The sequence below is a fragment of the Lepeophtheirus salmonis genome, chromosome 4 (genome assembly GCF_016086655.4).
Source record: "Lepeophtheirus salmonis chromosome 4, UVic_Lsal_1.4, whole genome shotgun sequence".
NCBI lineage: Eukaryota > Metazoa > Arthropoda > Copepoda > Siphonostomatoida > Caligidae > Lepeophtheirus > Lepeophtheirus salmonis.
The window spans coordinates 33,312,195-33,384,283 of NC_052134.2; the positions used below are offsets into that span (position 1 = coordinate 33,312,195).

Genomic DNA, 72,089 nt, shown 5'->3' on the forward strand with positions numbered 1-72,089 from the left:
GGGGACGTCTCCCATTTTGTTGAATTAACAGAACTATATACCCTGTGATTTTTTAATTTTTGTGTTTGTCTTAAATATAACTTTTTATTGAGAGGTTTTAAAGGGATGGTCTTTTTTAATATAAAGAGATGCAATATTCAATTAATAACAAAGCTGTGGATGATTAATTGATTACATAATTAATAATTGGTATTAGTGTAAGGGTTTTAAATATGTTGGGGTTTCCACAAAAAAAATCATTTTAAATTCTTCGATTTGGACAAATGGCACTATTTTAAAATTATTACATAACATTAAAGCTGATTGTATCAGTTTTAGCTTTGTTAGTTACCTTCCAAGAATGGAAAATTTAAAATTAGGAAAACAAATTGAAGAAATCATTTTTTGTATACTTATTAGAAATTGAAGCAATTAACTAATAAAAATAAAATTCACCCATAAAAACTCTGCAGCTAAATTGCAATGAGTACTTTATACAATCTTCTCTAATATCTATTTTTGGTAATATTTACTTGCAACGGTTGTCACTATTACAACGTATCAAAGTAACTGACTGCATTAAAAAAAAACAAAAAAAAACTTTTGCCGTAATAATGGAACCACCCCAACTATGCTGTTTCTTCTACAGGACGATTGGCATGCATTCTCGAAAATAATCTTTATTGCGACAACCTGTATTTAGAGGGCCGAATTAGTTCAGTCAAGCTACAATCATAAAGGTTTCAAAGCAGTCTAGGACTTTCAGAGCGAAACCCAACACTATCAGATAGAATTAAGGTATCTACATGCATATGGTGTATGTATCTCCAAAGCACGGAAAGGAATTCTAATTTCCTTCCTGTGAATTCACCTACAGCTACGGAGACAACAGACATTCATACTAGGTACAATACATTCATACTCTAGAAAAGACCTCACAATTGGAGGAGGAAAAACAATAACAAATAGGAATAAGAACGATGGATACATAATAATAATATTGAAGTAGAACACATCACAACAACAAGACACGAATGATTTACTTTTCAAACCCATGGATAGAGGGCTTTTTTTCATTTTAAATAAGTGGTTATTATTATCAATATAATGATTAGGCTGTATTGATATGAATGGTAGAGAGAGTGAGAGAGAGAGAAGCCATCTTGGGTCTCATTCTTTCTTCCTTTAGTACTATTTGAGAACAAATAAATAAAGAGATAAATATATTATATAGGACTACATTGCGTTGGTGTGGAATCCATTACTGAGTAAGTGTGTATCATTGTGCCAACTGCATGGATAGTTATCTAAACAAACAAAATAACAACATCTTCAGGTTGCACTCCTCGTTATGCGAATGTTCCAAAGGTGAACTTATAATCAAATATTTCTTTCTCGTTACCATTAATCAAAGGTGGGGAAAAGTCCATAAGCTAACAGTCCAAGTCGAGTCTCGAGTAGTAATGGAACGATTAATTGGAATGGGGAATCGAAGAATCGGGCGTTTTTTCTGGAATCGGCATCGGGAAAATAATGTATAATTTTTCCGTACCGATTCTTATTTATTACTGATAATTATTATTTTTTTCTAAGTTATGAAAAAAATAGACTCCCCCCAAAAAAAAAAAAAAAAAGAAATTTTTGCTTATTACTATAAAATTTAATTAAATTTTTCAAATGAATTTTTATGAATGTATTTTTGAAATTTTTCTCCAAAAACTTTAATTTTTGAAATAAAAAAAAATGAATATATTTTTGTAAATAGATGTGGATTTTTGAAATTTTTCCAAAAAATTTAATTTTTGTGAATTGTTGTGAATTTTTGAAAAAATTTAAATTGCAAATTTTAAGTTAAAATTTTTTTTTCCAAAAATTTAATTTTTTAAATTTGTTTTTAAAAAAAATCCTAAAACCCAAGCCCCTCTCAGAATTTATTTCTGCAGACGCCCCAATATCAAAATGGTATTTTTTAACTATTATTTAAAATTTAAAAAGATCCGAATCGGGATCGGGAATTTTTACTACGAATCACATTGGAATCACTATTTTTTTCTTCCAATCATCCCATCAATGAAATGTAATCTGCTGGTTAAATAAAAAATAGAAACCAAAAATTAACGTGGAACAAAAAAAACCTACTCTGTATCCAGCATAAAGATAGACAGGAATCTCTATTTTGTCGAGCCTCAATTCTAACTAAACTTATAAATATAACTTCCCAAACAATGTTACTCTTCATTGTCGTCCATGAACTCACACGTTTTATACATTGATGTTTCCTCCTCAAGACTTTAAGAGTAATTATAACAGATTTGGAAAATAAAAATAAAAACATTCTTTATGTTGCAAATAAAAAAAGTTTTGTGCTCGTATAAAGTCAAATTTTTTAGAATAATTCTTATAAAGTAAAATCATACTGTTTAAAACTCTCGTAAGACTTGTTGTGTCAGGTTTTTTAAATACCCTGGGAGAGTGTTCACGTTTCTTTCCTTTTTAAAGACATGAGGCATATTTTTTTGCTAATTTGTATATTCTGGTTAATCAACAACTGTGCCTCAAATATGAATTGGCTCTTCGTTTACTTTGCAATTTGTAATATCAGTAAAAAGGGTCTATATCCGTCTTATTATATTACTGAATAAATTTAGCTGACATTAAAGGTGTTTGAATTTCATCCAAGAAAGTGGAGAATACTACAAATTTTTTGATGATTCATATGTAAAAGACAAAGTTGTTCTGATATTGCAGCAAGGATTTATATTCTTTCAAAATTTAGTTGATGGGTATTCTTCCTTTCAAGATGACCAACTTTCAATGTAATGACGTCATGTGATAAATCTCTATCCTTCCCTCATTAACAAACTTAACCAAAGTTTCACTACTATAAATAGACTCTAAATCTACCAGAAAGTATATTTACTTCTGTCATTATTCTATCTTTTAAAAATCTCCACAAATTTATCACCAAATATGTAAATTGTATGTATAACTTACTATTCGAACCCTTGGCACAATGAAGTGTGTGTGTGTTTTTTGTTGTTGTTTTTTTTTTTTGGGGGATAAATATTATAAGTACATATGTAATTGAAGGCTGTTGCCTACAAGAGGAGTACAATAGGGAGATAATTACTCTCTCAAATTTGTACCTCTATTCAATATTTATATAGGTATATATACCTAAGTACCGATGTTTGTGTTATAACAACTCGAGATCCTCATCGTACTTCGTTCTTTGTGTTCTTCTGGGTGTCCGGAAACTCCACGAACAAAAAGTAATGCTGATATATGGGCGTCAATTATATAGAATTATATATTTTTTTTTAGGGGGGTGGAGAGCTTGGTTTTTGAAATTTTTTGGAAATTGGACAAAAGAATAAAAAAAATTCATAGCTATTCACAAAATATTTCAAAAATTGAATTTTGGGAAAAAAACTTCAAAATATAGTATTTATTTCAAAATATTTAATTTAAAAAAAAAAAATTCAAAAATCTACAGTTCTTCAAAAACAATGAAATTTATAAACTGAAATTTCAAATTAAAAGCTTTTTGGAAAAAAACTAAATTTAAAATATTAATTTTTTTGGGAAAAAATTTCAAATATTCACAGCTGTTAAAAAAAAAATTGGGAAAATATTAAAAAAAAAAAATTTTACCCCTAGATTTGCTTAAACTTTTTTTTATCATATGCCTAAAAAATTAAAGTAAAAAGCAAAAAATCCTTAATTAGGGGGGTGGGGTGATAAATCCCCTCCGGTTCACCCCTTGTTGACGCCTCTGGCATTTAAAATTTTTTGATTTAAAAATAATGTTGGTTGATTAGTAATATTCATTATTTATATTCAATATATTTTCGTAAAGCTTGTTTTTTTTATCATTAAAAGGAGTGGAGTTCCATGTTTTTGCCTCGATACAGTTCTGCAGGCATAATTTTATCCAAAAAGTGGCATTTAAAGTGCCAGGGATGGGGGAGGTCCGTAATTAAGTTTTTCTTTTGGGTTGACGAGCTTGAAATTATATTTTTAAAGTACAAAATTTAGAAAAAATTATTTGATGATCTTTTTTCATAAAAGACAGTTTAAATAACAATTTCATTTTCACTATACCCTTTTGTAGTCACAAGTCTAATATAGCCTACTAAAAATCAAACATTTGTTAGGCAAAATAATCCATAATTGTGATCACAATTATGGATTTACGTAGTTTTAGAGGAATAAAATTTCAATAATATTTATATTTCAGCAATCTAAAGTATGAGTAGTTGCGTGTTTAATCAAAATATGTTCATAATGCCCATGCAGTCGGTACAATACATCAAATTGAAAATTTTAGCAAGCCCGATTGCATGATGCCCTAGATTTGTAACCTTCTATCTACGTAGTTATAGCAATTGCTAAATATGATGCAAAACACATTGATGTGGCTTTGAACAATGTCAAACAGGTCTTCAGTCTAGGGACCCAAAAACTTGTAGTAGAGTGATATAATTACGAAAAAAATGATTTTTATGTAGTCAAGAAAAGACCACTCAAAATAAATTTGTGATAATTTTATTTTGACTCTTTTTAACAGATTTTTTATTTAATATGTTCACAACCAATAACAGCCTCCCCACGCCAAAGAACAGATTGGCAGCCCTTGATGATGAAGGCTGTGTACAATGCGTACCACGCCTTCATGATTGCAGATTGGATGAGCCGTAAAGCAAACATGTTTCTTAAACGACAAACTCCAGGTATTGAGGTCAAGACTGGAGGAGGGCCATATGGAGGCAGGTCAGAAGTCAGACATATTGTTACTCTAGAAGTTTTGGTTCTTTTTAGCTGTTTGAAAGAAGCACTTCTTAATGTTGTAGGCAGCCGGGATGTCGACGGTCGCTGCAGCCTTTTCGGCATTGACACCGGCGTAGAGAAAGTCGCACAGTCGTTGCCTTTTTTGTTGATGCTTCATCATTTTTACACTAAGAGACACGGAATATAAATAAAACGTGCTTATTTTTGTTTGAACTGTTGTAATTCAAAATAACAACAATAAAATTGTCATTCAAAGTTTTGCGTCCCCTTTTAGTATAATCCAACTGAAGCCCTTAAATAATGTTGTAGGCAAGTGTCCGACCAAAAAAGTGATGCTTAGCTTTTTATTCTCTGATGACTAAGTTATTGACCCAATTCTAATCATAGAGAACCTTGACAGTCGCCAGAGAATAAAGCGAAGTTAGTATATGGCTTATTTAGTACTGCTCATTTAAAAAGCTTACCATAGCACTACTTATAAACAGAAGAGGTCTTATTTAAGTTCAGTATACAAAATTTCCAAGTTGTTTCCCAACAGGTGGTATACAAATGGTATATATTTTATGTAAAAGTTGTAACTTGTACAAGGAGATTGTACAAGTTGCAATTTATTTTCACATAACGTCTTATTTAATTAAATGTAATTCGATAAACCATATAAATTACTAACTATATTTATTGGCACCATGATTTCATTTTAATTTATTTGTCAGTATGGGAATTAAAATCATACCTGTCCCACGTTTTGTCCCTGTTATCGCTCAGAGAAGTATGATCCAAATTTTAGACCACTATCTGCAAAACATCACTTTTACAGTTAATATGGAAGAGTACCTACATTTTTTTTTAAATGTATATTACTCACCCAAATAAAATTTACAGAAAATTTGATATTAATTGAACTGAAATAATAATCAAAGTTAAAAACATTAGTCATATTGAAAAGGAAATCAAAATCTACAAATGCTCCTTGTTTATTAAAAGAAAAGTTGATAGTCGTAATGTATCAAAGATAATATAAACTTCACAGCATATTATCTGGTAATTCTCAAAAAACCGGGCTCGAACAATCACAAAAATTGGTTTATCGTACTGTAACAATACTTCAGTTGAATGCAAAAATGAAAAATTCGAACACGGCCCAATTGGAAAATTTTAATTCGAATTTAACGGAATTTTGTATGAAAATAAGTATTAAAAATGAAATATTTTGTGGAAATTCTTAAAGAATCGAGCAAACTCCAAAATTGCCAAATTCTTCAATCAAAAACTTAAATTCGAACCCCAAATGAGTAATTATTATATTGAATATGATCCAACTTGCACAAAAACTCCGAACATAAACACAACATACTCGTATATTAAATATAATGAGGAAATCAATACCTTTAATAATATAAGACTGTAGAATGTCACTTATATTTGTCTCTGACCTTAATTTGTATCAAATGCATTATTAGTATACCTATGAGAAAAATGGATTCAACTTTCATGACCCTAATAAATCTTGAGGTGAACTTTTTTTTTTTTTACTGATTGAAAGATATTGATTTTTATCTATCTATAAAAATTATCTATCACTCACTCACTGTCATAATGGATAGGGTTACTGAGGTAATTAATTTATTTTATTTATACTTAAATTATGATAGTGAATTAAAAGAGAGACTTCATTTAATAAGGAAGTGGACGATGTGATAAAAAAGGACATTTAAAACAAAGTTCTCAATGAGGGAAGAGAAGAAAAAAAACCCTACTTATTTCTCTGATATTATTGACTGCTCAAAATATAATGATGATAGTTTTTAGAGGTTATGAGCAGGTAAGAAATGAGAAGAAGAAGAAGACGAAGGTAAAAGTGTGTGTGCCCGTACACACCACAGACATGGTGGGTGCTCCTGGTACTTCATCTGATGATGAAGACTCGCAGGCCCGAAAGCGTCAAAGTTTTCATACTTCTTTTTTTTTCTTCTTTTTCTTGTGCCTTGATGTTGAAAGTAAAGTAAGGGAACTCGTTCTCCAACATTTAGTTTTCAGTTACCTTTATTTTGAACGAGATGAGTTTGTGCTGTTATTATAATAGAATGTGTGATGATCCTTGAGAACGTCTGACAAAAATCATCTCTAACTACCATTTGTTCCCTCTTCTCCAACAAAGCAAACAAACAGTGGCCCCTTAATCCATATTATTTTTGTTAAATTAGATACTCATCATACACCCCCTGAACCCTCAATTAGTGATGCTCCCATAAGCTAGCAAATATTAGTGCGTGCCAACAATGACGACAAAGACCCTATTTTTCAGCTCTTCCGCATTCTTCTCCTGGTTCCTCCTACTCACATTCTTCCTTCAACCAACCCTCCACTTCAACCTCGAACCCCGTATTGGAATTATCAAAAAAGGGAATCCGGGTTCTTATTTCGGCTTTTCCGTTGCAAGCCATGTTATACTCTCGCCATCCCGTAGTCCAGAGTCTGTCATCCTCGTAGGTGCGCCACTAGACCGCCGGCGCCCTGACTCAGATGAAGAAGGCTCCCTTTGGAAATGTTCTTTTACTTCTTCTCCGAATGACTGTGATCAAATTAATAACTATGGCGGTATCTATGGAGATCAGGGAGAGAGTAGTGGGCAATGGTTAGGGGTTGCTGTTCATTCACAAGGCCCTGGTGAGTTAGGATGAATCCTAGTGACTTAAGCGAAGTTCTAATTTGTATGACTTTACATGATTTTAGGTAAACAAGTCATTGTCTGTGCTCACCGCTATGTTAAAAAAGAATTTCAGCATCGATGGGGCAATGGACGCTGCTTTACACTTTCACAGAATCTGGAGCATCTTGCGACATGGGATCCATGCGAGGGTCGGGATAAAAAAAAGTAAGTTCTGTGGTTTTTATCAATTAATTTTTTATTTAAGTATGTATGTAAGAACGATTTTGGAAGGAATTTGGCGGGGATGAAATGTCTTCTTCTTCTTCCCACCTTCCATTATTTAAAGCCTTTTTTTAATTCAATTTTTCTTCTCATTTAATTCCCCTTTTAAAAATATATATGTTGAATAAATATATAATAATAAAATCTTCTTGGCATCAGTTAAATTTATAAATTATGCAATTACTTAACAGTACCTACTACATACATCTGTATGAACAGTAAAAAAGAAAAGTGAACAGTAATAATTATCAATGACATGCATGATCATTTGCAATCATGGTCCAATAGATTTTTCTGAACCAAATACCCCTATATTATAATAGTAAAAAGTGAAAACGAAACGGAAAAAAATCATCATCATTCCTGGTGCTAAGAAAGAAACGAAAAACCACAACCCCTCTAGACGCAAAGTGAAAAAAAACACACACACACACAACAAAACCTATGCCCCAATTAACCCCCACAAAAAGTACATTTGGGTGCATTGAACCCCCTCTGCTCCAAATACAAATAATAATATTGACTTCTACACCTGAATATCATCTACATATTCCATATTTGATGGATGCAATAATTATTAAAAATGTTGAGGGAAAATGTTCTATTCCTATTTTCCCCGATTTTGTGCCTTACTTCATTCATGGTGTAGTAAATGCATGAATTTTACCTTTTTTTATACTTATGTGGTGAGTTAAAAACATCCTGAATGTTTTATGTGATTTTCAACATAGTCTCCTTGTAACACTTTGCCCAGCTATGATCCCTTCTCTGTACCCCGTCCAGTCTCTATCTTCGCTGGGAGAGTTACAAGGAGCCTATGTTGAAAAATGAAATGAAAATTCAGAATTATTTCCCCAAAACTCAAACAGATGTGATTAGCTTTTATGAACGATTGCTGTCATCTTTATGTTGAGGTCGGAAACTTTTCAGACAAACCTCGTATATTAACATACAGCCCAATATTTCATAGACATATTATTCTGGTCAATTATATGCCTTATATTCAATTTTCTTGGATGATACGGCTCAATGATAGTGTTAGCTATAGTTTTAAACCTTCATTTGACTTTTATGATTTTAATTTTGGTCAGATCTCACCCCTTTCTAAAAGAATTGACAAACATCTAATGATTTCATGCTGACAATGAACTTTTACGATTTTTAAGTGTAATTTGTGGCGACTCCAAATGATTAATTTCAATAATCTGTTGATAAAAAATCGAATTCTACAGAGTACATTATACAGACTTCATTTTAAGAAAAATCCTTTTTAGTTCGCTTTAATGTTGAAGAGTCATATATATATATATATATACTTCGCTTTCTTTGACCCTCTAGCATCAAAAATGTACATACTGCAGTACCCTGAATAGTCCGCATAATTGATTAGGTATGCGGATATATTGGACTGCATGAAACTCCCTCTGTTACAAAAGAACGTTATATAAATTTTCATATATATAATTAAAAGGGTACTGCTTATATGAAAAATCATACTTTAACGAAATTTGGACATTTAATAAAGAGTTGAAATAAATAATTCAATTCCACTATAATTAAATAAGTGTAAATGCAAAGATGTCAAAAACTTCAATGTTTAAATTTAACTTGTGTTGATGCAATCGGATCTGAATGTTTTTCTTTTTGAAAAATGGACCTTTAATTATAAAGAAACTTTTCTGATCTTCTTATGTTTCATAGTTTTTTTTTCTTTTACTCCAGAATAACCCGGATATACATGTACAATATTGACTTATGCACAAAGTCCATAAATTGATTGATGAAATAATAGTTATTACATTCAGAAAAGAAGTTTTCCGATTTTCTCTTCAGTTTTTCATATTTATTTTATTTTTCTAAGCCAATAGCGCCCACTTAGTTAATTGGTGTTCATAATTTTCTGATTTTTTTATTTTATATCGAGATTTTAGAATTTATCGTTCGAAATTGGGAATTTTTTAAACTCACATAATTAATTCATTGACTGTTCACACTTATATTTATAAAAAATGAAATATTTCCTCTATATAGTTTTAAAAAAATCGATTTATAATTTTTCAATAAACAGTATTTATACTTTTAGTAAATAAGTATTTAGCCCTTTTTTCGATGAAAAAATACATTTGTATCCCTGCAAGTCCATAAGTACAACATTCGCAATTCCCCCTCGTTAATGATCCATGGATTATATTTTTGCTATCACATCCATAATTTTTGTGATAAAAAAAAAATGTCTAAGTGTCTAGAATTCCAAAACTCTTTTGTCAAATATGATAAATGGAGGTTTATTGAATTAAGGAAAAATAAACTGCCTTATTTCCTTTATAAATGTTTTTAAATTTTTTAATTATTTTTTGTGATGATGGAGTTTTCGATATCTCTTTCGTCTCGAAACCGATTTTATGATCCATTTTTGAATATCTTAGTCTTGCCTCGATCTTAATCATTCTAATTTTCTAATCTAAAAAGCTAAAACTTGATCATTTTTTTCTCTCTTGGGCTTGATATTTCAAAGTCATATCGTTATTTGGGCGTATGGTGGTTTTGAATACAACCCAAATTTGTGCACAAGCAGGCTGTATAAAATCATAATCCTTTCCATTTTCTAATTTAAGAAGCAAAAACATGATCATTTTGTTTTTTGGGCTCGAACTCTCAATGTCATGTCTTTATCTAGAGTAGGATGGGTTTAAAACACAACATGAATTTCTGCATTAATTGACAAACAGCCTGTATGAAATCAAAACCCATTCAAAGTTCTCACATAAGAAGCCAAAACTTGATCATCTTTTTATTCCGCGCTCGATCTCTCAAAGAAATGTCTTTATTTTGAGTAAGATGTTATTAAACACAACACTAATTTGTGGACCGATTGACGTAACAGACTGTATAAATCCTAATCCTTCTAATTCTCTCCCTGAAAAAGATTAAACTTGATCTTTTTTGTATTTTCGGGCTCGATCTCCCAAAGGTATGTCTGTATTTGGAGTAAAATGGTATTAAACAATGCACTAATTTGTGGATATATTGAAGAACAGGCTGTATAAAATCCTGATCTTTCCAATTTTCTTAATTAAGAAACTTCTTAGTTTTTTAGGGCTTGATCTCTCAATGTCTTGTCTATATTTGGATTAAGATTGTTTTGAACCCGACGCTCATTTGTGCATATATTGGCAAACAGTCTGTGTGCAATACAATTTCTCATTTATTAGTCAAACAAAAAAAAAACAATTTTTTTTTTTTTTTTTTGTGATCTGAATTATGAAAAAACTTAATACTGTATACTCAAAATGGTCTTAAACACAACACTAATTTTTGAGATTGACAAATAAGTTGTGTAATATTCTTTAATTAAAGGAGTGGGGAAAAATGAAATTTCCCGAGATTTCTTTGATATTATTTCGAGAAAATTTTTACATACTTATTTGCATTAAATAAAAAGGCCTGAGAGAATTATACATTTATTTGTATTAGTGTTGGATTCGAACATCACTTGAACTAAAAAAAAAAGCAAAAAAACACTCGACTAGTCTACCAGTTTGAGCAAAATTGCTCCAAAATGGACGTGGGATGTTTTTTTTTTTTGGCGGCATTTCAATTTTACTTGAACTCAAATTATATTCACAACTCGAATCATTGGAATAACAATAAATTAAAGGACAAAAAAAAAATAATAATAATAATTTTCTATTTAAAAGAAGGATTGATCATCTACTACAAAGGAGAAAACCACTATATATGTTTAACATGTGAAAACTCTCAAAAACTGTAACTCCAACTGTGAACACACATATGTGTATACTGCTTTAACACAAACTCAACTCGAAATCTTTGATTCGAATCCAACACCAATTTGTATATAGACACATATTATGAACCTATAGAGTTACATTCTTACAGATTAAAATCAAGACTTAAATATGTATAAAAAAGAAGCAGAAGAAAAAATGTGCTGGAAACAAAAAATAAATAAAATAAAAGCTCAAAAAATTTCTCTTTATAATAATAACAATAAAAAAACTTTTGTTATTATTATTTTCTTTAAGAAAATAAAAAGTTGCAAATTAAATAATAATATTACTGGATCAATTTGGTTTAATTTAAGAATGATACAAATAATGAAAACCAGTTTGTTTTTGGTCTGTACATGAGATGTTGGTATTCTCATTGTTCAATTACTATTTGTTCAGTTTTCTGTCGTATGAATCGCTCAATGAAGCATTAATTAATATGTATATATTTTGTCCGGAACAATCATTAACGGGATTATGAACGAAAATGAGGAAAAGGAGAAAAAAATATTTTTTTTTGTTTGTCTTTTCTGAAGCTTAATAAGAAAGGAGATATATTGAAATACAAAATCCTGCTCTATTAATTTAAAATTCAAGCAAAAAGGACACATTTATATAATGAATATGATACTATATTTTATTTTATTTCCTTGATTATTAGTTAGATGCACTTGCTTTTGTGGAATTAGGCATCAAATGGGATCATAAATCATAAACCTTTTCTTAATTTCTATTAATTATTGGGATAGAGACATTCTATTTATAAAGCGTCTGAATATTGCTTTCGTGTTGACGCACTACATACTCATGTCAGGATTGAACTTAGACAAAAACGAAAAAAAAAAAAGATTTTGTTACCTATTTCTTGCCTTTTTTGCTTAATAAAAATAGCAAAAGTAATATGTACTGAATACAATATGTATTTTGGGAAATAATTTCATGATTAATTATAATCATCCTCCAATCATTGGAAACTAGGTTGCTAATCAAAAAATGTTATTCAAAATTAAAGTGTATTAGGTGAAGAACTAAAAGAAAAAAATGTTACTTGTTGAAAAGGAAAATAAACTTCTGCTCGTTTAAATCTCAAAAATAACATATTTATCAACAAAAATTTATAAATATAATGCATTTAAGAAACCTGCGGAAAATTAAGAATTCCTAGATAATCTTATAATTTACAAGACCAATTCATACTTCATTTAAAAGAGCTCAAACATATGCAACATTAATTGGGATTAGACTTATGGTTGACCCTTGAGGTGAAGATGACGTTGATTTTGTATTAGTAAATGATTCAAAATTCAATTGAATGCTGTTACTATATACTAGGATCTATCCGACTGAAACTTTAGTCGAGATAATATTTCTTTTTTGTTAACTCGATACTTTTTCGACTTTCAATGCCAACAGTTTAGCATTCCAAACTAAAAAAAAAAAAAGAATTCAAATTGTCTCTAAAGTCGATTGAAGTTTAAAAACCACCTTGATAAAACAATTTTCAATATGCATTGTCTCTTTGTATACGTCAGTAGCTATATAATAAGTGGAGTAATAAGTTATGATCGTTTTTTCGCTTTATATTTTACAATAAAATTAACATAGTTAGGATTATCTGATAAAGATGGTTCTCAACGGTTTTTTTTGCTAATCTTCAGTTCCTGGACAATGAAATAAGTGTTCACTGTATATCAAATTTTTTAAAGTGTATGCATAACCTATAAATATACTGTAACCTTTTTTTGATACAATTTATGAATTGTGAGATATAGCTCACTAAATAAATCTAGCAAAAAACGATCAGAATATTTTACAAAAGTGAATATAAGAGATGTGAAAGAAAGGGATTTGTAGCCTGTGATATTCATTTTATAACAGTTAAGTTTTGACTTAGTTTCAAATTTGATAGTTATCACTCATTAGGGTTGTCTGCACTAAGCATTTTTTAGAATGAGAGTTTTGATGTAGTTGGTAACCTGAGTAGGTTTTTTTTGTTTCTAAAGCTGTTATGATTAATAATTATTATTTAATTTTTGAGGAGAGGATATCTAAGTATAAAGTAATTTGCTAGTGTGTGCGTGAGTGAAAGACGAAGAGTAAGGCTGAGGATTTGTGGAATTGAGACTTATAATCGGAGTAATTGCTTGATACTGAGTGGTACTAATCTCTTCATTTTATAGTTGCTTGTATTTCAGCTAATGAAACGCCATGACAACGAAGTCCTCTCAAAAATGATTCAAATTGTCAGGATTACCATGTTAACTTTCTTCTTCTTTTTTTTAAATACTAATGGTTGCTTAAGATGAACGATCCTAGTTATTAAATAATTACATAAAGATTTTGATATCATGTAATGACAATTAAGAGTTACTTCCATTGAAAGACTAATTTTGACGTCATTATATAGATACTTATTCATTTTAAAGAACACTTGACTTTTGTTTGACGTCATCCTAGAGATGCTTGCTTATTTCACGTGATCCAGAGTCTTTTTAAAAAATCGATCCAGCTGGATATAAGTTTTATATAGGAAAGCTGTAAATCATTACGATCAATCTACTTCTTCGAAAGATCTGTCCAAATACTCAAGTTTGGGCTATACAAGGAAAACATAATTGGCCGTGGATTGGTCCATAATTTACATAGCGAATTGCAGCATTATTATTGATATTTTCCCATTAGAATAAAATAGCCCTTCATAATAAAATCATAGTAAATGAATAAATATTTTGTGGAAAAAGAAATTTTATTTTTTGGAAAATTAAATAATAAGAATAAGAATAATAAAAAATCGTCAAGTCATTTTGTTATTTCAGCTCTTCAAAAAAAAAAAAAAGAAAAAGAGGGAAAAAAGAAAATGGCGTTGTTGTCTTTTTAAGAGGAGGAGGGGAGAGAGGAGTTGTTAATATGTAATAATACATATATATAAAATAAAATATTGTCAAAATGTTTCGAGAATTTTATTTACTTTTTCATTCAGAGAGCTTGTAAGACAGTGTATGTACGTACATATCTTTAAAAATAGAATATATTATTATGTCAACCTTACAACTTAAGTAGTGGGACGAAGGAGGGAGTGACGTTAGAGATAATGAGAAAATCACCTCATCACATAGATACAATTTTAGGACAGTATTTTGAAGGAACATAGTCCCCCTTCCCCCTTGTAGTAGTGTTGTGTCGGTCCAGTCAAGTCAAAGACCGTTCCTTTTATACAGCATAATAATATTTATTCGTTACACGTCGTTACTTTTATAATATCACGTAACCTTGCATACAAAATAAACAGAAAAAGGCCCAAAATCTTTGCCCTTTTTCCCCCCATATCGAATTATTATTCAATAATATGGTTCACAGCGCCTAAGCAATAGTTAATTCTAATCAACGAATCCAAGTTCAGAACATTGGCAGCTGACAACAAAATACGGTATATATTTTTGTGTTAGTACTGTAACGACGTAATAAGGACGTCATATATCAAATTACGTCATCAAGGAATCGAGTATTTCATTTAAGGACTACAAAGTGGGATTGAACTGGGCCGGACCTATAGAGAATATTTAGAGCAACGAAGTTTTTATTGGGGAGATTGTTATTTACTTAAGTTGACATCAGCTGTTGTTGGGGTATATTTGCTTTAATATTTTACAAATTGTATATCATATGGCAGGTGCACACACCCGTTGACTTGACTTATACACGACACCAGCGCCATCAAGCAATCTTTACTATGACTGTTACGGATCGAACTGAACTGGACCGTAGCCCTTGGTCCTAAATAAGGAATGACACAGCACTATCCCCGATACAAGTAAACCTATAATGTATTTGTAACAAATGGGTTATTAAACTGGGTGGAGATCGAGTTTTTTCTTTCTTATATTCTTAAAATCTTAGCATGAATGAAAATAGTCGAATGCTTTACTTCCTTTCGGAATCCCACGCATTTTACATACCTAGTAGTAAGAGGGTGACGGGGGGGAGAGGAAGGTAGAAAACTTACATTCATATATAAATTATAACAGTAATAGAACGATGATGAATGGAGTAAGAAATTTCTAAAAACAATAGTAGACTTATTTTTTTGCAAAAAAATTATTCTTTTTTGTAATTTATATATAAGTATTGGATTTGGGTCCTAGACTGTTATAAGTTTAGTAAAACGTAGCTCATTTGGTCCAAATTAGATATATACGGATTTCATATTGACATACGATCTATAAAAAATCGGTCTTGATCGGTTCCACAAACAAAAATGACGTTTAATTTTTTTTTTGGGTATTTTAGAAAATAAAATTTCGTTCGACAGTTTCACAACGTAGTCTCCATCGAAATATCAGTCCAGTTTAATAAATAATTTGTCAAGACTGAAGTGAGGAAACAATTGGTCTTATTTACTAATGTAGAGTAAGCTTAAGACCTAAGGTTTTTGATATTTGGGGAGGCTAAAACGGATATCTAATCAAATTTATTCTTAATTTTACCCTCAAAAATCAATTAGAAATAATAATACAAAAATCTTACCATGACCATTCCAGCCAATGTATGTATTATTTCTTCATCGCCGGCAATGCAGCTGTTAAGGTTTTTATTATGGTATTGATAAGTATAAAAATGGATTTGGGTAAAAAGCAGTGTTTCAGATGAATAATTAAAATTTAAAATAACTTTTTATTATATGTATAAATACATTTCAACTAAATGTTGTTAAGAGTAGCTCACATGTATTTATTTGGGTACCCGCGGCCTTTTTTCTTTAGAAGACAGTTTTTTTTTTTTTTGGTAAGTCATTTGTAGGTCAATATTTTAATGACTTAAACACCAGTTCCGTTACAAATTTAGTATAGAACCGTTTTAAATGTGTCAGTACTTGCTGTCACAAACGTATCAGTAAACAACACTATTATACAGTACCCTTCCCCACCATTATTTGAGTAAATTTTGACGTTTTTCACAGTATGAGATAATAAATACCATATTTTAAGAATAAAACATAAATAGTAAAATAGTCGTGAAAGATCCAAATCTTTAATTTATGTTTCCTAAATTAAAAAGTGAATTTATAATTAAATATTCATTTGTGGGTTCGTTACTTATAAAAAAAAGCTTAGTTAGGCATCATTTTAACGGATGCAGAATATTTGCACTGGAGTATAAGTCCCGTAGAAACTCTGTTGAAAATGACTGCGACTTTACAATTAATGATACACATAAAAAAACTTATATTTTGAAGTAATTAGCTCTTTGTTACTTTTTTGAATATTCATGTATTGTGTGTACTAGTGTTGTTCGGAATACCGGTTGAATTATTCAACTGGACTATACTTGATTGATATTGGAACCCATACTTGGAACTCCACAACATGATAAAAAAATATTCAGTCCTCAATGACATAATCTCCCAAACCCCTGATCCCTCACCATTCCAAACGAAATTGCCAATATTAAATATAATATTGTTTTATAAAAAAGTAATTTAATTTCTAAGCTAGCCCCTACTCCCATTAAAAATTATGGGGACACTTTTATAAGTGGATATCAATTGCTAGGTAGGGACATTCTTGTGGGATATTTGTATTAATAAAGGTATAGAAGATTACCAAAATACTGATACCTATATTGGTACTGTAACCGTTCAAAAAATGTTGGAATTGTGACACAATAGTGTGTACCACATATTTGGTCCAAATTATGTATAAATTCTTAATTTATGATGTCCTTTCTTTTTCCAAATTATTTTTAAGATGATACTCCATTAGTTTCTGAGTTATTAACAAGTTCTGGAATCAATTACCGTGGTATCAAAGAATGTTTATAACTGTTTCCTAACTACTTATCTACCCCAACGATAAACTTAGGAAATAGACGGTGACTAGGAGATGTCTTATTCCGTATAGAATCAATCTTCGTTGATAATAATGTATTAATGATTGAATAATATATTCTCTATAAAATACAATTTAGTTTTCTTCAGTTATTATTTTAGCCTAGCAATCTGTTTCGGACTTAAAACCATTTATTGAAGCTACAACAATTTAAACTCTTTTAATTAAAACTTTTCTTATCCATTTTGGGAACATAAAATTTAATTCTTCAAATCAATTATTGCAGAACCAAAAGTTCCTGGAAATTATCCAAGCTTTTATTTTCATAACAAAAAAACAAAAAACAAAAAAGAAACATTTTTTTTTGTAATAAAATATATTTTAGCCACTAACGGCCTTCTTGAGAACATTTGTATCTATAAGAGGGGTTTCTACTCACTCTTACATTCTTAATTATATACAAAGGTTGATTCATTAGTATTAAAAAAGGTGAAAAAACAAATCGTTGTTTCTATTTTAAGAGTTTGTTACAAAATAAAAAAAATTACATCTTTTTTAATCAGGTGATTAAAGACACGGGGAAGTATTCTTTTGCAATATCGTAGCCTAAATAATTCGCCAGTTTGTAAGTTTACCCCGATCAACAAACTATGATAAATATATACTCTGGTTTTATTAATATACTCGTAGATATATTAAAAATTCACTAGTATCAAATATAATTGCAAAAAGTATTCAATTAGTTCACTGATACTTTTAATAGGTATCATGTTTAACAACTATTAGGAACTAACATAGTTCTATAGCTTATGATAAAATATCCATTTTAATGTTGTGTTGCTTACATACCCGAGAAAAGTATTTTTGTTAGGATCTGAAGATTAAAAGTGTGATTTCTTGATAAATATAATTTTTGTATTGCGAATTTCTCTGAGGTATAAAATCCCAGGGAAAGTGGAGCATGTTAGATAAACCCTAAGTTGAAGTTTGGTCTGAAAGTCATAAGCCGGTCTGAGAACGTTACGATTTATAGTAGATCGAACTAATTCGGTCATTTAAAGAAGTTCGCCTTGGAAGGGTATAAAAAAAATCGATGTGGATCACTCTTGGATATAAATCGGTCTCTTTTAAAATTCAGTCTAGACTGATGTTATAGATGAATTGTTGATGACGTCATGTGGGTTTTTAAATTGTAAAATTCGCTATGTTATTATAACAAGGTTAGTCACCAACGATATTCAGTTCTCACTGAAAATTTACAAGCATAACGGAGGGCATCATGGAGACCCCAAATGGAGGAATAAAACCATAGAGAACAATTGAAAATAAAATAGGAATCAATGTCAAAAAAAAAAAAAAATTACATTTTTTACTCTTTATATAGCACATTTATTCAAACAAATGCTCCCAATGACGTTACTATAAAGAAATAAACTATTTATTTAATCTGCTGTGTTTGACTTACAATTTTTTACATACACTTTGCGCTAATAACATTGGAAATTTGTTAAAATGACGTCATTAGAGGTGCTGCATAAATCATATTTATAAAACTTATAAATCAGGATAGATAAAAAAAAATCAGTCCTTAAATTTCGATATACATTCGGAAATCGCGTTCCAGACACAAAAGTCCACCCAAATCCGTTAAAAAAATATAATTTAAGACTGATCCGGTTCCAAATTCGATCTTGGACCGAGTATCAACACTAATAAAAACATTTATTCTGACTTCATAAATAAAAGGAGAATCTGCACAGGTTTTTGACAGTTTTTATAGTTAAATTTGTGTTTTTCTCTCTATGTACAACTCATTGAACAGAGAGAAGGAGATGAGCCTCATTTCCAAAGAAGAATCAAACCGTTTATGTTGATTTTGAGAATAAACCTTTAGTCATATGTGAACATATGATGTGTCTATATAATATGAAGGTACGTTCGTCCCACGTTCTTTCTCTATATTTTTTTATTATTTTTTCTTGAAAAAGGGACGTGAAGATGTTAATTAAGAAAAGGGGAAAAAATATGTACGTAAAAGTCTAGAAGGTAGATATTTATTTGTGTTCGTCTTTCTACCTAATAAATCCATAAAAAGAACTTGCAAAATAATAATAAAAGATGACTTTTTATACTCAGAGTCAGTGATTGATAGACGACCATTAGCATTTATATTTATATGATTGTGATCCGTCAACATAAAATCAAGTTAGAATGATTTTTTGTTGACAGATCCCAATTTTGTGTTCTTTGGACAATTATCTGCAAATTCTATTGACAGATTCTTCGGATTTACCCGTTGTAGTCGCCGAAAAAGGTAAATTAATCTAGCAAAAATTCATGTGACAATGAAACTATTAGAAATATATATATGTTATATGTTTGAAAGCTGTCATAGCGTGGCCAAATGCTGTCCCATAAATCCGATGAAGACGTTAAACTATAGTAAACCCTTTTGAGTATCTTACCTTCTTATATCAGAAATTTGAATACAATTCCTATAATTAACGAAATGTGTATGGATATATTTATGATGTATTTTTTTTTTCTTATTTTCTTTATTTTTTTGTTTAAGATTATTTTTGTGTTGACGGACCAAATATTTTATATCCAAAGGTGCTATAAACACTTGTTGAAGTGCTAAACTTTAATTCAATACCAGCAAAATAATCGCTAAAAACTCTCTAATATAGATCTATGTTTGTGGATAGATTGAGTATTTATATGAATTTTTTTCTATCCACTTAACTCATAAACTTGTAAAAAACTAATTTGACGTCATAAATGGTTTATTATGACCTGGTTTTTATATTGATGTTTATATTTTGAATTTTTTTAACAAGAAAACTTAACCCCAAAATTGAATCTAACGTCCAGTTTCTAAAGAAGCTCTATTTTTTTTTCCACACACCTAATTATTTTATGAGTAGCCAAACGATATTATTTTATTAGGTTTTTAACAAATTATGTAAGTAGAATGTACATAAAATAAATTTGGCCTCAGAGAAGATCCTTTGGTCATAAAATCCCCATTATATTAAAAATAAGATATAATGTTGTGTACAAATTGGAATTAGTATCTCTCATTTGACTATCTTAACACCAGTCTTGTTAATAACCAACTAACAGTTGATATAATCATTCGATTAAAATCTCTTTTTTATTATTTATTTATAAGTGACACAACAATGGCCACATGGACTTCAATATATGTCACACAATAAATTCATTAAAAAAATACAGAATTACGTCATTTAATGTTAAAAATCATTGTAAAAAACTGTAAAATTGTTCATTTAGAGTGTTTCATCTCATTTCTTCACTGTAACTTGAACAATTTGCTTGTAGTATGTACAAGTTACAACTTATACCCTTAATTTTATACCATTTAAACAGTTCAGAAAACAGAATTTTGTGGAACTCAAAGTAAGATCCACGGGACTAGTTTGAAAGAAATTTTTTCATCAAATGTCATTATAGAAACCCACACACATACAGCCCAGCTATTTGTTCGTAGATAAATTGTTATATATTAAGACGACTATAAGATATTTATAACTTTTTTTCATAAATTAAATTTGTCTAGACTTACTTCTAATCGTTCAAGCGTATTTATAGTGTTGATATATTTTCCTGGGTCATGAAATAGGTGGTCTAGTTGTAAACTGGAGTCCACTTATTGGAAAGCCCTTGCCCTTTGGTGTGCATAACAACATACTCATTCGTAGAAGTGGGATTGAAATTTGGCCAAATTTTCTGTTTTGTTATTTTATGTTAAGGGCGCAAATCAAAAAGCTTCCTTCTCTTATTGGTTTAAGATTACAAAACCATACCAATTTGATTAAATGATAAAAGTGAGAATACAGTTGACAATATCAATTATAACGTCATTTGAAGTAATATATGCTTATAACGCTTCCTCTGAACCTTGAATTTTTGAAGTCGAGGTGCATTTTTTTTGTAGGTAAATACCCATAACACTATAAAATGACTATATTTTGTTTAAATTTAAAAAAATGAAAAGGAACAAGACATCAGAGTGTACATTTTCCGATTTTTATAGAAAAAGCTAAAATTGGCATGACAGATCTGATATTTTGCAAATAGCTTTTGTATTCCTTTTAGTAGAAAATACCATAGTATTTCGGGGCATTCTAACAAAAAAAAATCTTATTTAAAAAAAAAAAAAAACCTTTTAAAACACACTACGGAATGAGTACAATATTTTCCTTGTAACAAATGTGTTGCTAGGTGTTAAATACGATCTTTCTACGCAAGACTATTTTAAAGGTCGACTCACTTAAACCTCTCTTTCCTTTGAATAATTATTTATTTAACTATGTATTTTCTACCTTTTTATTACTGTTAGTTGTAGTTGTAAAAAATAAAAAATCACAAAGATCATGGTGTGTTAATATGTAATTATGATTCTCTTTGCAAAGAAAACTAACCTCATGTGTGTGTGCATATGCTCATATTGTGACCCATGATGGATTATGGTACCCATAATGTGAGATTTTATGTACATATATTTAACTATTAAGCACGTTTGCAAAGTTTTATACATTGGTTTTATAATAATTAGGGTTCCATTCAAGTAATAAGTATTGAGTTTGAATAATTGAACAATGGGTAGGATCGAGTTTGAGTTATGCACATCAATATCTTATAGATGGGACAGATGAACAGAGTTGTCTTAATAAAAAAATTAATATAACGTACTAACAACATAAGATAGCGCCACTATCCGCGGGTTGGTAAACACAATACTATTCAAGAATTCTAAGAGTGGACTGAACCGAATAATTAAGGACTGATGCAAACCTAAATACATTTATAAGGAGTTATTCAATCAAATTTCAAAAACAACTGGTCATAAGATTAATTTATATTTCGAATTTTGAACATTCGAATTTAGTCGAGTTTTTCAAATAGTATTTGAGCAAGTTTGAGTATTAATTTTGCGAAAATGATCGACTTTTTTGTAAATTAAAGTTTTTTTCGAGTTCGAGTATTACTTCAATCCAACACTAAAATTAATGGATATTATAAACATATGTAAATTCAATCACTATTATTTGACTTCTGAAATTCATCATTTTATCTTCTTTTTAAAAAAAAGAAAGAAAAAAAAGGTGATCATTAATATATCAGAGCCCAAGGATTATTTTTTTTATTTTCAAATTCTCATCATGTGAGGTCCAGTTTTTGCACAAAAACAAAAAAAAAGATTATATATCATTTATAAAACCCCAAAAGTCTGCATTTCATTTTTTTTCTTCATTTCATTTCTTTTACATTTTGAGGATTTGAATTAATTATAAGTCCACTTTTCTTTTCCTTCATAAGCCTCCCCCCTTTAAACCAATACATAATCTAAGAGTAAAAGAAATATCCCAAACCCACTTTAATCTATGTACAAAATTACAATATTTTAATCAATTTAGCGCGGTCAGAACGTTTTCTAGTTGAAATGATAAATAAAAAGGTTTTTATGACCTACTTACCTGTAAAAAACTCGTTATAACACTTTGCCATTTCGTCTGTCTTATTTTTTTTCTCTCTTCTTTTTTCAATTAATTCTCGAATACTTAAACAAAAAAAAAAAAAAAAGTAGAAGAAAAATGGAATTTAGAATTAAAAGGGGTTTGTGGAGCAAGAATTCTTAATAAGGTTGAAGACACAGGTGGTTACAAAAGTGGGGTTTTTTATGTAAAAAGAATTTTTACATAAAAAAAGAAATGGCGATTTAATCAATTTTTTAATGTGATATTTCCTTTTAAATAAAGATTGCACCTCAAATATATATTTATAGATACCTTAAACGGTTTCACAAAATAAATCATTGAGTTTAAATCATGAGGAAATGACACCATTTTCTTGTTCATTACTAGGGACATTGGAAAAAAGCTTTAGTTTTGGAGTTTTTACGACAATACAGCTAGTTTTTTGGGTTTTTAGGCGGATAAAGCTATTCCTCTATAAATATATTTTCCACATAAATTAGATTTAAGGGAATGATGGTAGTGTTTAAAACAACAAGTTAGAGGAAAGGTAATTGGGGACCAAAAGGAACTCAGAGAATAGAATTCCCCGCCAACCTTTTCTTCCTCATATTGCCTATTGAATGATTCATTTTGAGTCCAGCAAAATAAGTATAAATCATCCAAACTATTCTTGTATTCATTCAGTCTGCAACTAACATTATAATGTTGAACATAAAAAAAGGCACTTTCAAATGGATCAAAACGCCAAAAGTCAATCTTTTTAGACATCTGAATCGTCAATTTGGTAACTCCTTAAGCCTCCAACAATTCTGACGATCATGTAAATGACATTATGATTTAATTTGATATTAATCTTGTTTTTATATTCTATTATCTATAACACAGTGCAAAAGTTTTCATAATTTATTAATTTAAAATTTTGAAGCTAATTTTATGGTTTTAAGGCTATTGTCCAACTAATTTTTTTATTTGTCTATATTTCTACAGAACCCTTCACACAAACATTTTATATAGTTAAAGTACAGTATTATCCTATTATACTAGTTTTGTTTGGATAGAGCTCGTAAATCAAAGCAATTTATCCTGTAAGTAATAACTTTAAAAAGAAAAAGCCTGAAGCGGCTATCCCAAATCAGTCTAATTCTCGTAAACCACTTATCTGTAAAGAAAAACTTGTTTGTTCATAAATGTTTTTGCTCAAAATCCAGCTCGTATCCAAAAAAACCTCATATCTTGAGGTACTCGTATCTCAAGGCATTACTGTATTGGGGTTGTCTGGAGCGAAATATAAACATATTCACATTTTATTTATTTGTTGATCGATTATATCAAAGTTCAAAATCGATTAAAACTTATATATACTCAAACTGAATAATAAATATTTCATATAAAAACTTAATTAGATCTGTATTTCTACTCAATAAAATAACTTACTGAAGCGGACCTTCATGGGCTTTTTGGTTATGATAATACTTTATGTGTTTTCTCATGATTTTATTGCAATAATATAGTTTTGCAAACAGGTCTTTTATCAATATGAGTGCATGTATACATGTATCCCGATAACATAAAATCAAGCAAAGAAGATTTTTCTCAAAAATCAGCCTACATAAATTACATTTTTAATTTTTCATCTAGTAATTATTTTCAATTTATGTTACTAATAAATGATTCCGATTAGTCCCTTAGAAGTGCCGCAAATGATATTTTGTTGGACGAAAATTAAAATAAAATAATACGGTAGATTTTATTGTTAAAATGGCTTATTGGAGCCCAAAAAAGCTTCAATCCTGCGGATGCGTAACAGATTACACTTAAAGGTCGCCTTGTCATAATTAGAGATATCTTAGGTTTTTGAAAGGTTAAATCGGATCAAAATACAGTCTCATAAATCATATGAGGGTGCAATACATCAGTTGCAATTGATGTCTATCATATTTTTACACGGAAATTTGAATATGATGGCCAAAATATGTCAATAAAATATAAAGTATTTTATATTTATAGTGGAAAATACTAATTTATTATTTCACATTTTCTTGATTTGGTAGAGATTGTATTTTGTTGATGTATGTAAAAAGTTTGAAGTTGCAAAAATTAAAATTATAGAAAAAGTTAGTTATCTGGATGAAATGCCTCATCGGCTCAAATTAATATCTTATAACTCATATGAAGCCAACAAACCAATTGTGGTAAGCGATCTCCCCATTTCGTGATACGCAGAGGCCTTGGCAGAAAAGGTAGTTTCATGAAATAGTAAAAACTTTTAAATATTCCCCCTCATTTTTTATTTTTTTTTGCAGAATATTGTATCAAAAATGGTAAATTTTTCAAAGAATGGGGGATACTTGATGTTTTCTAAGGTTTTATGCAATGTAAAAATTTAAGAACCACTGCAGTAAACAATAGCTGACTTTCCGAAAATGCAGTTATGTGTTACTCATATTTTTACTTACTGGAGCTTCCGCTGAATTTGAGTGTAGAGTGGTAGGAGAGGATTAGCTCATACATTTGTTGACGCCTCAGAACCCCGATTCCAAATACAAAATTCCTAAGACTTTTCATAGATGTCGCCGATATACGATAAACATCATTTATACCAATCCTTAGTGTTGTGTCAGTTCTTATTTTGGACTGAAGACAATATCCCCATCCAGTTCAGCCCTGTATATCAATCCTAAAACAAATAAAGTTTGGTCATTGATTCCGTCATTCAACCTTTATTTCCTTCTTTTTTTAAAATCAGTTTTAGTACTGAAAGTCGAATGACCGGTCCGTAGGACTGATAGAATACTACCGATCCCTGGTAATCAATAATAGTAAATGTTTAATATGATAAGTTAAGAAAACACAATTGTACAATAGAACTAAAAACTCAATAATTATTGTTAAATTGGTCTAAAAAAGCTTAATAGATTACAGCCCTATCAGCTCGGTTCTATTACAATTTTTCAGTCTTAGAACCGGTCCTTATCGGTTCTTTATTGTAACAATAATAGCTTAAATTACTTAGTTACTAACTACGTCATTTGTGGAATTTTTGTCATAACCTCGTTCAAAGATACGAAATACCTTAAGTTTAAAGTAGGAGGTGTGTGGCTTTAACGAATGATACTCAACTATCATCAGTTTGAGTAGATGCTTTGATTATGCCACTGTTTATTTAATAGTTATCAGAATTACGCTAAAAGTTACTGATCGATTTTGATCGAATTTAATAAAAAGATTATACTTATATGGCCATAGTAAGAAGCCATTATATTTTGAGAGGTCAAGGTAACAAAAAACGTAAAAATGGCATAATCTACCATAACTTTATCACAAATTAAAATAAATAGCCCAATCTGATTTTAGGTGGCAGTTTTGCAATCTACCAAGGGCCCATGTTAGTTGATTTTGTTCTTCGTTTTATATATTTTTCAATCCTAGCAATCTTTAAACAATGTAAAAAGATTGCAAAAAGGACTGAAGAACTGATTAATTGGTCCATAGAACAGTTGTATGGTTAAAAATATCGGACCGATAATAAATATAAAAACTGACAAGGAGGAAATTAATTAGAAAATAAGTCCTATAACCAATCCAATTCTACCAATGGGTGAATTTGGAAACTTTTGATTTTCTAAACTTTTTTTTCAATAGTGTTCCTGTGTTAACATATCACATGTTATTTATGTAATAATAAAAAGTACCTCTTAAATTTCCCAATGGCTATACAGACACACGTGCGTAATGAAGCCCTCCTTACTCGTGTCTTCAAGTTTCGATTCTGTAGAAGGCACAAAGTATTGAATTTACGAGAGTCTAATGAATTCTTTCCCTACTCCGTATCTAATTAGTATTTTAAGTACTATATATAATATGTAGGTATTGTAAATCATATACTCTGGACCACAATTTATGGGGGATCATTTCATGTTGATTCAATTCAATCAGTAACCTCAAATGAGTAATGACTTTCTTTACCCTATGCTTTTAATAATAGTACACAATATACCAAGTATTATGCATCATTAACTTAATTACAGTTGATTATCAATTTTGCCATGGATTTTACTCCAACTTTTGACAGTTTTTTTTTTTATTTCCCTATATTTTTTTACTACATACCTTTTTGTATAGGTCATATTTTATTTTTTAGTTCTAATTATAGAGTGTTCTAATTTTTTTTTCTTTTTTTTTTGCAATTTTGTATTGTTTTTTTTTTTTTTGCTTAATTTGTTCAAAAGATCCGCTTCAAAGTGGAGGGTTCATGCTTCTCTAAGAGTGTAGCGAATGGTTGACATAGAAAAGTTATGTTTTTTACGTCAAATATATATCTACGTCACATAAGAATGATCTTGATTACATTTCTCAACTTTTCCTTCTGAAATAAATACATAAATACGTAACAAAAATCGTTGATATTTGGCAAATTATTTTATTCTTTCTAATGTTTAGATATTTACCAAGTCGTTACCTTTATTGTATCGTGCAATTTTTCATATTAAAAGAAAACAGAAATAAGACCCGAAATCAGTTGGTTGTTACCCAAATAAGGCAATCATACCATATGCCCCATGGCCTCTTACATTGAACAGATATAATCTTTGTACTAAGTTTGATCAAAATCGACTATATCTCTTGTATACTCACAGACTGTCATTGTCATAGTTTAAATATACAAGGTTGGTCTGAAAAATTTCTGATGGCAGTTCTCTTAATTAAAAGCAAGTCACGTATATCTAACATTTGTTGAAAGTTACTTACTAAAGTTTCAGCCATTTTGGACGCGGAGTAGTTATGAAACAGTCTTCTGAGTAAGTTGATGATATTGTCTATGTCAAAATATACCACGTTAAACCCTTTTTTTCGGTTGGGAAAGTGACGGCGATTGTTCTTTGGGATAGTAATGTAATTATTTTAATCGATTATCTTCAAACAGTATCATTTCATTAATGTAGAGGCAATCACATTTGTGAACAATTCTTTTGCAGTAAAAAATACCGAGTACCATTGAAACGGGTTATAGATATGGGAGTATCGCTGGAAGAAGTGTGTAGAGTTACTAAGAGGCAATGTTGAAAAATAAATTGAGAAAAAATGTCTTTTATTTTTGTAAGGTTAAAAACTTTTCAGACCAACCTCGTATATATTTCATAATATTCAATCATACGACATTTTCGATTCCATATGTGGTAACACCAAAAACAAGGCTATAAATGGACAAGGTTAAATACATCAATTAAATTTTTTAGGAAAAAATTACAAAAATCCATAGCGTTTTACAAATAATCAATCTTTTTTGTAAAAAATTTCAAAAATCTATAGTTATTCACAGAAAATGAAACTTTTTATATACAAATTTCAAATATTAAACTTTTCGGGAAAAAATATCAAAGATCCAAAGCTATATACAATTTTTTTATTATTATTATTGGAAAAAAATATTTCTATAATTTGAAGAGGGATACAGCCCCTCCAGCCATGCCCCTGTGGATACCTCTTCCAAGGTGCTAGCAACGCCACTGCAATTAGATCATATGTTATACAACTCTACATATGTAACGTAATAAAAAATTAAAATTTTATTTCGTTAATTGAATTATTTTTTTCATACACAATATATTACATCTAGATTTATTTACGGGAATGACGTATGTATGTATGTACAATGTAACCTAAGTATATTATTGCATGTACCTAATTAGGGGTTTCTGATCCAGGGTACATTTATGGAAATAGCTCCATATATTTAAATATATATATACTATGTACTCCTATAAAAAACGTTAGTTTGTAGACTTCATCCTCAAAAATAATCTTTAAGCCCCCACATACGTATATATTCTTCAAATCCGGATGTTTTTAAAAAGAAAGAACAGGGGTGATAGATACACTTGATCTTCTTCTAGGCAAATAAACTTGAGTTTAAGGTTACTACTTTACTACTACTCTCTACTCAGGTTATCTGTTCCCCCTCTGCCTAACACAAAAAACAAAGAACTTTTAATGATAATGTGAGTGTCTCAAGTCTTACTCATTTGACATAATTTAATTATCGTAAAAAAGAATAGATAATTTTACAGATTTACAACCCCCCTCCCTCTTCATTAGGTGATTTTAAAATACTTTTTAGTACAATATTATACAGGGCATTGCAGATAAATTGGGAATTTATCTGTATCTTGGCTTCCACTTTTAATTTTGGGCTAAAAATGGCTTTGCTGTGACTGACTCAATTGTCTCTTACATATGAGATTTTGTTTGTGGAGAAAGCCTAGCCCATAAGGTGTGATTGCTGTTCAAAGCTGTTGATCTACTTGGTGTACAAGGGGACTTCAAAAGTTATTTTGTACGTCAATGCTTATAGTGGGCGCAGAAATATGTTGGCAAAATACAAGAGTAATTGCCTGTGATCCGACTGAAGTCCCGCATGTTTTGAAGTCCAAGAATCCGGCTGGATGTTCAGCGATGATTACAACATATCACCACATATCATCGAGAAGGGACTTTAAATCAACACAACTGAGTACCTGTAGATCCAAAAAGACGTTTTACTATCCTCAATGGATATAACTTTGGCTGAACAATCTTGTACTTATGGAACATTCTGCCCCATGCTATGCTTTTAAGGCAATTCAGTCATTTCTTTCTGAGATGATCCCGTTTTTCGTGAAGTCTGAAATCTGGCCTATCAATAATCCAAATTTGAACTTTCTTGATTAATCTTGATCTATGGGGCATCCTACAAGAGCAGACCTATAAACACTTCTATAGTAGTGTTAGCTCCCGAAAGTCTAGCATCACCAAGAACTGAATGATTATCCGAGCTGATAATGTAATCAAGATTTGAGAAAAATTCAGGGCAAGGATAACAAAGGTTATTATAGCTAGAGGAGAGGAGATAATATCGAATGAATCAAAACACAAGATTACGGGCAAAACTTTTCATAAGATTTGATAAATAAATGACAATTCTCTGAATATTATAATTTGCTGTAAATACATTGCCAATTTTTATGCAATATTGAAATGAATACAATTATTCAATTTGTGCTTCAATATACATACATTATAGCTTAAACAACTATCTAAAATATACTTTATATATATATATAAATTTACTTTGTAATCCCTATCCCTAAGAAACTATTTTGTTAATTACCTGAAGTAAAGTAGATGTTAGAATTTTCCATTTTTGGGGTTAATTTATTTTGTGGATTAAAAACAAGGAAACATTGGGCCATTAAGCATAGACTTCTTAAATGATTAAAAACATGCATAAGATATTTAATACTGATAAACCAAATACTAAGAAATATAGAAAAAACACTTTTTTACTCATAACAGAATCAAATATGACACAGTGCACGACGGCTAAAAATGGCCCATTATGACACAAATATCCTATATTTTTTAGAAATTAAAATGGGCAATACTACGTCAAAAATAACTTGAGAGGTTTATAGAATGCCAAAGTCAATGAGCACTTACTTAATATTGATATAGAATGTGTTAAACAAAATAATACTTTCGTGACATTAATAATAATTTTTATCCGAATAAAGCTAAAAATTATAGATATATTCCCCATTCAAAGAAAAAATTCCACAGCTATGCACAAAAAATAATTTTTTTGGAAAAAAAATACAAACATCTCATATTTTGGAAAAAAAAACTTCAAATATTAATTTGTTTAGAAAAATAATTCAAAACCCCATAACTATTTTTTTGAAAAAACTTTAAATATTACATTTTAAGGAAAAAATTCAAAAACCCATAAAAAAATTTTTTAGAAAAAAAAAATTCAAATATTAAATTTTTTGTCCAAAAAAAAAAAATTCAAAAAACACATATGGCTATTTACACAAAATAAAATTTAGCCCCTCCAGCCTACCCCCGCGGACACCCCTGATCTTACTTATTATATAGACATTGGCGTAAAATTTTGTAACTTTTATCACAAACATTTATCAAAAACTTCTCCATCAGCTAATTCTAAACTTTACTAGAGTGATAAACGTTGATTGATTAGAACTCGAATTAGCAGTTATCAAGCTGTGAAGAATTTTCTAGTATTACACAGATGAAGACTATTTCAATATTTTGATAATTGAGTCCACAGAAAAAATCATTGACCTAAATAATTATCACAGCAAGTACATTGTAAATATTTGACATTCTAGACTGTTTATTTGATTTTTCAAGAAACCTGATATATGTCCATCAACGCAAACACAAGTTAGAATTATTTTTGTCAAAATTGAGCCGGCATTATATTTATATTTTTTGGGAAATTATCGTCAATATCTTTGAGGAAATTATTTAAATTAATCCTTTGAAGGTGAAATTTCATTGTCACAATTATGTATAGGGTAAGAAATTTTTATAAATTTAAATATAATCAAGTCTCATAAAAGAAATGAAGGTGATAAACTATAGTGAACAATCATGAACGTGTTAACTTATCCCAGAAATTGAAATTCAGAGGCTATAATTGATCGGAATATCACTCAGTGAAATATTTGGCTGTTCGTATGTATGTATTTATGATGTCCCATAATCATAATGGATATTTGTTCAAAATCACTCAATCTCTTCCCACTCTGACACATATACGCTAACATTGTTGACCAGCCCTTTGATAAATAATACTTGCCAGAATTGCATTGCATTCTGACCACTAGTTTAAAGGTTACAGTGGTCTCGTTACTCCAGTTTTGTAAACGACTTTCAGTGACATCTCTCCAGTCAGCTGATGATCTTTTTGACTGAGAATTATAGTGGTGAATCCATGTTTCATCCATTGTCACATAACAATGCAAAAAATCTTTTTTATTTCTCTTGTAAAAGCGCTCAGAATTGTTAATAGATTATTGTTTCTGGTTTGGTGTGAGCAAAAATGGCATCAACTTCCGAATCAACTTGCCCAAATTTTGATGCAAAACTGCAAAGGTACTACCTTTATGATATATTGAAAGTGTCAGCTTTCACATGCAAATTCATTTTACGGTTTTTTAAAAATACTTTTTGTCGTTTTGTATATTTTATGAAACAACTGCCGATTTTGGGCGATCAAAGCGTTCAACATCATTGGTCCTTGTACGACCGCGTGAATAATTGTTGATATCCTTGGAGTAGAGTCCTCATAATACTAACCAAGTCACTGTTGGGCTTAAACAGTTACTTATATGCAAATTGTGAGTTTAATTATTTCTCAATAGCACTTTGAATGTAGAGTTGATAGAGCGGTGCAGTAATAGTTTTGCATTAGGGAACCTTATTATTTCATGTTGTTGTCAAAGTCACGCAACCTTACATTTTTTATTATATAAATATTACACTGAGTAAAAGTAAGAGCCAAATGCCACTAGGTCCCTATGGCTCCGGGCCCACTGAGCTTGTACCTCTTTCATCGCTCCTAATATTTTCTATCAAATGCCATAGTCATTATGTAATGCACATATAAGGGTTAAAACCCTTGTTGTTTTTTGATTATGTGAACTACTCAAGTAACCCCAACCCCCAAGTTTGGGGGCTACTATGATGTTGCTCAACAACAACAAATCTATATAGGAACAAGAGAGGGGGAAAAATTAATTACTTCTCTTTGAAGCAATGAGTTCAATTTTGTAAAAAAGTAAAGGTATTAAATTCCATTTACCTTGGACTTATTTTTTTGTGTAATATTTTGCTCTGACACGAAGTATAACATCTACAAAAAAAAACAAAAAAACCTCACTAATAATAATAAGAACAGCTTTGAAAATTAATTAAACATTGTTTGGATGTAAAACAAAAATATAATAATAAAAAGTAAAGATTCTCAAATGTTCAAATGTCAATTTGAGAACATGTTTAAAAACATATATGTATGTATGTATATAATATTTGAAAATTGTTGTTTCTCAAACCCCCAACTTATTTTTCTTCCCCCAAATGATGAATAAGTTCGTCTACCTATACTTTTTCACACATAATCTTACTGAGTGAGTCAGGGATGTTTTTCTTCAAGTGTTAAGACTTGGTGTGCAAGAGAAATAATTTTCATGGTTCGCTCTTTCGAAATTTTTTCTAGGTTGTTACAGCAGCAAAATTAAATAGTATTCGAATGACGTCACTAGAGTAGGAAGTTGGGAATAACTTTTTAATGGGATCATGTAGGATATTGAATTTATTAAACTAAATATTATTTTGTGCACATAAATATGAATTTTTATCCTAATAACACTAAAATTATAAATATATTCTCGACTTCATACCCCAATGACGTCATTATTTACTCAGCTAGGAATAACTGTTTTTTTCCTTCTGACCAGATCTTGGTTATTTAGGTTAAACATATTATACAATTTAAACCTCAGATGACGTCATTGACTGATGTTGATATTTAAAAACCCTCATTTTTTGTGGAACCGCACAAGACCCATTTTTCAATGTGACCGGTCCAGACACAACTTATTTGTAGGGTCCAACAAAAATTATTACGGTCTCTAAAAGGGTATAGGATTTTTAAACCGTATCCCAACATTCATAAATTATACATAATTCTAGCCTAAATAGAGACGGAAAATGCAATAATTCATGAGAGGGAGACAAGAAGGAACTAATGATAAATGTGGAGTTCAAAAGTTCGCAGATGTGGAATAATAATAATGAAAAAAAAATATATAATCGTAATGACTTTTCACGACTCGACAGGTTGTTTCAAATGGGTTAGATCATACGTCTATGTAAATTTAGGGTATAAATCAAATCCCCATGATATTCTTCTTATCATGGCAAAAAACAAAACAAAAACCTTCTAAAAAGATAAAATGCTTCTGAAATATTTTCAATTTATATTTTTCCTTCTTTCATGTCCTGAGCTGAAGAGAAAAAACAAAAAGACGCTTACTGTATGCAAGTCAATTTTTATATAGCTAGGTCATAGTATTGTTCGGTACACATGTACCACGTATTGCGACAGCAATGTACTAACGTATTTATGAAAGTGTGTTGGATTTGGTACTTCCAACACTTACATACATCGTAACTCCCCAAATTTCTGAGTTAGAAATTGCTCTTATTTATTTTAAATTACGAATTAAAATTGTCTTTTATAACGTCGTCAAATTTTTAGGTTAACCTCCTTCTCACAATCCCAAACAGAAATTGCCCTAATATATATTTTTGTTCTATATTATTTGTCGAAAAAGTATTCAAATAATCCAATTGAAATATGGACATATTGCAATAGGAGCTGTACATATTTAGGAACTATTATGGATTTCATAATCAAATAATTTTCTAAAAATAAGGTTTTGTGGTTTAAAAAAAGTTACTTGAGAAATGGAACACTGACTTATGTTTCATGATGTTAAACTCATATCCTTTTTCAACCATACCTAAAATCTGATATATTCCTTATTGAATTACCTACTCGGTTACAAAATTATTTTTATTATAAACCAGCAACTTTTTATGCTCACAACAACAACCATTAATATTTGAAGATCATATTCAAATACAAAGTCTTTGTTAAATTCCATTCAAATATTTGTAATGTCTCGCTATTTGAAAATAAAATATAATAATTTTTGTAAAAAAAGACCTAATTTATAACTCATGACTAATTTTTCTTTTTCTTTTGCAGAGCTCATGAATCCTGGGGCTATTGCCAGGCTGGTACAAGTGCACTCCTTACAGATGACAACACAGCCCTTATCGGCTCTCCTGGTCCCTTCACTTGGCGGGGCACGGTTTTCGCCATGTCCATCGAAGATGACTTCCTTTTTCGTGACAAAACTCATTATCATACTCCAATCAAGGATGGGGATGCTCCTGTGGGAAAATACTCATATTTGGGAATGTCTCTCACGGCTGGAAACTTCCTTCCCACGTCTCGTAGCTGTGGGCAAAGGCTAAGCTACGCCTCTGGTGCTCCTAGGGATGGAAGCTCTGGTAAAGTCTTTATCTTTGTCAAATGTAATGACAAATTGATGCATGTGCAAAGGGTATTGACTGGGGATGGCTTTGCCTCCAGTTTTGGTTACTCTCTCTCAACTGTGGATCTCAATGGGGATGGATATTTTGAGCTCATTGTTGGAGCTCCCTTTTATAGTGGCACTGGTGCTGTGTATATCTACAAAAACACAGCAAATGGCATTGAATTTGATGCTCAAAGACGAGTCCTTCTTCCAAACAAAAGATCTCCCCGCGAGTCACGCTTTGGATTTGCTGTTGCAGATGGAGGTGATTTAAATAATGATGGGAAGAATGATCTTCTGGTTGGTGCTCCCTATGACGGGAATGGAAAAGTCTTTGTTTATATGGGGAATAATGATGACGAGGAAGGAGAGGAAATTGTGCGTCTTGGACAAATAATTGAGAGTGAGAGTCTTCCTCACGTGGAGCCTATTCGTACCTTTGGATATTCTCTCTCTGGTGGAGTGGACATTGATATGAATAATCATAGTGATATTGTTGTGGGTGCATACGAATCCGATATTGCCGTTATTATTCGGTCTCGCCCTGTCATTGATATCATCACTTGGTTTGGAAAGCGTCCACGTGTGATTGATCCCACTCTGAAAGGATGTGAGTCAGATCTCATGTCGGATGAGGTCTGCTTCGGTATTGAGTCCTGCTTCCTCATCAAAAACTTTCCTCCTAATATTGAAACAACGCATATCAAATATACTCTGGATGCAGAGATATTCCCTGGTGGACGACGTGTCTCTCGTGTTCGATTCGGAGACAAAAGGAGTAATTCCTCCTATCAAAGTGAGAAAATCATTGCAGTAGAAAGAGACTCACTCACAGGCTGTTTCTACGAAACTGCTTATTTGAGAGAGGGCACTCTAGACATTCGCAATCCTATTAAGTTCCTTCTCACTCTCAAACTTCAACAGGATGAACCAAGATTAGGAAGAGGCCGTCGAGGATTCATTCCACCTCCTCCCAATATCAATCAATTTCCTATCCTCAATGCTCAAGAGGCTCAAAAACACTTGGATATCCCTTTCCAAAAGTCATGTGGAGATGACGATCTCTGCCATTCTCAGCTAAGTGCAACAATTCTTGTTGATGGAGCCAATGATGTTGGTGTACTTGAGGTGAGGGATCGAAAGGAAGTTGCATTCTCTGTTCAAATAAGAAATGATGGTGAGCCAGCCTATACAGCCACAGTCCTAATAGAAATTGATCCTCATTCATTTAATTTTGTGGGTCGCTCAGACTCAAACAAGGATATCAACTGCGAGTATCTTCGCTCTCAGAAAATAGTATGCGATCTAGGGAATCCCTATGGTGCTAATAGAACAGATAATCTCCTCTTTCGTGTTATTCCTAAAAAAACAATTGGAAGTCGTTTAGTTTACTTTAATACCACAACCAACACAACTTCTGAAGACATTGCCCAGTCTCGAATATCCAATCTTCGACTTCAAATTGCAAAAAGAGCTGAAGTCTCCATTCGATCCTCCGTCCATCCAAACGAAATTTGGTATGGAGGCTCAGTGCTTGGGGAGTCTGCCATGAAATTCATTTCAGATGTGGGCACAAAAGTAACACATACATTTCAAGTCTTTAATGAGGGTCCATGGCATGTTCAGGAGCTAGACGTTGTGATTGACTGGCCTTATCAGCTCAAGCCACCTCTGATCCCACCACACTACAACACCACTTCTAAGGAAGGAAAGTGGTTGCTCTACTTGAGTGAAACTCCAGAAGTACTTCCTACAGGAGCAGGACAATGCTTTCTGGGGTCACGTGCCGTGAATGCACTTGGACTCAGTATGCGTCGTCATGGAGGGGGCTATAGAACCCCCTTGAGGAGGCTTCCTCCAACAAATATCTCTACAGTAGAAGAAGCTCTGAGAGACTTCTTTATCGACCTCGTCGATCCCTCTTAGAGCCCCTAAGTGGCTCACATCAACTCGACTGTGATTCTTGTTTGTGCCACTCATTTACATGCAGACTCTACGACCTCCGTGCCAATGAGAGTGTCGTCATTAAATTCAAATCCCGTGTCTGGAATTCCACTCTTGTGGAGGACTTTTCCCGATCGGGCTCAGTGAGCATAGTGACATCTGCGAGGATCATTCTTCCAGATGACCTAGATCAATCCCGAGAGAATGATCACACTGCTGTTCCCATACTCGGGCACCCTTTCCTAGTAGAGGGCATTGATGCCGTGCCAATATGGATCATTCTTCTCTCCGTTTTGATCGGCCTAATTGTAGTCAGTTGTATTTCCATGCTACTATGGAAATTAGGATTTTTCCGTAGGAGTCGATACGGAGCCATTTCATCAGATGAAGATGATGTCATGATCTCAGCCAAAATATCTAGTGGGCCTCTCAAAGGGGACGAATACATTTCCTAGAACCTATGAACTGCATTTCTTTTGTTTTTGTTTGTTTGTTTTATTCTTACTTCTTCTGACGCCGTTTTGATGGCGTCCATCTTACATTCTTTATCATTTCTAATTATTATTTTATCCTTCTTTTCTTAAATTTCTTTGAGTCTAGAGTTTTTCCCCTGTTTTTATTTTATATAATATCATATTGATTCCATAACTTATAGAATATCATTGATTAAATAGTTTAAATATGATTAATATTTATATACATACTTAATAGTTTTATATACCTGCCTATATCCATATAATAGAATAATTTCAAAAATAAATGAAATTCATACGCACATCTTTGTATACTTCAATATTCATATTTCTTAATATCTGTCTTTGGGCTGACTCAAACCCTTTTACAGGGTGTTAGGGTGATAACAAAACGACTGATTGCTTCCTCATACTTTTTTCCTTTTTAATAGTGTATACTCAAACTAAAAAATATATAGTGGTAGTTGCATAAATACGCGGACTAATTTTTAAACGCTTATATCTCGAGGTTCCGTGACATGAAATAAAAAATTCCAGCACAAGTCACATGGTAAATCTTTTGGTTTTTTTTTCTTGTATCAAACAAAGTCGTTCACGATGAATGACGAGGCCAAACGTCATATGGTTGCCACTCTCCTCCACGCCGGTAGGTTTGTCAAGGAGATCATCAAGGACACTGGACTATCCAGGACTACTGTGTTGAAGGTCCAGAAGCTTGTCAAGGAAGGAATAGATTTGAAGGAGGGTGCCCATACCTCTGGAATGACTCAGGAATGGCTCGCTGCCAACATGCCATTTTGGAACAAAAATCTTTGGCCACCTGATTTGAATCCCCTTGACTAAATTGTGTGGTTGAAAATTGCGAAGAAGGCCTGTACTGCCCACCACCCGAATTTGGACTCATTGAAGGCCAGCGTCAATGAGCAATGGGCAGCCATGGAAGACCATTACATCATCAATGTGTGCAAGGCCTTCTACGGGCGCTTGGAGGTTGTCATAGCAGCTGATGGCGATTATATTCAGTAATTATATTAAATTGTATACCAGAATAAATTCTCTAGTATATAATTCTCAAAAAAAATACGTCATACGAATTTTATTACATATTTAATTATTTGCCACGAATAGTCAGCGTATTTATGGAACTAGGGGTATTATTCACAAAGTGGTGTGATAGTCTATAGCTTCAGGGAGCAACAAAAATGAGTATTTTTTTTCTTAATATGTGTATCTTGTTCCCCAAACCCAATTTGAATTCTAGTTAACAACTATATTAAATAATATTATCATTGAAGAAGTTGTATAGTTTTGCTGAAAAATGGCATAACACCCTGACGCTTAAAAAAACAAAAAACTAATGAAGATAAAACAACGGTCATGCCCTCTAAAGTTTTGTAAGACTAATAAAAAAAATTAAACAAAAGTAGGGCTTTGCATGATTTTTTTTTCTTATCTTTGTCATAGAAGTCTATCAACGTCATTTCCCCCCCCCCCCTGTTTCCCACTTGAGTCAGAGATAATTCCTCTTCTATTATATAATTAATACATTTACAGTTTTTAGTTTTATATCAAGATTAAAATTATTAGTTTAAAATATGTAAGGAAGACAATTTTTCCTCAAATTTGTAGTTTTTCAATTTAATAATGTTAAAAACAATATATTAAGGTCATATTTACTCTGATATATTATTTTTAGAGTGGAGTAGTGTGTAATGAAAAAAAGAGCGCGAGGAGAAGGCGAGAGCAAGACTTATGGTACATCTGTATTAAGAACCTTGTTAACAGCAGCTTCCTGTTGTATGATTTTTTTAGGGGGGGAGGGGAATGATTTACTGCTTTAAGGAGGAGAATTTTCTACATTTAAGATACCTTAAGTGCAGTAATAATATTGTAATTATATTTAAATTCATAAATATTTATAAAAATTATATATTTTTATAACCATTTACACAAAAGATAGGCAATAATGCACACATCAGAGGAGGATTGAGCGAAAAAGGTAAACACCATGAAGAACGATTAAATAATTAACAATAAGAAAAAAGAGCACAAAGAACAGCCCTATTTCCTTTTCTAATTTTATAGCAGGGCCGTCCGAGGGGGTTGGGTTAGAGGGAACGTATCCCCCCCCAAATTAAAGTATACAAAATAAAATATTTGATCTTTTTTTTTAAATTGATAGGTTTAGCTTAAATATTTTTATATCTCCTTAAAGTATAAAAAGAAAAATGGAAATCCTAGTTTAAATTTAATCCACTGAGTAACTGAACATCGGATATTACCATCAAAACACAACAAGTACCACTAAACAACTTTATAGACGTCAAAAAACTCTAAAGAAATAAAACCCTTTAAAGAAAAGCAATACAAAGGTGTGAAATTTTTATTAAAATAAATATAAAAATAGTATACAGTCTACAATGATATGTCATACTTCTTTTTGCTATTTATGATTCTATTAAAATGTATTTCTTTAATGAAAGCCATCGACGGAAACAAGTATTTTCCATTTTTCGACCACAGTTCTTGAACAATATTTGTCGAGTCATAATATGTACACATCATATATTCTAGCCTCTTTTGAGTTATGAAGGTTAATAAGTTAAACATTATTTTTTATATTTCTTTATTATGTTTTTAGTATGAAAAATTATCAATAATACTCCACAAACGTAAGGGTTTTTTCGAAGCAGAAGTATTAAATTTTCGGGAAAAAAGTGGAGGTGACCACCATTTTGATTATACCCTAACATTTAGGTCTATTTAACACATTATATATCTAATGTGTTAAATCCATGTGAATCGCCTTAAACAGCATTTTTTTGTTTCATATTTTTAGTCAAAAAAGTATTGAAATCCAGATATTTTTTATGTCCCCGGAACCAATTACGAAAATATAAAATTCGTGACACCACGAATATGCAAACACCATTAATCTCTGAGAACAAATATGCTGTTGCATTGTGTAATCAGCAGACATATGGGTCCTTAGTACATATGTAATATACTCAGCCCATATCTCAACTAGTGAAAAATAAAGGTCAGAAAAGTCACAAAGAATATTTTTATTTCCTACGTGTACACATGACAATTAGGAAATTCCCAATAAATACTTTAAAATATTAAAGGTTTACGTTTACATACCAAGGCAGACAATATGCCCAATGATGATGCCGCTTTGAGTCAACCCGTATTGCATTTTTTATATATGTATACATATTTAAAATGATTATTACTTGTATAATGTACAACAGAAAAGTAATTTGTCTTACCTATTTTTAAGTAAGATTCTTCTGCAATAAGCCTCATTCAAAATATGCAAACTATTTGTAAATATATATGTATAACAAAACAAGAAATTTAATGTAGATATTACTATTCAGAATCTGTAGTGGAGAATAACAAGACTCTAATAATGGTTTGTTTTATTGTAAATAAATTTCGGAAGAATAATTGGTTTTTATTTTCCCTCCTTTATTTATAAAATAACTTTTGACTTTTTTTAATAATAAAATATATGTAAATTGAACAGAAGACACAAAGTTGCTGAATGACATAAATTTAGAATTTTTGTCACATATTTATGTAAAATGTATACAGAAACATTTATACATTAGGGTGGAACATATTTTTAACCTTTTCGAAATGTTGGGCCTGTACAGTGGGGTCAAATCGGCAAATTGTTTTAAAAATCTTTAAATTGTTACTGAAGCTACATTTTTCGACGGATTTATTTGAAAATTCACTTGAATTGTATAAATGAATATAAAAAAGAGTATATGAGATATATTTGACTCCAACATCAATCAATACTTGGATCGGGTACCGGAAGGAGGAGCAAGCGTTGACGAGATTGTTCTATGGCATGTTGGCCATACTCTCCGTGGCTCGAAACGTTTTAGATTCAACATAAACAAGACATAATAATTTATCAGACCCATATTTCCTTCCTTCTGCTGATCAAGAGTCTCCCGAAGAGCCTTACGAATCTTTGGCACTACCTGGATTGGATAGCCAGTCATATTTGAGACTTCTTAATTTGAAATAACATGCTGCGGGAACAAAAATCATCGTCTGGTGGAACGCCGTTCCTCCTTATTATATTAATTCCAAAGTAAACTTTTGCCATGTTGCCCAAAACTTAGCTAAAGTTTGTTGATAAAACAATGTTTCTGCCGAGAAAAAAAAAGACACCCTCAGATAGATGCATCATAAAAAAATCAAGGACGTACGGAAACGCTGATTTGATCTTTACACTCTGTATTACCTAAAACCCAGATTGTTCCTTTTGGTCTAAAGGTATTATGCGAAAAATTTTAGCAGCTTTCAAAAGTATTAAGGGGTAGCCTTAAAAAAAAAAAAGCCTATAGAAAAAATTGTTTTTTTGTTCTAATATCATCAATGCATTATTATTTAAAAAAATATGCATATTTGGAATTTTTTGAATATATTGTCAAATTGTTTGACTGTGATAAACTAATAAATAAAGTGAAAACTATAGTTAAGTTAACTACAACCATTACGGTGTAAAAACTAATTTTTTATAATTCTAAAAAAAAGCTTTAATGTGTGTTATATACTATGAAGATAATAATTCAACAACAACAGAATTTTTCCATCATTTTTGTCAAATTTCAAAAAAGTTGCCCATTTTAAATATATTTTTATGTGGATGAAAATTTTCAAACAATATATTTTGACCAGTGGTTCTCAACTTGTGGGTTCCATCCCAGAATGGGGGTTGTCACACCATTGCCATGAGATCTTTAATTGATTTTTAGAAGAATATGAATCATAGTACAAATTTAAGTAACTGCCTTAATATGTTTATTACCATGACACAAAATATAACTGTGCCCTAAGTCATTCGACATAAAAGTCTAATTCAGTATTAAAGATGTTTGGTTTCTGTTGGGATCCCCACCTATGTTGCTCTTCCCACTAGTAATGTCAAATTTGAAGATTCCCAGCTGTATTTAGCCAAATTTGGCAGGATCTAAGTAATTTTTTTCACTTAGTGGCTAGATTTGTATAAGAATAGTAAGAACACCATGCCAATAGTGGTAAAAACTGCTGGGCAGAAGTCAAAGAGGTTTGAGGAGAACCCATTCTTTACTCAAATGCATTAAAAATTACGTATAAAGCGTTATAGGAGTTTTCTTTATGATCTCAACCATGTGATTTTCTTCTTCGATTAATAATTTACGGAATTTATTGTAACTTAACGAATAAATCATCTCTAATTTGTTGTTTCTTGATCGCTTCCTTTGAAATGAGTAACTATATTTGAAAGGTTGGGAACAACTGCTTTAGACAAAAAGATACAGTTTGAAACCTAATAGACTTACAGATCACATCCACCCTAATATACATTTATGTTTGAATGTCGTTGTACTAATACTACGTATGTTAATGAACCTTTGTTAATGTTATAGGGAATGCGGATTTTTTATTCATGTTTTTTTGTTTTTTTTGTAAATAGTCTGTTCTTTATGTATAAGAGTACTTTGAAGGGGACTTTTTCTCTTCTTTTACACACAAAATACTCTATGAGGTAGGGTTGTAATATTGAACTGAAAATATGTCCTGTCCATTCATATAACATTCCACTTTTTAGAGCGCCCTCTATTAGCATCATTTTTGCTGATATTATAGTACACTATCTCAGTTTAGAAATTGAAGTATTTGTGTAAAATTTTACGTATCTTTTATACCCGTGGATTTTATTACTACTATAAAAGATGAATGACATCATTTAGCAAAGATTGTTCCACAAGACGTATTTGTGTTCTGTTTTGAAGCGTCCTTAAGATTAGTACCAACTAGATGGCTTAATTTAAGAAATGCTACATCTCTAGTTAGAGGTATGAATTTGGTTAGCAGCGAATCCCTTTCCAATTTGGATAGCATTGTGGATTCATATATCCTTAAACTAGAAAACTGATACTAAAACAATTTGGTTTCTTTCAACTACATAGACACATTGATTATAGTCATTGATTAAACGATAAATACTTTATTCAACACAATCAAGCCCCTGAACGTGATCAATTTTTAGAGCCGTTATTTTTTATAAAATTTTCCTTTCATTGATCTGATGGAGTTGTACAGATTAAGTATAAGTCAAAAATATGGTATTGCATTTACTCCATCTGACGTGGGAATATTCTTTGAAGACCATATGCATGAAGTAAATTTTATTCTCTAGGAATGACTCGGCGGCAACCTACGCACATTGAGTTCAAGAGAATAATTTCTACGTCGTCATTATATTTCAAGAACAAAAACACTAAATTCATTCCAAAGTAGGTGCTTGGTTTGTAAGTCTTTTAGATACCCATGTCTCATATTCCATTTGAAGGTCTACAACGCATCTCCTACATAAATTGAAAGTTCCTATTTTCTTTCATTAAGTCACTCTGCCTAAAAAGCCAACAATCAAGTTACTTCTACACTAGGAAACTTATGCAAACACCATTCAACTTCTTCTTAATTTATAAGCACCTAAGCCCCAATCATCAATTTGATAATATACTGGATTACATCTTGATGTGTAAATATTTAAGGAGGTATAGAGTAAAAATCGGATTACAAGATACTTTAACAATCATTCCCCTTTTACAATTAGGAACTGTTGGAAGTTTTTCTTTTTATATTCAATGTTAATCTTCAATTCTATTAAGAGGCAACAAGGGCATATAATATATGTACTTATAACTCCCTAACAAAATCCTCAGTGTTATATACATTTATTTATCAATGGACAATTGGCTAAGAGTGTCCAATACCGTCGACTCTGCGTAAGATATTAAAAAATGAATGGCGAATCTAAAATAGGAATAGTGAAATAAAAGTAAAAATAATAACGGCAAGCCCACAAAACAAAGACAAAAGTAGGTTCCAGGATCATTTTTAAAATTTCGTGAATCTATAGGGGGAATGAGAGGGAAAAGATTCAATTAGTGCATGAGTACTTGTGTGGAACTTATTTTTTAAATGTTCGAAGTATATTCGTCATTTCCATAAAGGTAGCTTTTTTAAATGCCTTCAGGTTTTCTTCCACTTCGATGATGTTGACTCCATCGACCTGTATCTGTCAGTTGAGATGATTGAGAGGATAGAAAATATCAGCCATGCACGCCAAAGTGAGAATTAACTCAAAAATTTTTTAAGTAATCTACAACATTAAAGAAAGAATCATTTGGCACATATTTGAATGTGATAAATGATGTAAAAAATATACATTTTCGAATAACCTTGTAGTTTATCAAAAAAAAAATATATCCTGGATTTTGTGGAAAAAAATATGCTCTCCATAGGGTCACAATTTTTTTTTTTTTGTAGTCTATAGATATCATTGGTTAACTTTTACCATTTCTAAAGATATTTAGAGGCATCTCATTGCCCCAAAAATCTTAGAAATTTAACTATTTTTTTAGAAAATATAGTACAACGAACAGTTTTTTGTGTAAAAGAGAAGATTTAGACAAACAAAATTTCTATTAGTAATATTATTTGTATTTTTATGATAATTCTGTATCTATATTTCTAAAAGAACGCTGAGGCTACAAACGGTCACACCATTATATATTTTTGTAGTTTGTCCAGGCTTTATTATGAACAATCCTATAAAAAGAAACAATGCTGGAGGTAGTTGCTGTACTTACATATTCTCTTCTCAAGAATGAAAGAATAACGAAAACTACTTTGGAAATTTGAAAAAAATAAATAATAATAAAACACTGTTCCAATTGCCGACGACTAAACATATCAAACGTGACTAAATGCTTGGAATTAACAACTTTAATAATTTTCGGAAGTTGAAAATTCCCTAAGATATAGAATGAAAGTGATACAAATGATTAAATGCTTTGATGAGTGGGCCTGCAAGGCAGGGAATTTAAGAAACATGGTTCTAGAATTACTATTTATCTATGTTTTCTTTGCTTGTTGAGATGCAGCAAAGTCTGGCAGTTCAATACAAATTAAATGCACTAATTACTCTCATTATGAAAACCAAAATAACAAATATTGAGAGAGTCATTAATTAATATATTAATTACACATTTGTGTAAATAGTACCTTATAAGTATTTACAAACTAGTGTCTATTGTGTTAGTAGTTCATATGATTTGGGAGTTTATACGACGAACAGTAACGACCTTGGGCATTACTGCATGGCTGCAAACTACTTCATATAGGCCTATGGATGTGCATATATATTAAAATTATTCCAAATTATTATATCTCAAAGCTTATGATGATGATCGGCATTTGTCCTCCAAAAAAAGAATAAAGAAGAAAAAACTGTCCATGAACGACTACGTGAGTCGACTATCAAGACTCTTTACTATTTATATTCGTGACTAGTTATGTCTATCTTACCTATCTCTCTCTCTCTAAAAATAAGAATAAGGTCAAAAAAGGTGCTTTAATTAGATTAGAGGCAAAGCTTGTACGTCCCTATCTATAGGGCTTCATAAGTATCATGATCAAATCTGTATTATTGATAAGACAAAATGAAATTAGGTGAAGAGGAACTTCACATCTACTTAAAATTAAATTCTAAAGATGACAATCTTTTTAAAGTATGGCCTTCATCTATAATTGAGTTGTATCAGTCCTTCATATTGGTAGAACTTAAAATCTGTCAAGACCTGACCCTGTTATTGGTGCTTGAAAAGCATACCAAGTTTTAAGGCGCCATATATAAGCAGGGGCTTCTGCAGGGGGTGGGCTTGAGGGGCTGTAGTACCCCTCCAACCAAATTAAGGAATTTTTTGCTTTTTACTAGAATTTTTAAAGTTAGAATAAAAAAATATTTAAGGAAAAATAGGGTAAAAAAAGTTAATTCGGGAAATTATGCAGCAGTACAGAAAATATAATATTTGAATTTTTTTTGTAAATAGCTGTGGATTTTTGGATTTTTGTATGAAAAAATTTAATATTTGAAATTTTGGTGTGAACAGGTGTGTATTCTTAAATTTTTTTTTCAAAAATTTAATTTCTTTGTGAATAACTGGATTTTTGAAAAAAATTTAATTTTTCAAAATTCTTTCCCAAAAAATCAACTTTCTGTGAATAGCTATGGATTATAAATTTTTTTTTCAAAGAAATTTAATTCCAAGAAGCAAAAAAATTACCCTGACAAGGCATCATTTTCACTAATATTAAAGGAAAGTACCTTAGTTTACCTAAAGAGACAAGATGGTTGAAATAATAATTAAACAAAAAACATGTATGTAAATCATGTTAACTCATCCAAAAATGACCAGAGTTGATACTTTTAAAGAGCTCCAGGAGTATAAAACTGTAATTTTTCTCTAAAAAAATACCATCCCTAATAATGACGCAAGTCAAAAGATGATCATAGTACAAGTAGACTATTTTAATCCTATCTTAGTATCAGGTGATAGATTTTCCTCATTGATGGATATGCCGCCTCTTTTATTAGAGTATGCTTATGTTTGCCAATTGAGTTAGTTTAAAGATGTTACATACATGAAAATACTTTGTTGTTTTTCTTAATTTATATCAAATTAAAGTATTGTTTACGACTATACTTTTTAAGAAATGGTGAAGATTCAAATGATAATAATGGTGTCATCTAGAGAATATTGTTCTACTACATGAATTGGACTTCTGATTCAGACGTTGCCTCTTTACGATTAAGGATGACACGTCATACCTTACTGAAAATGATTCACCTACATACGGTTGAGAATCAGTCCTTGAGAGTTTTCCCATTTTGTTCTTGTGTTAACCCTCAGTTATTGAACATTCTTTTTTGACGTAATTAATGAACTTAGGTTAAACGTTACCCCAAATATTTAGCAAATTTGATTCGCTAGATACACAGTCGACATAGACTCAAAATATCGCTTCTTAATCATAGCAATACTATATTTGCGCATCAACAAGATATAATTTGTGATTATTATAGTTGAAATATCATCATTTCATTTATGATAATGACTTGTTTAAGACATTAATTACTTGTAACAAGCTTTTGTAACTAAAAATTTAACCATTAACTTTGATGAGATTGAGTGCTATATATGGAATAACATATCATCTTATATTTGTAACAATGTATATACCTTAAATTGAAAAAAAGGAAAATACAAAAACCTTAAAGAACGACTAGAAAGTGAACAAATTAATCAATTTCACCCAACCTTAATTAAAAATTGCGAATAATTCCAAGAAAATATATTTTTGCAATAACAAAAAGTTGCAGTTATTCTGAAAGATTTTTGAGAAGCATATTTATACTGTTTTTAGCATTAAAATCTATTCAAATCCATTTTATCAAATTTAATCTGCAGAAAATCCCAATTTACTAACAAAGGATAATGTGATTTCTCGATGACCTATATTTCGGTCAAAAATCGATCTTAAAGACAAAGTTCGAAATCTAATCATTTTCAATCCATTGATTCTTATTATTTAATCGGTCTCAATGTAAGGATCTCGAAACCAATCAGATCCCCCATTCAAACCAAATTTGTTCTCAAAATCAATAAAAAATAAATCATAATAGTCTTGGACCAGTTCAGAATTAACCAAAGCGATTTGTAACACTAGCTTCAACAAATCAGCCCAGAAAAGTATTTCTCATTTTAAATACATAGGAAAGGCTACTTTCATGGATGCAAAGATGAACTTGATGCAAATTTTAATGATGTCTCGAGTACTTCGATAAATCGCTAACAGGGAACATATTTTCTTTTCTAACATAATTTTTCCGTGAAAAAATATATTTGCAGATAATTATCTACATTTTATAAATAATTATTACCGTCAAATTTCAAAATGTTGAAATTTACATCTGCGTATGTATAGATATTTTCCGGAAATAATCGATACATCACTAATATATATATATATATATATGTAAGTGGCCCTATAAAATATGAACACAGGTATCTTAACTTAGACGATGATATGATGATGATTTTTTGTCTGTGTTGTAAATTGAGATATAATGACGAAGGCCCAGAGCACGATATTCTAATTTATTGTTGATTTATGACCGTAATTACTCTTAATGATAATACTTATAAGCCAATTCCAAGTAGCTGAACGAGATTGGAGAAGGAACCCATCTACTAGCCATGCATCTTGTATCCACATAAACGATAATAGAATCTAATGAAACAGTAGAAAAAATATGCATAAAAAAAGAGATGTGTTGAAAGGATCCCATAAACAAGGAACAAGCATTTCATGCAGGTAAAACATACAAGGTGCGTCGTATCCTTTGGAAATACTACATAAATGCAAAGTGGCTTTTTATGATAAAAATAACTGATTGTCAAAAGCTGTATAATTCCGTTTGTATTGTCTTATTGCCAACAACAATGAAAGAAATGGTGACTTAGTATCTGAGCAAAATAAGTAATTGCGTGAGCCCTAAGCTCCTTTTACATTACAAAAAGCTGCGTCAGTTTAAAAGATATAAATAATGGCAAAAACCCACTCAAATCCAATATCCAAACTCTACGAGAGCCTTAAATCATGTCTGGCTTTAGGGGGTCATTGGAGAATTTGTTACACTTATGTTTTAACGTAAAGAATCAAGCCCACACACATTCTTCATATTGCAAATAAAAGGGCCAGGGCTTGTGTCTACGGGTGTATGAGTTATTTTTTTGTCAAATATCAAATACATTTGCGTAATGAATAACATAAAGACAATAATGTTCCTTTTTTATATAAATATAGCGTTTATGAAAAATACCCTTAAGCAAAAATTGTCAAACACTTCTGTCCAAATTGTTTTAAATTTCGTATTTTTCATAATGTTACTTTTTTTTTCAACAAAAATGTATCTTCTCAATAAAAAGTCCTGAGCTAGGAAATACACTCCCACCTTAAGAAGAACCCAAGGGGCATTGCCTTCAAATAGCCCTACAATTATTTTTTGTCTCAAGTTCTACTCACAGTAGAACTATCTCTTGTTGGGGTCGTCAATGACGCTGAACTTGTACATTAAGAATAAAAATAAATTAAACAATAAACATACAATTCATCTGTGATTTAATGCAATTTTTTTTTTTTTTTTTGCAAGGAATAGTATTCGCAGAGTTATAAGGAATATTACTTACCCATATGTAAAAAAAAACACATTGAAAATTTACATTAACATAAAATATCAATATTTTAGAAAAGAGAAGTTAAGCTCCCCTGACGTTTCATTAAATTAACAGAAAAAAGCTATAAGATAATGGAAATAAATATAAATTATAGTAGCAAGGAGATAGGTAGAAATTACTTTGATCTTGATCTTCAATTTTAATCTGAGTCCAACATGGACTTAGACTTATAACTTCACAACAAATCGTCAGTGACTACATTCAAATGTGGTTACTTTTTTATATGTTATACCTTTAAGAGTTAAATAATAAAGATAACAGCTTTACAAAATGAAAAACACAGCTCAGATTAAAACAAAAAAAAGTATTGTAGCAGTTTTATAAGATTTTTTTTTTTAAACTCTTACAATAAGCCCCATTTTATCGAGAAATATTACTAAAAAATTAGCAAATGAAACTTTTTTATTTAGCTTATATAATTTTAAAAAAGGAAGAAAAATATTTTTTCCCAAAATGGACGCCCAAGAAAAAAAAACCGGATATAATATTATCACACTAGGCAGATCCGAACAGATTTTAAAGAAAATTTTTCTCTTCTCTTTAATTTATCAATATTTCAACTATCGGAATAAAAAATATAAATATTAAAGTACCATATTAACAGAGTATTTCAAATGCATTTTAGTTTATTTGGTTAATATTTGTGAGTAATTTAACCTAAAGTTAACTATAATGAATCCTTTATTTTTTTAAAGAAAAAAAATGAGGAGGGAAAATCAAAAATATTGTATCCCTGATTACTGAGAAATAGCATATCAGCTGTTGATTTTTAACTTTGTTGTATAGAGAGGAGTCATCCATCTGCTGCAAGATATGAATTAATTCAAAGACCCATGGATCTTATATCACTGAATTGATCAATCCTCTTGGAAGGCTAAATCTTTAAAACAATCCATGAATCCCTTTCGTCAATCTCTATCCAAGACATTATGATTATGGATTCAAATGGATCAAAGAGTTCAAAAATTTAAAGAACTATCTTCCGCCTCGTAGTCCCAGCCTAATCTAATTTGTCAATCTGACATATTTATGACTCATTATTTTAAATTCAATCTATACCAACTGCTTATCTTTCGGAGCACTCGATTCTTAGTCTAAGCTCGCTGGAATTATCTCTATTTTATAAAATCTAATTTTTCCTTTAAAGATGAGATATCGCGTCTGACGAAGAAGTAAGAATTGAAAAAGGGATATCTCGTGTAAAATCCGTTATAGTAGATTTGAGTGTATATACATTTTCGTGTTCATGTGACGACGATAGATAGGAATAGGTTTTGAGTTATTTGTGTTGTTTTGCGTTTGAATACATATGACACACTCGGTTCATATAAAAGAGAGAGATAAATAGGTCTGATATCCTAAAGAACAACTACTACTTGAACGTCCTCATAAATCCCTCAATTCAATCCCCCCTCTTCTTTATACTAACCCTACGTAAGTATCTACATTCCATGGTATATATATACATAATTTTCTACCTTGAACAATTAAACGTTTGTTTTGTGATTAATTATTAGGTCATTTAATGCCTGTTTGGTTTTCACTCCAGGAATGTGTCTTTTCAGAAGTCTTTTTTTTGCATTTTAATGAGTAGATGGATTTATTATGAGGACGTGCACTAAAGTAGGTGTGAATATGCGGATGCCTACTGCCTAGATACATAGGTAGGTAGGGACAACTAGTGAAGTACATTTCAATTTTATGAACAATATAAAATTCACAGCTCATAAAACAGAAATAAATATAAGAACTCTCATTTACAATCAGGGATATAGATTAAAGTATCTATATTGGTAAATAGTAACGGTATTCAATTGGAATTACCTAAGAAGAAGCATTTCATTAAATCAAACGAACATGCAAACTTCAACAATATCATACAATTAGTAAAGATATTATTTGATGAAAGGTCATTTGCGCAAAAATGAAATGTGTTCAAAGAGAAGGACACATTGTAGAAACCATTATTCGATTTAGGGAAGCGTACTCTATACAGATGAAAACTTATCATTAATCCTATATACAAGATAGATGTGTCTACAAAAAAATTATCGGACATACTTTTCAAACAAAAATCGGTATCTCTTAATTGGTGACTCCGAACGTTAAAATGTCGAGGATGGAACACGACAATTAAGCAACCCCAATTGTCAGTGCACTTTCAGTGAAACTTCCCGCATTTTATATTAAACGACCTTCCTTATGGTTTGCCGAACTGAACGCCAGTTTCGTGACAAAGGTATAACCCAATAGGATACGAAGTATCACTTTGTGTACTTGTCACTGGACCATATTAAAGCTTATCGAGTTGTACTTCTGATATAGAATCATCTAAAATGTCCCTATTCTAGTATCAAGCATTGTCTTTTTAACATATATAAGCCTTCAAACAGCGATAAGTTTGATGTTTTTCCTGAATATTGTGGAGTTGGGCTAGTTTACACCATCGACATTGTAGGACGAAATGATAAATTTTCATCTGGGATGACCTATGTGGAGACCTCTATTTGTTTCCGGTAGTTTACCCTATACAGAATAGTGACTAAGTATTAATCCTATGTATTTATGAGATAAACGTGTTTATAATTGAATTATTAGAAAATATTTTTCGAACAGAAAGAGATATGCTTAAACATTGATTTTTTTTTCAAAAAATTTAAGGTATATCTATTAAGATAAGCAAATTAAAGCAAAGTTTGTATGTCAGTGGAAAATTAAAGTTTGAGATTGCACTGAATATCTTAAAAATGCGTGAGCTTAGAAATATCAATGTAGCAACGAGCGCGTGTTGCTTAAGTTATATTAAAAAAAAAAAAAAAAAAGGAGTAAATATCTAAAGTATTCAAACAAAGATACTCGATGCCTAACAACTGATAACTGTAAGCAATTCTGGGAACTCCTTCTAGTTAGTAATAAACTCTAATCAGATTTGACGTTTATTCCAGAGGTTTAATGAGTAACTTAATGGGGAAAACTCTTTTTCTTGAGTTCTTGAGAACATAATCTTTTTTCAACCCTGTCCTTATCGTCTCATTTACTTAAATAAACTTTGATGTGGAAAAAATTAGTTTTAGTTTGTACATATGTACATTAACACCTTAGACATTTAAGGTGGATTTTATTACTAATAGATCTGTAAACGGAAAAAAACATATTATAACGAAACCCGGACTTAACAGAGTGTTGTTTAATTTTCTTTAAAAAAATATTATCTAATGATTTTGAACTTCTTTGAGTACCGTAGATTCCTAGTGAATATACTTAAGTCAAATATTTTGCCCATTACGAAAGAAACAAAAGGATATCCCTGATCTATAATCTTAATTTGATTTATGATTTTTCCTTGCTCTTTGACATAAAATAACATATATCATATTCATTAATTAAGCCCGAATGTTTTTGCAAACTTAAGTGCAATTTGCGGTGCCTCTGAGTGATTAATCAGAATAATTTATCATTAAAAGTGGAATATAAATATTTGTTGACGAATACAAATTAATTTTTGACAGGGAAAAAATTTTTAATTTATTTTTGTGTTCACAAGTGAAGAATGGAACGAGTTGTTGACTAGAAATTGATGAACAAATTTATATTAAAAAAGTCACTATTGTTATGATACTTCCATGTCAAGTTTTATCTAAATAAAGTTTAGTAAGAAATTAATTTTATACCTGTCAGCTATAAAACTATTAATTCTTGGTAATGCAACAATAATATTTTTTGTATAGATTACAATTTTTTCTTTACCCTTTTTTGTCAAAAAGAGAGCACATTCAAATGATAAATTTTCTTTTAAGAGATCAAAGGTCAAAGTATAAAATCATTGCTTGGAGATACGTTTTCATTAAATAAAGTACCTACTAAATTAACAAAAAATATTAGTGTGAATATTTATTTTTTATGCATACTTTGTTACTTTAGATTGAACCTCTGATTCAGGTCATATGGACGTTGGAATTTGGTGTGTACTATAGTTTTGACATAAATGTAAAAGTCCAAAACATGGCCTCATTCCCTCAGAAACGTTTTCTGAGGAAAATGCAAAATATTGATCCATTTTGGGCTTACATTTATATGGAACCAGCATTTGTTTCACATAATCGATATTATTGAATACGGCTTTCATAGTGGAAGAACTTATCCGCAGCATTATTTTTTTAAATAACTTGTGGAAGCTCTAAAATGTATAGGGAAATTGTAAAAATTAAAAAAAAAAGATATAGTTTCTCACCAAATGCGCTCATTTTCGCTTCTGTATTAAATTCCTGCTCGGTGTATCAACATTCTTAATCAGCTCGGATCATACAATTTTCTTTCTAGTGTGACCGTGTAACTTTTTAAATCCAAATAAAAGAAAAGGCTCGGTTGACAAAAGTGTAACAATTCATTGTGAAAGAACACTTTTATAGCCAAAATATACATTTATTGGATTATGTATTTAGTTTCTTCTATTGGTATTATTTAATTGAGAACAGAATCTGCAGACATAAGTATTCAAAGGGATTTAGTAAGATTTCTGGTCAAGAAGCCTTTGAAACCAGTAAAAAAAAGTCGTTTGGGCACCAAAAACTTGTAGTAGTATGACTTAATTACGAAAACGCAATTTTATAGAATCAAGAAAATACAACTCAAAACCAATTCGTGATATTTTTCAATGCTATATTTAGCTCTTTATTTTGTATTCAATATGTGCTCCTTCACAAGCAATAACAGGTTCGACATGCTAACGAACAGATTGGCAGCTCTTGACAATGAAGGTTGTGACCTTGGAGTATCACTCTGTCATGATTGCTGCTAAGAGCGAATCTAAATTTGGAAGGGAGATGCTTCAAATAAAAAAAAAAAAAAAAATCTTCAAGCAGGGGCGTTCGCAAGGGATGGGCTGAAGGGACTGTATCCCCCTCCTAAAATTATGTCATTTTTGTTTTTACTAGAAAATATATATTTGTTTTTTAAATTTTAAATTTTTTTTTTAAATTTAATATTTGAATTTTTTTTTTTAAATTTAATATTTGCATATGTTTTTTTTACATTGAATACATTTTTTTAATTTTTTTCTAAAATAATTTAATTTTCTGTGAAAAACGATATATTTGAGAATTTTTTCAATATAAAATTTACTTTTTTTTCGACAACTTTGGTTGTTAGATTTTTTTTTTCAAAAAATGAAATATTTAAAATTAATTATTTTTTTTCTAAAAAATGTCATATTTGAAACTTTTTTCTAACAAATTTTATTTTCTGTGAATTGCAACAGATTTTTTTAATTTTTCTTCGTAAGTTGCATATTTGAATTTTTTTTCAATTAATTATACTTTTAAAATTTTTTTTATGAATTTTTTAATTTTTTTTTGTGAACAGCTGTAAATTTTTGAATTATTTAACTTTATTTTCCAAAAACAATGCCCCCCCCCCAAAAAAAAATGTATATAATATATATATATACAATTTTCTAGAGGCCATTGTACTGACACTCCAAATTCCATATCCAGTAGGCTTATGTAAGGGATTGAGACGGGTCAGAAGTCAGCCATATTGTTACTGCAGAAGTCTTGGTTCTGTATAAGGCTGTAATTCACTTCTTGATGGCTTATGCAGTCTGGATGGAGTTGTCCACGGTCTCTGCAGCCTTCTCAGTACTGACACCAGGCCTGGTGATATCCCATACGCGTTGCAATTTTTTATTTTTTTTTGTTCCAACATTTGTACACTTAGAGACATGAGATATAAACAAAACATGTTTATTTTTGTCTTTTGGTTGCATAATGAAACATTGCGAAACATTGCAATTAAAAATGGCAGGGATACAATTGTTATTAAATTCTTCTTGAAGTTTTGGATACTGTAGATGTTACCTTTTTAATGTAGATAATATTCTTCGAAATCTCAGTACCAAAAATAGCATTGGCATTTCCTTTTTCGACCTAGAATTGAATTAAAAAAAATTGTTAAAAACAATTTATAAATATTTACTGTCAAATGCAAGTAATTTTTATTCAGAGTTTTGGAAGGGAGCCAGCTCAAAAAGTTAATGACGTTTTAAAAAAAATATTCATTCTTGCTTCGTCTTATAGAAGACAATGTTTTAAATAAAAAAATTGAACGTTTAATTTTCCAATATCACTAGGCTATATTAATGGCTACAGTGCCGAGTTACTGTTACAGTACCGGTATACTGAACAGCTATACTATATATACACGAACCGAAAGTTTGGTTGGTCATATATATATGAGATGCGCTTGAAAAGTCCGTGCAAATCCGACAGATGGCACTACTGGCGAGTATCGAGATTATATAATTAGTTAGTAGCATCTCTTAGAAAAACAAACATCCGCTTGCAGCCAGATCAGTCTATTTCTTTATGTATGTCATTCTTTTGAATCAAGGCAGTGGAGTGATTTTCAAAAAACGGACAAAAAATACTTTCGTGTGTTGATAAAACATTACTTTATGAAAGGCAAAACGCCTCAAGAAACTAAAAAGAAGCTTCATAAGCATTATGCAGACTCTGCACATTCGATTAGAACAGTTTATAATTGGTTTCAAAATTTTCAGAGTGCTGAACGTTCTTACCGGCACGTTGAGCTTACTACTCAAGAAATAATTAATAAAATCCATGATATGGTGATGGATGACAGAAGAATGAAGGTACGTGAGATTGCTATTACTGTGGGTATCTCAAGTTTGAACCCTATTTCCATTAATTTTGGGGCCACAATTGCTGAGGTCTGATCTGGTGCATTGTCGTGAAGGACTTTTTTGTGGGGCAATCTTTACGGGCGATTCCTCGATTCAAACAAATGCCAAATAGAAAGAAATAGACCGATCTCTCTGAAAGTTGATGATTGTTCTTCGAAAATATGCTTACTTCTATATAGTAGATTTACCAGTAGTGTCATCTCTCGGTCTTTGAACAGACTCTTCAAATGATCCTCGTATTTAATCCCTTACGGATGTAACTAAAAAGAAATCCTTTGCAAAATACCATTTGAACCAAAGATATTCTAATATATATTTATGTTCCAATTCTTTCATTGCAAGGCAATCAATCATAGCAGACAATACGTCATCCCAAATGCAAATCCAGGGAGGTTAATTAAACCTGTCTCTGTCGACAAAAAAGGTCACATTTCCAGGTTGATTTCTATACATCTTTTGTAAATAGAAAACTGGAAAATGTTGAGAAAAATTACAATTCTAAGATTATAAAAGGAATCAACATTAGGGTTATCATTATTTTGTTTTCATTCTTTGGTATTAACATATCTCTCTCCATCTTTGAATCATGAATTACCACCTACATATTGAGTAATTTTTTAAAATGTCTAATATGATAAATATATATGGATTTAATTATAATTACAATATTTTCCCTATTCTAATGTTATTTCAAATGTTAAAGGTTCTCTCTTATATCAGTTATACAATTTATCCTTCCAAAATCTTATAATAGGCAGTTGATGTTAATTTGAGGGATCATCTCTTCATATTCCTACTTGCAATACGAAAATATCAATCCCTAAATAATATAATACTTTTATAGTTGCAAGACTGATTAATGGATTATTATTAATAGTATATTAATCAGTTCCGTAACTATTGCAAAAAATTGGGTGATGTACTACCCTATTCTTTCCTTCCCTAACCCAAATATAAATTTACAAATAATTGAAAATGTACTCTACTAAAACTGCGTAGCTTTCAAAAAATCTAATATTATGACCACATTTGTTTAGTCTCTTTAAAATTTATCTAGCCATTCCTCAACGATATTACTGTTTACGAGACTTGGCTGAGGGACAATGTATGTATTTAAAATATATTTTCATATTTATATATTATATTTAAAAAAATACATTTTCCATCAAACTTTGAATCTCCCATTAATCAGGATGTACAATGTTATCTAAAAGTTTGGGAACAGGCTCATATGGATCTTTTAATCAATTCAACGTCATGGATACTCTTTGTGATTTATCCTTGAAATAAAGGCTTTTAAGATATCTTTAATTAACATAGTACACTCTTGAAGCTGGGATGAAGTCTAGGAGAAAACTGTCCATGCGGACTGCAGTGAACTTTGCCAGTAATAACACAAAATTAAAACATTTCTCACTATCGTTAAATGCAGGTTGCATTTAATTGCAATCACTCTTTGGTGTGACAAATGGAATCACTGTTGTCATACGTGTTAGATGGCACTAAGCTACAAATACTTATTGGTAAAATGGACTCATACAATAAAATATAAAATTAATTTTTATTTAGTCTTGCCAATTCACAAGCAACAATTTTTTTTTAATATTGAATATTATCAATCTATAAATATTTGTGGTTCGTGAACATAAAAACAATCTTGATAAAAATCAAGGACATGAGAAACGCCTCATTCATTTCTGTTCATCATATACGTTGGCATACATCCCAATATTTTATAGAGATATTCCAGTCAACTTTAGGCACTTTTTTGAGAGTAAATGATATTAATATTTTCAGAAGTGTGTTTAATTGGAAAAAGCAAAAGAGAAAAAAATAGATATTTTAGAACGTTGGAGAACAAATTCAAGGATAGAATATGCTCTGATACGCGAATACACAGCAATGGTGTATAACTCTTTCACTAAATAAGGAGACAACCGGCTTGTCAGCATATTTGATCCAATTTGAGTGCACCACTTTAAATAACCAAAAAATAAAATATAAATTTTATTATGTTATTTTGTAGATTTAGCGTTCTTGGTTCATCTAAACACCCTTTTGAAGAAAAGATAACGGAAGCTTGAAACCTTGACTTGAACTTCCGGCCCATACCATCAACGATACGTATGGTGTTTGATACTTCTTAATTACTGAAATTAATTGATGATTGAGATAGCAAAAAAAAAACAAAAAAACATACGCACTAGATTCAAATTTATAGGATGAGTTGAGAAACTCAGAAATTTTAGCCAAAGTTACCAAATTAATTTGGCCCAGATATTGTCTTTCAATTTCAATTTATTAATTTCATACTGTTTCCTTATGATGTTTGCCACTTTAATTTCAACTTGCTGCGTCTTCAAAGGATTAATCGGAATAGTTTATTGATAAAAATGGAATATAACTCATTGCCAAATATAATTCTAATCCAGAATCAATTTTGAGAAATGTCTTTCTTGTTTACGTTTGCGTTGAAGGACCACATTTGTTGATCTGATACACAATTATGTTTACAAATCAATAGGCTCAATTCAAGGTCGAATCAAGGTGATCACTGTGTACGCAAATTGTATGACAATGTATACTCCTCTACATCACCTTATTGATAGAATATAACAAAATGACGTCATTAGACGACTCAGTAGAAAAAAATAATAACTTTCATCACACACCTTACATCGTTTAGTTCCCCACAAAAGTTACCCACACTCAGCCACCAAGTTCATGCCTTGCTTTTTTTTCAATTATCTGCAATGTAATTAATGAATTATGATTATTAAAATATTATTACTATTAATAGCAAAATGAAGAAGGGGGGGGGGGATCGTTAATATTAACTATAAATTCCACGTAAAATATTTACAATTTTTTTGCAAAAAAGAATAAATACATTCTGTCAGAAGTTTTATATTTTCCCTCTAATATAAATTAAAACACGAGCCCTTTTTTCAATAAAACGCCCCTGTTTTATTTATTTTTATAGGCACGCAGCATTCAGCACACTAATGAGTTTTTTTGTTTCTATCTTTCTTTGGAGGGATTCATATGTATCCCTAATCCCTCTTTCTCTCCGTGGTTTTTTGCACCGTTGGCTTTAGCAATTGCAATACCTTATGGAAAACAGATTATGCGGAGCCCAAATTTCAATTTGGGTAGAGCTAAAAACACCGTCTCCGAAGTGTATTTTCAAGTGAAGGACAAATTATTGAATCGTCACGTCATCCGGGTGTTGTTTTTTGGGACAATTTTGACTAAGAAGTTATTCTTTTAGTAAATGTCTAATTTGGAAAATAAATTTGGGAGAAGAGATATAAACTATTTTTTGAAATTTTTGAGTTAAAATATAACATAATTTCAGCTGCTATGGTAAGTGAAGAAAAATTTAATATCATCTTGACCAAGGAATAGTTTATATTAATTATTCTGGGTGCCAACTGATATATGTTTTGAGGTCTCCTCACATGCTTAAAGATACGCACATTTTTATTTTCCAAGTATTAATTACTTACTTGAGTTGACATTTTGTTATTAAAAAACTAGCTATAGAAATTAGACAAGGAAAACGGTTGATGCGTGTGCTCTTTTTTCTTTTTGTTCATTATTTATTAGGTCGTCGTGGTGTTATGTTCTCGAAACTGAAGTAAACATTATTGCCTATCTTTGGTGTAAGTTGTTTTAAAAATGAATAATAAGATTATTGAATTTAAATATAACAACATTATTTTTCATGTACTAAGGGGTACTTTAAATGTAGAATATTCTCCTTTTTATAGCAGTAAATCATAAAACAGGCAGCGGATATTAGCAAGGGTTATCGTTTAGTAGCACCATATGTCTTGACATTGCCGTCTCCTTGCACTCTTTTTTCCCTTACAAAAATGTCAATTCTGTAAGTAACTGAGCTATAATTAACCCGTATTAGTCTGTCAAGGCTCTATTTGCTATTTAATTCGTTTTTTTTCTCGAGAAAACCAAGCCTTCTTATGGCCTTTTTCAATAAATTATATCAATTTTTCTTAAATTACCTTTTTCAAGTTTCTTTTTTTTTTATCCAGCGTGAGGCCTACTGGAAGTACAGTGCAGTGGTCTAAGGCCTGTCTTAACTTTCCGTGATGTTTTAGAGAAATAAAAACATAGAATTTATGATATTATTAGATAATTTAAATATATGTATGTACTCCGTTGTACGGTTTAATTTATTCTTCTTCTCCAACAATCTTTTTTTTTCTTCCTTAGAATTAGTAATTTTTTTTTTTTTTTGTTAATGATCCTTTAATCTTTCTTTGTTTTGCTCAAACTTATTTTTTAATGAACCTTCTTATTAAGGCTCTATGTATGTATGTACTTAAGTAATTTCTACCTTATGTTATAATAATCATAAGTTCTGAAGTGATCTGAACTTTTTGACCTTCATATCACAAAACATTAAACATTTCTAACATACCACGTACATACCAAAGCTGAAAATCGGGATGAAAGAAAAATTAATTATCTAGGAGGATATAATTAAGCATCTCTGAACCTCACAAAATCAAAAAAATATATTTGATTTAATAACTTTAATGGAGGATTTTCCCCCTGGGTGATAATGCACATAAATATTTTGTAAATTTCAAACACATGTAATGTTTTGCAGATGATTTTATATCAGTAAGGTAAATCAATTGATCAAAATCAGTAGCACAGTTAGGATTTTTCAATTGGGTGGGGTGGAGGGGGGTGAAAAATAGCTTATTCTTTATGTAAAAAATTTGTAGGGATTATCTAATGACGTTTATGGTGGAACATATCATTAGAAAATGATTATATAAGTAAATAAAAAATGCTAAAGTATTTTTGGACTTTATCTCATTATTAGCTGATGTTAGAAATTGACATTTTGTAGAGCGTGAGCAGAAGGTGAGAGTCGGACTAAACATTGTGTATTCTTAATAATTATTAAATAACTAGCAATAGTACACGGAATTGCCACGATATTTAGTTGTCGACAAAGAAACATACTTTTCATTCATTATATAGAACATAACTACCCAAGAAATCTTCAGTGAGACTCTCTGTTTTACATGAGGACGCCCACATGTAGTTATTTAATACTTAGTTGTTCTCTTCTCAGGAAATAATGGAAAATTATAATAGTTTCAGATAAATTGATGTAAATCCCTGAAGCAGTTTAGTCTCTACAACAATACCTGACTAAGCTACACAATCTCGGTGCTAAAACCTCATCTAAATTACGCTTTTCAGCACTAGTAGGTACATATCTATCTACGTGCAGCTATATGAGGTTATGGTTACTTTGGATTACATTATGTTCCTTGTAAAAAAGTGTGCATAATTGTTCTATAAAAACTTATTTTCAACCTCCTGTTACTTCCCTGGATTGTTAATTGACTACAAAGTATATATACAGTTGGGCGAAACTGGTGTCCAACAAAGTCCTAAATTTTGAATTTGAGACCAATTTTTGAAGGTTATCAAGACAAAATTTTCTGAAAAAGTGGCTAAAAGATGACGTAATCGGAACAATTTCCTGTTCAACGTATTCAATTTTTTAAAGCTTTGCAGAATTAAAGTTTAATTATCTCAATGCTCGTATCGGATACAAAAGTATTCTTGAAACCAGTTTAGTTTGTACAAAAATTAATCACATGGCCAAAAATCTAACTAAATACCAACGTAATGTTTAACCTGCGTATGTTTATGGGGAGATGTAGTTGGCAAAATTGGCTATCGTCTTGTATCTTGATATAAGTATATGTCCCTTGTCTTAAACAGAGACGAAAGTAACTTGACTTAAATCTCATTTTCTAAAAAAAAAATTAACACTCCGGAGTAACATATTTTTCAAGAAACGAAAGACAATTAATAACTATATACTTTCAAAAGTAATAGCTAATTCCTTGATCACACAAGACGACAATGTATAACTTATTTTTAATAAATATTAGGGTACAAAATATTATAAAGGTGGATATTCATTTTGTCTAATTAAGGCGTCGCCATTTTCTCTACTAAAAATATACAAGGCATATTATATTTTAATATTAATTCGGTTGTCTATACCTCTATATAAGATGACCGACCTCCAGAATGATTATGTCACATAAAATACTCTAAATTTTGAATTGCATTCATGTATTTATTTGATTAGTTTCATTTATTTGTTTCAATTATTATTATTTAATAAATACATTTTTTAATGAGATTTGAATATTAGTATCAGCGAAAATATCCTCAAAAATGAATGTTATTCGTAATCTAAGCCAATAATTCTTAAACTGTGGTAAATGCACCACAAAAGGTACGCAAAGAAACGTCATAAAAAGTGAAACCTTAGCTTTTGTATATTCACCTGGAGGTACATACCTGAAGATCTTGATATTTTTTGAGCTAGTGCACACTCTAGAAAGTTTGAGAAACACTGATACATATTAATAATCTCTCCCCCCCCCCCCCCTCAACACACACACCGATAATTTGACGCCATGAACCTATGAATCGTAGATTAAAATATCAACGTTATAAAATGAATGTAAATCAAATTGGAAAACTTTCTTAGTCGTACAAAATAATTTTAGGGAGGGAAACCATTAGATGAACAATTGTGTTTATAGGTATATAGTCATTCATTTTTAGAGGTTCAACACTAAAGCAAGCTAAAATGATACCCCTCCCCCCTCCTAAATTAGACTGGATTACATTTGTATTCTTCGACGAATTACATTAGGCGATATAATTCAGGTTTTGGACCACCCAATGGCTAAAACCTTCTTAAAATATTTTTATTTAAGTCATAAAACAAGAAAGTACCCCTTAAAACATTTAACCTCAATATGTATGGCCTTAAGAGCCTTTTTTTAAATATCAGTTTTTGAGTATAGTTACGATTCTGTGCCATATTTCGACATAAAATAACTATGCATATAGATGACAATTAAAGGTAGTAACAATTGATGTAATAATACGGACATTCGGTAGAACACAAACCCTCAGTCTTAAATTAAATTGCGATGTGTACCTCATTTTTTTCCATAGTTATGATCGATTTTACATTTTTTAAGTTTTTGTGTTACTTTATCGCGACCTTTACCTCTTAAAATTTATGGCATTCCACTGAATTCATTCGTAACTTTTGCCGTAATCCTGGTGATTTACAAACAAACTGGGACAAACACATAATCTCTGTTCAACTTCGTCGCGGAGTAAAACTCTCCAGCATTCAAAAGATAAATTATTTATTAAGTTATCTTGAATACAGTTCCTACAAATAGTGTCTAATCATCCAAAAATTCAGTAAAATGAAGGGCATATGTACATGGAAGCTTATTCAGTGTTCGTAAAGAAATGCATGATGCATTAAAACTTAAATACCTTCCAATCAAATTAACACATATCAATGTTTGAAAAAACAGTTTTGAGACCTTATAATATATTTATATAATTGACTAAAATACCCCATGCGTTAAGCGTTTACAATGAAGGTTGTTTTTCAAATTTCATTAAAAACTAGCCGGTCAAGACAGTGAGAACAAAATTAAGTTAATTTCCATTTAATTATAACTGAAATCGATATTTTTTATTCTATATGACCTCCCTCAGTCTTAATGATGTCCTACACTCTCTTCCCCAATGCCCGAAAAACCATTACGGATGTAGTCATGCAGGTTTGAATGTGGACTACAAAGATCTAACAGAGACTTGTAGCTTATAGATCCTTCGTTCTTTGCCTCGATAGAATACTCCAAAGGATTAAGATTGAGACAACCGGAAGGCCACATGTTAAAAGAAGCATGGCTCTTAACAACCTCCTCTCCTTTGTGGGTGTCCTAACGAGATATTTCTTCCTCCTTGCTCTTGCTCCTAAGTCATCCTAAATTATCCTTTGGAGTGTAACTTCGCTCACATTCATCTTCTTGGACATACTGCGAACCACTTGATCTCTATTAACGCAGTTTTTTACACGCATAATCATAGCCTTTGTTCTTAATGTTAGTTTCCAACCTTTCCTAGACTTTCAGGCGACTGTTCCTTGGGTTTCAAATCGTTTTTAATCCCATAAACGGCTGTCCGCCTGATCCTGATGTCATTGACAATCTCGGTTGGGGCCTTCTGAGGCCCGAGCATTTCCAACACAGAAATTATTTTCCATTCAATTGTGTGGTCTTTGAAGATTCAGCCAATATTTATAAATAAAAACGATATGCAAATTAGAATATATATCGACCTCACTTTTGTAAAAATCTTTTCAAAACTCGACCTGTGAGCATTTATTTATTTTAAAGCTTAAATATGACGAAAGGGGAATGTTTATGAAATATTGAACTTTATTTGTGTATGACGTATAAATCGGACATTTCTCTTTTTCTTTTTTCAAGATTGTTTCTCTGTTAACTCACTACATACTATGTACTTATTAATGCATCCTATACCCCTTGAAATCCAAGACGAAATTAATTCCTTTACGCCCTTTATACGATTTCTCTCTACAACACAATGTATGTATGTGCCTAATTATTGTTTATTTTAATGACATCATTTTGTTCGGATTCCTTTTCAAATGGGATACAAGCTACTTAAGAAAAACAACAGTAAAAAGACCTCTGAAGGGAACTTGATACTTTTTTTTCACTTAACATAACATGTACATAAGAAATATTTAATATTTAGACATGCTTAAATTTATTTTATTAGGTAATTGAACCTGATAGCATATAAAGAGGAAGTCCCTATCCGAGAGAATATACCTACTTGTTCATAAACAAGGCCATCCTTACTTTTCAAAGAAACAGTGTAGTTGTACATCAAATTTAGTACCTATCTGTTGAGCTTACATGGAAATTAATTAAAATCCATGTTCCCTCCACTTATACTATTTTGAATGAAGAATGTTCTCTTTATAACAGTAATTGATTCCCCCCCTTCCCCCCAAAAAAGAAAGAAATCATATAAAAGACAGCTGATATTAGCAAGTGTCTTAATTCATTTTAGTATTACATTTACTCCTTCTAACTTAGGAATCGTCTTTGAAGTCCATTTTAATAAAAATATATTATGTTATTTTTTAAAGACTTTTTCACGCAATTAGGAAGATTTTTTTTTGTAAACGAACTTCATTCAGTCAAATTATAAGAACTCACTAGATGCTGAAATTGTATATCATAGTCACATAATGAAATGCCCTGATTACATTAATTAAACGTTGTCATTCGATAAAAAAAAAAAAAAAAAAAACACAGAAAATCGGCCCATAATGAGTTTGGTAGTAGTTAGCCAATTTTGTCCAAGTATAGGACTATTCCTTCAATATAATTGTTGGGAATTTTTCACAACTTAACAAGATCCTAAAAGTCGAATATAACTAATCAACATTACGGATCCTGATAAGCGGAAAAGAAGCAGAAATATCCAAAGCTTGTAACAAAATACAGTGTAAATATTAGTGAAATATGGCCGTGCTTTATTTTTGGTGTAAGACAATTCGTTTTGGGAATTAAATCCTTTAAATATTTACATATGGCTGTTTTAATGACTATGGTTATCATATGGAAATAAGGGATTTTAATCAATTTCAAAACAGATCCAATGATATATCTACGTACATTTGTACAAAAAGTATTTCTCTAACTCGCAATATTTGTAACTATTATCATCTAGTGAATCTCCATATATATATACACATTACGGGTTCATAGGTGTGTGTAACGAATTCATCCGTTACTCAAGATAAGGGATGAAGCAAAACAATTTCTTAGGTAGAGAATGACATTTCAAAGTCATTAAGAAACTTTACAAACAAGGTAATGTGTTGTTTTTCTTCATGCTGAATGTGCCCTAATATATATGTGTATAAGTAAATTGTACATAGGAGGTGGTGGGTCCTGGAATCATTTAGCATCATCATCAAGGATCAAAGAAAGAAGAAATTAATAATAAATTGTTTTCGTTTTGGGGTGTTTTTTTTTTTTTTTTTTTTGTTATATATATATATATATTCTTTTTTGAAGGCATAGAAATGTTGTAGATTGATTTTTATAATAAAAAATGCATTAATCATTTGGGCCTCCCCATTTCTCTCCTGCCTCCTTGGAAAAGAAGCTTCCTATTATTCTATTATTTCCTTTAAAACAATATTTCATTAATCATTGTCTTATATGGTTGGGAATTAGGTTCGAACCAAACATATTATTTTTTCTTTATTTTACTCATTATTCTACAATAATAGAACATAATACGTATTGTACACAGTAGGAAAATGGAAAGGAATAGATGTTATTTCTATTTTTAGTTTGTATAATATTCTTGCATTTCTATTAATAAATTATTCGGAAACGCTACAAATTGCACTTAAAGATCATAAAAATTATCGATCAGATAAAAAAAAAGAAGATTAAATAGATGATATTTATAAGGGCGTTCGGGGCTACGTACAAAGAACTTACGTGGGTAAAAGGAGGAAGGTTTTAAAATTTGCAAACGGAAGATATATAAAGTACTTGGATTATATTAAACAAATGCGAACTTGGAGGAGGGGAGCGGCAATGAATGCCCAAAACTTCTGTAGATACTTTATACAATGCCCCTTATTGGCGCCAATGCGTTCTATATCAAATGAAGGCTAACACAACAGTTTTATACCTCTGGAAATATCCACCCCTCCCAAAATATGAATATTTAGCCAAAAATCGACCCAAATAACTAAAATCAAATTATGGAGGGTTTATACAGGGTGCGATAACATAACTTCCTTTTTTCAAAAGAGGAAAAAAAAAAGTTTTTAAATAAAATAAAATTAGTATTTTGGTTTTATAGTTATATTAAACACTTAAAGTTATTTTTACACAATTTTAAAAATCAAATCAAATAGGTGAAATCCTCCATAGTCCATACAACGAACTTTGGTATTTTAATACCCCGTCTTTTTGGTGATTTTTATTCATCTTTAAATTACTTTTACAAGAATATTTATTTTTAAATGAAAGATGCTTAACTTAATTGACAAAATATTATATTTTATGATTAGTTAATTAATTAGTTATTGACGATTCCATAAAGATCTTAAAAATGTTGGGGTTTCCCTAATAAATCCGGTTTTAATTACTCAATCTAGTCAAACTACACTAATTTAATTTTTTTGCATAACACTGGATCTGATACCAACCATTTTATCTCTCTAACAACATTATCCGTTGATTAATTTGCAAGTAAATGATTTTGCAAATTTCAAATAGTGAAAATGAATTTGTCATTTTCTTAATTTTTAGATTCCTTTTGTGTTAACACACAACATGTGTTCAATGTACATACTAAAAGGCATTAAAACTATTTAAACATTTCAAAGCACATAATAAGACGATAATGACAGTGATATCTTCATTCTCTCATTCATTTAACACCCACATTGGATTGAAATCATTTCAGTTTGAAGCTAATACATGCTCAGAATCAATGAATAATGTGTAAATGAGGTCTTCTAAAAGCATACATGATTGTCCCATCAATATAAAAGCAAGCTAGGATAATTTACCGCCGAAAAATGAGTTCTCATTGTCTAAGTTTTGTATTTTCTACTCTTTTTCCATTCATAAAAACTCATGACGTCAGTATATAGAATATAACATTATATTCTATAAAAATTCAAAAAAAAAAAAAAATTACGATTAATTTTAAAAATGGGCGAAAATATTTTTATTTGTTGGAAGGAAAAAAATAAAAGGGTGCAGTATTTTATATGCTAAAAAAATTCATTTCATATAAGATTGGGAAAAAATAAAATGTCAGTCGGAAAATGTAAAAATAAATCAAGTCCTCAAAAAAAAAAAAGAACGAGGGACATATTATTGACAAATCCTTTGGATGCATCTAAAATTAATTGCATTTAATGGTCGTCCACTTATTATTAAAGAATATCGAAATGACCATTGACCATGTTGGAGCCAAATCAATAATCATCAATCAAATAAAAGCTCTAGAGTCCAGTGCTTTTATATCTCAAGATGCAATATTGAGATTAATAAATCCATTGTAATATACTAAAGCTTATTCCCTGGGATATTATGATTATGTTTTCCCAAGTTTTTTTTAGGTATTTTACACTTAAGAGAAATTATGGTGAAAAAAAAAGATATTTCCTGGAAATCTTACATTTCACTATTTATAATATGAGCTTCCTTTATGCAATTTATTAATGGTAAAGTTAAATAGATATAGAAGATTCACTTAAGATAAAGTTTTAATTATATATATTGTGTAATTGATGTGCTTTGTGCATCAACAAACACATTTACCGTTAAAAAGTCTACGAATGGATATTGAACATATTTATGTAGGGAACATGGATTATTTTTAATTACTTTTCCAATGAACTTTTTTTAGAAAGAAAAAAAATATTAGCGGTTTTTTTATAATATTTACAGAATGACATTTTTTTTTAAAATTGTCCATATCTCATTCATTTAAAATATTTAAGAAAATAATATTTATTTTTATTTGTTAAGTCTTTTTTTTTTTTTTAATAAAAAGATCCATTTTTTTCTATTTTGTATAGTCTAATTATACAAGTTTCTTCGTATATTTAAACTTTACAAAATTAAAATAATTATTCACAGCCAACAGCAGGATTTAGGAAAAGTGGCCCAATAATCTCCTAAAACCGGCCCTAATCGTAAGCTATATATATACATTTTTTTTCCCCCCAAAATGCATAAATCTGTAATTCATTAAAATTTCGATAAAATCTAAAGTACAAAATGAATGAAATGTTTAGAGGAGAGTCCCATAAAAGCAAAAACCATGTATGTAAATGGGGGTGATGAAGTCAGAGGGTGGGCCTTAAGATGGATGATGCTATATAAAATAAACATATATTTTATATAATAATTAAAACTCTACAATACAACAACTTGCAAGACACACTATCAAAGGAGATCAATAAGTTGTATTCGTAAAAACTCTCATGTGAAGTTGATCTATTGACAAAACATCTGAAATGGAATAAGGTCTTTTCAAAGCGTGGAATGATGTTTGTAGTGATATTCATCATCTTCTTTATCAGCTCTGAGTACTTATATAGGTTCTGCAAAACTTTTTTTAAATTCCAGAGTAAGGTGGTTTAGAGTATTTGGCCCAAGAAATTCCTGAAAGGTAGATACTCAATAATTCGTCTTACGTCCATGCATGTCATATCCAATACGAATTTATAGATCTCCGTAAGTCACTGAAGTCTAAGACAGATACACCACAATATATGATAAAGGATTATCATATATTGTGGAGAAATATTTTTCTTTTCAGCGAGCATAAATAAATTTAATTCGATAAGTCTAACTTGATAAAAAACACTTTTCTTTCTAATGGTGTTATAAGAAGAAGATGAAGTGTTACCCCAAAATTTGCATGGATGCAATTGGAAACTACGCATGAACCTAGCTTGTATTACAGGGCTAAATATAAAACAAAACTTTATTTGTAGATCGAATTTCAAATAATGTACTTGACATATGGTAAATAAGAGTATAGAAAGCGTTTTCATCTGACGTCACAATTGTTGATGTTGGGCCTTTTTTGGTAATAAACAACAAAGTCTTATAATAATGAAAACATAAATTTCAATAATATTTAGGAAAGGAGTCAACTATTGGATGTCAAAAGGAAACCAACAAATAAAATTACTTAAACTTGACTGTCTTTCAAAAATATATACCTCTACTGCCTAGTATGTATCAAATCTTAAATGCTTTAAAAAATATCTTATTACATTGTTACACAAATTTATTTACATATTGTAGATCAAAATTAACAATTTCAATCTAAGGATAAGATATATTTATCTATAATTATTCTACTTTTCTCGTCCTTAATCTATCAAAAAAAACACATAAACTATAATCATTTTTTTAATGCTCATTCGATCAAATTATGCAGCAGAGCAGAGTAGACGCCCCTGTTAGTGACGTAAGTGAAAATACTCTATAGGTTATCTTAATTCTTTTTTTACTAATTTGGTGGAGTATATACTGCTCAATTATACTCCCAATTTGACGCTATGAATACATTTATTATTTGTTGGAAAATGATTTTTTATTGATTAATCACTCCCTTATCATTGGAGTCCAGAATGAGTTGCTAATCAAAAAATGTCTATGGAAAATCAAAGGAAATTAGTATTGGAAGAATCAGTAAGAAACTCAATTTTGAGCATACAAATTTGAGTTGGTTTTTATAATTTCTTCATAGATAAAAGTTATTCTTATTTCAAATCCAGAGTACATATATAATTTTTATTATTTAATAACAAGAAGCTACTCAAGGTGAAATATACGCTTGTTTCTTCCTTCCTCATCCATCAATTCCCACTGATTAAAGGCTATTTAACGTAGCCATGCTTTTCTCAAAGGACAATTACATATACGTATATTAATTATTGTAAGGGTAATGATGAAAAATAGGTATGAAAACCTTTTGAGGTTGACCTATTCAATGAAAAAAATATAAATCTTCCCTCAAGGATAGTACTCTATCGGTATCTCTCTTCTTTTTATCTCTCATGATGAACTCGACTTGATTGATGGCATCTATTCAACGTTGTTGAAGGTATATTGTTGTAGACTTTACCTAAGATCTTTCCTTCTTACTAATATAAATTTTGTCAGAGATGATCGCGGAACCGGGATAACTATGATCTTTAGTGCCTCGGTAGAACAATATTCCCACTTGTTATTTTATAATAACATTTATTCTAATTTTTGGACATATTAAATAGAATATTCTGCAATATTAGCTATTAATATCCGTTTGTAACGGTGTTCTTGTGCATCTAAATTTATATATCAGAAATTGTACTTTTGTAATTGTATAATTTATTTCCTCTTAATTTGGGCTGGTAAAAAAATAATAGAAATATTTATAGTCAAGACTCAATTTAAACTTGAAATAAAAACTAAATCAATTGGTCTATTATACTAACTATTTGAGTACACTCGAACAAAAAAATGTTGGGAAGTGTCCAGTAACTATTAATTAATCCAAAAGTTTTATTCAGTGAGGTTTGAGGAAGTAAAATCCGTACCACTTCATGCACAGTAGGCCCCGATCCGTGTTGATTCTTTAAGGATATAAATTCCTATTAATCGGCCATGTCATAATTATATATTTTTTGAAATTAACTTTTTTTGAAGTATTCTATGTATGTTTTTTTTTAAATCCACAGTCTTTTGCACAAAATATCACAATAATATGATATAATAATGGATATGAGTCCAGCCCACACTTTGACGACGCTTTTTTGCCTACAATAGGCCAGTTAATTTAATTGACTAATAAATTTGTTGGTTTGAGACTCATGTATAGCTAAAAAAATGCGGTAAAATACTATTTATTGAAATGAGTTGCGGATAGTCCAAATAAAAAAAGTTAGGATTTGGACTTGAGTCCATATTCTGAAATGTTGGGATTTAATTTAATTTGACAATCAAAGACAAACAACTCAAATTAGACACAAAAAATCAAATACTAGTTCATATTGAGCTCAAGAAAGTCTTAACATTAATTATGTTCTTGAAATGAATTCAAAAGAAATACGAAGACTTGAAATGCACCCTATGAAAATATTAAGGACTGGGACTTGTAGGCAAGACTTGAGACTCGACTTGGACTCGCAGTCCTAAGGGCTCTTCTCACCTCTGCTAAATACATAAATTTTTTATAGTTAAATAGTTTTAATAGTAAATGAATCAACAAAGTTGACTGACTCAAGTATTTATTATTATTGAACATAAGTTGAAATTTTCTAGACAACATAAATCAAATAAACAATTATCAAAATGAAGACGATAAATAGGAATTCTTATAAATTGTATTTTCTCCTTGTACGAGTACATATTATTATCTTCCTCTTTCTCCAATATCTAATATTATGTAGTATGTACCTATGAAGTACTTCCTTTCCTTATGGGAATAGCTACATATGTACATAGATTGTAGGTTTATTAAAGTATTTATCCACCTCATAGACTTCATAGATCATTTCAAACAAATACATACTTT

General features: G+C 30.6%; 1 protein-coding gene across 1 annotated transcript; it reads left to right on the plus strand.

The window, feature by feature from the left end:
- Nucleotides 1-6,747: 6,747 nt before the first annotated feature.
- Nucleotides 6,748-37,492, plus strand: LOC121115765 (integrin alpha-PS1-like). The gene is made up of 3 exons (XM_040709897.2): nucleotides 6,748-7,437; nucleotides 7,504-7,645; nucleotides 34,440-37,492. The coding sequence occupies exons 1-3, from the start codon at nucleotides 7,050-7,052 to the stop codon at nucleotides 36,697-36,699; spliced, it is 2,790 nt and encodes a 929-aa protein (XP_040565831.2). The 5' UTR covers nucleotides 6,748-7,049; the 3' UTR covers nucleotides 36,700-37,492.
- The last annotated feature ends 34,597 nt before the right edge of the window (nucleotides 37,493-72,089 follow it).

Coding starts and splice junctions, on each gene's coding strand:
- LOC121115765 (XM_040709897.2), top strand. CDS start 7,050: ATGACGACAAAGACCCTATTTTTCAGCTCTTCCGCATTCTTCTCCTGG. Junction 7,438..7,503: donor TGTTCATTCACAAGGCCCTG/GTGAGTTAGGAT, acceptor ACATGATTTTAG/GTAAACAAGTCATTGTCTGT. Junction 7,646..34,439: donor GAGGGTCGGGATAAAAAAAA/GTAAGTTCTGTG, acceptor TTTCTTTTGCAG/AGCTCATGAATCCTGGGGCT.